The sequence below is a fragment of the Coturnix japonica genome, chromosome 4, assembly GCF_054131305.1.
Source record: "Coturnix japonica strain WE chromosome 4, WE-NBRP24, whole genome shotgun sequence".
NCBI classification, from domain to species: domain Eukaryota; kingdom Metazoa; phylum Chordata; class Aves; order Galliformes; family Phasianidae; genus Coturnix; species Coturnix japonica.
Genome location: NC_140666.1, coordinates 297037 through 369125, shown reverse-complemented (window position 1 = coordinate 369125; position 72089 = coordinate 297037). Strand labels below are relative to the sequence as shown.

At 41.9% G+C, this 72089-nt stretch overlaps 1 long non-coding RNA gene across 3 annotated transcripts; it reads right to left on the bottom strand.

Annotated features, from left to right (window-relative positions):
* Positions 1-15045: 15045 nt before the first annotated feature.
* Positions 15046-32701, bottom strand: LOC146760888 (uncharacterized). Of its 3 annotated transcripts, XR_014945039.1 has the most exons (4): positions 32555-32701; positions 31041-31261; positions 17468-17578; positions 15046-16362 (listed from the first exon to the last, which is right to left on the bottom strand). It is a non-coding gene; the product is annotated as an uncharacterized LOC146760888 (long non-coding RNA). The 3 variants fall into 3 exon arrangements; XR_014945040.1 differs by lacking the exon at positions 17468-17578 and having other exon boundaries at positions 32555-32699; XR_014945038.1 differs by lacking the exon at positions 15046-16362 and having other exon boundaries at positions 16536-17578; positions 32555-32700.
* Between the last annotated feature and the right edge of the window lie 39388 nt (positions 32702-72089).

The window sequence follows — 72089 nt, the reverse complement described above, 5'->3', positions numbered from 1 at the left end:
TACAGTCTCTTCATTTTCAGCAAGATACATTGAAAGTAAGCCTGGAATATGAACGTATTTTTATGCCAAGTGTATTGGCTAGCTTTGGGAACTGATAACACACGTACCAGACTTCCATTTCATCTCAATTTCTTTTATAGATAGTGATTAAAGCCTGTTGTAGTTAAAGGGGTTTCTGAATGCACATATAGAATGATTCAGTGGTTTCGCTCAAGTTTTTGGATGACAGTGGTCCATTCTAATACCACTAAGCTCAGGAGGGATGGGGCAGGGGAAGAGGGAAGTAAACTTATATTTAATCTCCATGAGTAACTATCTCTCAGTAATTGTCAATGAAGTATCCCTGGTGGTGTAGACACAGAAGTTGACAAGACAGTGGGCTTTTTCCTTATTAATACATTCAGATCTAGAGGACCTTTTCTTGCTATCCCAATCTAGTCCCTTTAATAAACAGTAAATTATCTGTTTAGAAATAATCTTTGCTTCAGTCTAGTTGTTTAAAGCATTGCATCAGGAGACATATTACTCATCTTCTTACTTCAGATAGATCTACGATGCACAGATAAATGGATGGTCATATATTTAAGGAAGATTTTAAATGCATTTTTTAGTAGATGTCAAAAAGGATAGCATTTTATAACCAAAAAATGAACACTGGAAAAAAACAGAAGCAGACATGCTGAGAAAAGTCCAGTCTGCTGTTTTTGTAGATCACAGAATAATTTGACATAGGTTAGGAAATTTCTTTTAACCACTGTCTGTGCCGCCCTTAAACCTTAACGGAGTACAAAGATTACCTTCCAAAACTTAGGACCGCATATTACTTAAGCTTTTCTGGCCAAGTTTTTTCCCCTTTTCTTCAACGTGATTAGAAATATGAAAAGATTTGAACCACTGGAGCTAAGGACTGAGTTCTCCTTTACACAAAAGTAAAATGAGGCAGAACTCCAAAGAGAACACATCTCCAAAACTGAATAGATTGCACCAAACAATCCTTATCTTGAGGTTATGTTTTCCTACTGAAAAACAATAAAAAAACTCACTTATCTAACAATTTCAAATGGGTAGCTTATGAGATCCAGCACTTTGGGGCCACAGAATATATATATTTTTTAAATGAACTGAATTTATGAAAGTACTTACATTGCATCATTACTCTCAGAGCTAAAATCCTTAACTTAGAATAGAGACTTGAAGCCAGATTTGCTCCTAAAAGCAAGATTTTTCTGGGGAATGTAGTTATTAGTTATCTCCCTGGAAAGTTGCAACTCAGAAAACTTCACTCAATTGCAGCCCTTTCCTGGAAGAAATTAAGCTCCTTATTCATTTTCTTATTTGACTGGAAATTGTCATATCTGAAATTATTCTTCAGAGCCTGCCCAGGAAGGCCACAATGGTAATGGTGCAAAGCCAGGCTGGAATGAACGCAGCTAAGGCTGCACCCCAGCTCTTCTTTCCATTGTCTCTCTTTAGGGAGATTCAAAACTAATTCTCCAAAATGAGCGTTGCAGACACCTGCTTAAATGGAAGGCACCCAAAGCTCTGCCTCTTGAAGCTGTGATATCATGCAGGAAGGAACCCTCAAGACATTGTCACGGGTTACTTAGATTTACCTATGCCCGTGACAGGGGAAGCCACCCCACGCCCCCCCCGGGGCCTGGAAAGGAGGGGGAAAAGGGGAGTGGGATAAAACAGCGACAATCTAAGGAGGAAAAACTTATTTTACTAAATATGATATCGAAATACAAGATAACACAATATAATATAATTAAGGCTAACAAATCGAACGAAACAGAGAGAGAGAGAGTCTCCGAAAACCGAGAGGCCTACTGTGAACTCTAGGCGACACGGCTGGAACGCTTCCCACTCTCCGAGAAGTTCGAGAGAAGAAGGAGGGCACTCCAGCCTGGGAACGAGATTATATAGAGTCCTGGTCCCGTGACTTATTGTTACTCCTGTTGTTCTCTGGGATATGTAGTCTTCTTCAGTGGACTGCACATTCAACAGAAGTATCCATACTTGACATGATGTTATGATGTGGAATACTGATAGCAAAATTACAAAATTACAAAACCATGACATTCCACCCCTTATTCTACATTATTACATCATGGTTAATATATACATATATATACATATATATACACGTATGTAAAATTGTGATAGCTAAATAGTAGAATTGCATGTAACATAACTAAATGTACAACTATAATAACTAAAATACACTACACATGCAAACATATATATATATATATAGATACATAAAATTATTGACTGCACTCCCCCAGCATCAAATTCCCTTGTGGCACACATTGAACATCCCCATCCTTCTGCATTACCCACCAAGTGCACCCAGGTCCCTGGGCAAAGACAGTTCCACGGATAGGTTTGCCCTTTCCAGAAGCTGGAAGGACCCAAACAGCTTTTCCCAACATGTTCTTTACATGTATAACAGGGACCTTATCTCCTTCTACAGTGTGTAGGGGGCTAGATTGACTAGGACCATCACGATTGACAGATCCTCTAGTATTGACCAGCCAAGTGGCTTCTGCCAGATTCTTCTCCCAGTGCTTAAATGTTCCACCACCCATTGCTTTCAACATAGTTTTCAACAACCCATTATATCGTTCAATTTTACCAGAAGCTGGTGCATGGTAGGGAATATGATAAATCCACTCAATGCCATGATCTTTGGCCCAAGTATTTATAAGAGAATTTTTGAAATGTGTCCCATTATCAGATTCAATTCTTTCTGGGGTGCCATGTCGCCACAGGACTTGTTTCTCAAGACCTAATATGGTGTTTCGAGCAGTTGCATGGGGTACTGCGTATGTTTCAAGCCACCCAGTGGTTGCCTCTACCATAGTGAGTACATAACACTTACCACTGCGAGATCGTGGCAAGGTGATATAATCAACCTGCCACGCCTCCCCATATTTATACTTTTGCCATCGCCCTTCCTCCCAGAGAGGTTTCATCCTTCTGGCTTGTTTAATTATGGCACATGTTTCACAATCATGAATAACCTGCGCAATAGCGTCCATGGTTAAGTCCACCCCTCGGTCTCTGGCCCACTTATATGTTGCGTCTCTTCCTTGATGGCCTGAGGTCTCATGAGCCCATCGAGCTAGAAATAATTCGCCCTTATTCTGCCAATCCAAGTCGATTTGAGCCACCTCAATTCTAGCAGCTTTATCTACCTGATGGTTGTTTTGTTGTTCTTCAGTAGCCCGACTTTTGGGCACATGTGCATCCACATGACGCACCTTTACAACCATATTCTTTGTTCGGGAAGCAATGTCCTTCCATAGTTCAGCGGCCCAAACAGATTTTCCCCTCCGTTGCCAGTTATTTTGTTCCCACCGCTGTAACCACCCCCATAAGGCATTTGCCACCATCCATGAGTCAGTATAAAGATACAGCATTGGCCACCTCTCCCGTTCAGCAACATCTAAGGCCAGCTGGACAGCTTTTACCTCTGCAAACTGACTTGATTCTCCCTTACCTTCGGTGGCCTCTGCAACCTGTCGTGTGGGGCTCCACACAGCAGCTTTCCATTTGCGATGCTTCCCTACAATGCGACATGATCCGTCTGTGAATAGGGCATATTTCTTTTCATTTTCTGGTAATTCGTTGTATGGTGGGGCCTCTTTAGCACGTGATACCTCTTCTGCTGGTGATGTTCCAAACTTTTTATCTTCAGGCCAGTCCATGATTACCTCTAGGATTCCTGGACGATTGAGGTTTCCCATTCGCGCTCGCTGTGTAATCAGCGTAATCCACTTGCTCCAGGTGACATCAGTAGCATGATGGGTGGAGGGAACCTGTCCTTTGAACATCCAGTTCAGCACTGGCAGTCGAGGTGCCAAAAGGAGCTGTGTTTCAGTCCCGACTACTTCGGAAGCAGCCCGAACCCCCTCATACGCAGCTAAGATCTCCTTCTCAGTTGGAGTGTAGCACTCTTCAGACCCCTTATATGATCGACTCCAGAATCCCAGGGGTCGGCCTCGGGTCTCTCCTGAGGCTCTTTGCCACAAACTCCAAGTAGGGCCTTTCTCTCCAGCAGCAGTGTAGAGGATGTTCTTTACATCCTGTCCAGTCCGTACTGGCCCCAGGGCTACAGCACGGGCTATCTCTTGTTTAATCTGTTCAAAAGCCTGCTGCTGCTCAGGGCCCCATGCAAAATCATTCTTCTTCCGCGTTACCTGATAAAGGGGGCTTACAATGAGGCTGTAGTTTGGAATGTGCATCCTCCAAAAGCCTACTGCACCCAGGAAAGATTGTGTCTCTTTCTTGCTAGTTGGTGGAGACATGGCAGTGATTTTGTCGATCACATCTGCTGGGATGTGACGACGTCCATCCTGCCACTTTATACCTAAGAACTGAATTTCCTGGGCAGGTCCTTTTACTTTGCTTCGCTTAATAGCAAAGCCAGCTTGTAGAAGAATCCGGATTATCTGCTCTCCTTTTGTGAAAACTTCTTCTGCTGTATCGCCCCACACAACAATGTCATCAATGTACTGCAGGTGTTCAGGAGCACCACCCTGTTCCAGTACAGTTTGGACCAACCCATGGCAAATGGTTGGGCTGTGTTTCCACCCCTGGGGCAAACGGTTCCAAGTATACTGAATGCCCCTCCAGGTGAAGGCAAACTGTGGCTTGCATTCTGCGGCCAAAGGAATAGAAAAGAAGGCATTGGCAATGTCAATGGTGGCATACCATTTGGCTGCTTTTGACTCCAGCTCGTACTGGAGTTCCAACATGTCCGGCACAGCAGTGCTCAATGGGGGTGTGACCTCATTCAGGCCACGGTAGTCTACTGTCAGCCTCCATTCTCCACTGGCTTTACGCACTGGCCATATGGGACTGTTAAAAGGTGAGTGAGTTTTACTGATCACTCCCTGATTCTCCAACTGGCGAATCAAATCATGAATGGGGAGCAAGGAATCCCTGTTGGTGCGATACTGCCGTCTGTGCACTGTCTTTGTAGCAACCGGTACCTGCTGCTCTTTTACTCGTAGCAGCCCCACAACAGACGGGTCCTCTGACAGGCCAGGCAAAACAGACAGCTGCTTAATGTTGTCCATGTCTACAGCAGCTATCCCAAAGGCCCATCGATACCCCTTAGGATCCTTGAAATGCCCCCTTCTGAGGTAATCAATACCCAGTATACATGGAGCCCCTGGGCCAGTCACAATAGGATGTTTTTGCCAGTCTTTGCCAGTGAGGCTTATTTCAGCCTCCAGCACAGTCAATTCTTGAGAGCCCCCAGTCACTCCAGAAATATGGATTGATTCTGTCCCTTCATGACTGGAGGGCATTAGGGTGCACTGTGCACCGGTATCCACCAGCGCCTTATATTCCTGTGGTTCTGATGTGCCAGGCCATCGAATCCACACAGTCCAATAAACTCTATTATCCCTTTCCCTCCCCTGACTGAGGGCAGGGCCCCTCTATTGGTTACCTGTGATGACTGGAGCAACTCCACTGGTGGTTGGTATGTCTAGCAGTTCTTTCACCCGTGCTCGTAGTGCAGAAGTAGGCTGATCATGCCACTTCCTCATGTCTTCTCCACGGTCACGTAGGTAGCGCCACATGGAAACACGCGGTGCAATCGTACTGTTGTTCTTTGCTCGAGCTGGGAAGCGTGTGCGTTTAACAGCTGAGACTTTTGATGATGCAGGTGGGGAGTAGGACTGGACTAGTTTGATCAGATCCTTCATTAGACCTGGTGGCCCGTACGAGGATTGACCTTCATCAGTTGTTTCTGATACTATTACAGGATCATTACAATTAGTTGATGGAAACAATTTCTTGCACATTTCATCTACTCGGTTTTCTAGCCGTGAGATGGCAGAAACTGCGGCATGCAGTTGGGGGAGCTGCTGATCGATGGTTTGAAGCATTATAATCAGCTCAACAACTCGGGGCCATCTGTCCACGAATCCTTTAGATCCTGATACCAATGACTGTGCAATTCTCTCTGGTGCTGTACTTGTGATTTTCTGCCACATGTCAGGATCGGCCCTCACTCTCTCAGGGTCAAGTTCGCTTGGATCAGGGCTGTACAACATTTTCGCCATGGCCAATTCCCTCAGGCGCTGAATACCTTTTTGGACGGTATTCCAACTATCAAATTTAGGCTTCAAAGCATCCTTATAGGGGTACCTTTCTCTCACGGCTTCTAACAGCCGCAACCAGAGAGTGGCAGCTCCATCCGAACATCTGCTAATCCCTCTGTCGATACCTGCATCTTGGGCAATGCTTCCTAGTTGGCGAGCTTCATTACCATCTAGAGACAAGCTGTTGGCCCCGTTGTCCCAGCAGCGAAGCAACCAAGCAAGGATACCTTCATCTTGACGCCGTGTGAACTCCTTTCTTGAGCCTTGGATTTCAGTCAGCTTCAGAGGTCGACAATAGGTGATTTCCTCCTCATCATCAGTCTCTTCTTCATGCCTCTTGGTTTTTGCCTTTGCTTTTTTCGGTACTGCTCCATGCCCGGCACCTGGGTCTTCTGCAGCCCCCCCCTGTGCTTCTCCTTCTTTTCGTTCTAGACGCGTGGACACCCGTTTCCATTTCTTGCCTTCCACAGGGGCAACTGATATTGCTACTGATGCCTCCTGTGACTGATCAGAATTAACTTGGGCTTGAATCTCAGATCGGAAACTCTCTCTCTCCAGAATAGTATGATACAAAGCACGGTATGCATAAGCCAAACCCCACATAAGGTTTACCTCCTTAGATCTCTGACCCAAATACTCACTTAATTTCTTAGGGTCCCTTAGGTGTTCAAGAGTGAAATCCCATGACACTGCGGGTCCCCATGCTTCTAAGACTTTTCCTAAACCTTTCCATATTCCCTGCCAGTCATCATTCTCTGGTTCTGGAGGGGACTTCCGCATAGAACGAATGCATAGGAACATATATGCATGCATTGATAGTGATAACATGAGTGCAAGTATGAACCCTATCTCAGTTATTGAAAAGCGTGTGGAAATCTGAGAGTACAACCCAAATAAAAAGGGTTTTTTTAGCCTGTACAATGAATTAAACATGGTGGTTTTTGTAAAATTGCCTGTTCCATCTGGGATGCAAGTATTTGTAAAATTGCCTGTTCCATCTGGGATGCAAGTGTTTGTAAGATTCACAATTCCATCTGAGGTGTAGATGCCAAAATTCTGACCATACCACATCTCGTAAAAGTACCAGGCAGGTGTCTCCATCAGTATCCACCTTATTAGGCTATATATCTGCACAATTCCACAACACCAAATTATGGTGTTAATAGTTGACCAATACTTTAAGAAGATCATAATTGCTTTCAATCCCTTAAACAGAGCAACTGGGATGAAGAGTGGATTCATAGCTGGCAGGCTCTGTAAAAGTCAGAGCTAGCTAGCTTTGCTCTAAGGGAGAAAGAAATCCCTTTGTTTTCTACACAAAAGTTAGATAGCAATGCTGAGAATGTGCAGCAGCCCTTAATGTTGACAATTTGTCTGGTATTTCAAGGTCACGTTCTCTGTGAGCAGCTACGGAAAGATAACACTCCCAACACTCCCGTAACGAAGCTCTTTAAGAGCAAAGAGAGAGTTGTTCTAAAAGCTAAAAAGCTCTATGCCCGCATTCTCCACCAAAAAATCTGTCACGGGTTACTTAGATTTACCTATGCCCGTGACAGGGGAAGCCACCCCACGCCCCCCCCGGGGCCTGGAAAGGAGGGGGAAAAGGGGAGTGGGATAAAACAGCGACAATCTAAGGAGGAAAAACTTATTTTACTAAATATGATATCGAAATACAAGATAACACAATATAATATAATTAAGGCTAACAAATCGAACGAAACAGAGAGAGAGAGAGTCTCCGAAAACCGAGAGGCCTACTGTGAACTCTAGGCGACACGGCTGGAACGCTTCCCACTCTCCGAGAAGTTCGAGAGAAGAAGGAGGGCACTCCAGCCTGGGAACGAGATTATATAGAGTCCTGGTCCCGTGACTTATTGTTACTCCTGTTGTTCTCTGGGATATGTAGTCTTCTTCAGTGGACTGCACATTCAACAGAAGTATCCATACTTGACATGATGTTATGATGTGGAATACTGATAGCAAAATTACAAAATTACAAAACCATGACAGACATCAAGGACTCAAGTCCCTGCCCTGTCCTCCACAGAACCTAAGAGGGGTATCTTTTCTGTATTCTGTTACAGAGGCATGCAATGCCAGTTTTTTTAGTCAAGAATCCTCCCACCATCATCCCCATTGGGAAAAATAAAATAAAATAAAATAAAATAAAATAAAATAAAATAAAATAAAATAAAATAAAATAAAATAAAATAAAATATAAAAAAATCACATATAGCATTAGTGGAGGCCTCTCCACCAAGTACCCAATCCAGAACCAGTAGAAGCAAAAAAAGCACCTTCTCTCCTAGACTTTTTACTCAGATGTAGCAAAGGAGTTTCCTACAGCCTGTCACCTAATGCAGAACTCAGCAATGATGAAGTAACACAAATCAGTATCACCCAAGGATTCTACCTTGTTTATCATACAAGATCTACAAATTCTGCAAATTTAGACCGATTTCAGTAACTGCATCTTCAAAAGCCAAGATGGTACACATACTACACTGTCACATTGTTGCATGACCTCTAACACCCATTGTATTTCAAATTATTTTCCAGCATTACTAATGCTGAAGAGCACATATTTTCAAGTTCTCATTCCCTTTTTCTTTTGAGATACTTTGATGACTCATATTACAAAGTCTTATTACAACACAAGTATGATTCTGCTCTATCAACACTTGCGTTCAAACTGGATCCCCAGTGAATTAAAAGTCATATACTTCACATACAGCTGCAGAGCCTGATACAGCTCCTCTACTGAAAACTGAGTCACTTCCAGATGAGACTTGAAGCCAAGACAGTGTTAGAAGACTCGCTCAGTCTTCTGTGCACACACACACAACCAGACACAAAGCTCTCCCAGTTTCAGCACTATTCTTTTTATAGGCATTTTATAAAATCATTGAGCTTTGTTTTTTTTAAGTGACATTTCTGACACCAGCAGCCAAGAAAAAAAAATAAAACTGAAGTTAAAGCTGTTGTTCTACATTTAATGTGCTGCATTGTGAGGCAACACGGGTCACACATCTGCATCTGTCACTTTGAAATGCGTCTGGCAGGTCTTGACAAAAAACAAAGATCAATAAGGTAAAAGGCATAGCTGGACATTACAAGCAGTGCTGGCCATCACCGCCTGGTCCCCAGGCTGACAACACTTGTGCACTCTGTGAAATGTCCTAAGTTGCAACAAAGCCTCCTATGCAAGCATGGTTTTTGTTTTAGTTTGGTTTTCTGTCTTTGTTCACTTTTCAAAGCTCATTCTAACATGGTTTCATAACCAAAAAAATAAAAAAGATAAAGTTTCTTGTTTTGTATAATTTGGCTTCCTCAGATTTGCTAATTCTGCTGAATTCTCCTAGTAACTGCCTCACTATGTAGCACGCAGCAGAGGTCTGATACCTTCCCTACTGAGACAAGTAGCATTGCCTTCTCCTTTGGGCTCTCCATACTCTTCCAAATTATTCTGATTGATATAGACCTCGATCCATGCTAATTATGCAGAGCTTCCCTTATAAAGTGTAGTTGCCATAGGAACAGTACCGGGTGAACAGGTGCATGGAAAGCTGTGATATATTAAATGACAGCTACCCTCTGCCACTGCGATGCAGATTGCCATTCTCAGGGTTTATTTATAGCAGGTAGTAATTAATCTGTGTGAATCTCATTTCATTGCGAAGGAAAAAACAAAAACGCACAGAATCATTAGCAAGATTCCTAATTACATCCATACCTTTGATTCTCAGAATTTTGTTGCCATCAGACAACCCTAACACAGAACTACTGGATTATTATTTGTGTGGAGCTGTCATTATGAGAAACTCTAAGCTGTCGCCTGTAACAAATACCTTCTTACAGCTACCACATTAAAACTTGCATTAGCGTTGCTGCAGTGGAGCAACAAAATAGTTTTTACCCTTTAAAAAAGTAAAGAAACAAAAAGGAGATATAAGCTTTAGTTGGCTTTTAAATGGAGGCTCCTAATTCTGGAATGGGAATCAAGTGTACAGAAACCTGAATTTAGCCCAGACACCAACTGTTTCTGTGCCTGAAGCAAGCCCCTTAACCTCCGTTTCTCAGTCACTGTCTCTCAGGTGTTAGGTGAACTAAGAGCAAACAGTCTGAAAGCACTTCAAAGATGAAAAAAAGACTCGTTATGCTATGAAAGGGATAAGCACTGTAATTTAAATGACTGCATGAAGTAGACTTATCTACCAGGCATACCAGGCATGACTCAGCCTGGTGTCTTAGAGCTGCTTGCGTAAAGTAGATAAGCTTGAGAAGACAAAACTAAACTACATTTTCTGTGGCTGATGAGAACAATGATTCTCATAGCGAGGCAATACTAGCACCAGGTAGAGTACGTGGATCTTGCCTGTGTCTCAGTTTTCATCCTCTTGCTTTCTTATTATTATGTTTATGATCACAGTTAGCAGCAAACACTCCAAGAAAATAGAAGTGATAGAAAATGATCACATTCTCAAAACACTCTTCTAAAAGTTTTGTCAGTACACATCTCAGATGAAAACATACAGTGATTCCCAGTCGCTGTTAGGGATGCCGTTGGAAACATTCTTACAGGCAAGTGTTAGAATCACAGCAGTGTTATGGGATACCCTGCAGAACATTATTCTATATATTCTATATAGATATATATTCTATATGCAAAGGATCCACATCAAGATTTAATTTCAGCTACATTCCAAAACAGCATTTCGTTCGTGGTTCACCAGGTTCATATTAGAACCCTGTAGGCAACAGGTAAACTTGCAGTTCTAAGATAAAGCAAAAAATCACAATGATGTAGCAATTACTCATTTCTTGAATAGACCCAGTTAAATCACAGCATGAAAAATGAAGGCTACATTGGTATATGCCTAACCTGCTGGGAAATCCTCCCATGATAAAATCCTTCTTGAGAATATAAATATTTCACAGAAATGGGTTACACATGGTCTGAACCCTGATATTAATCACTGCCTACTCAGACCATGACCTAGTTTTTAAGCTAAGCACATTCCACCTTTGCAACAGGCTCTACCAAGCTTAGTTCTGATGCTGGATAATACAGGGCAATAGAGAGAACATAACTCCTGCTATTGAGAAACTAAATCCCCTTTTACTGAGTCTTATACTAGACCTGCCTATATTTGATCAAATCCAAGAGATCTGATGAACATGAATTGAAATTCATTAGCAGTGTTTCCACATCATTATAGAAAATGAGGTCTCAGAACAATGGAAATGAGTTACTCTTGCAGACGAGACTGTTTCCACATCCAGGCTTGCGTGCTAAAGCTTTCTTCCAACTGGCCAGGAAGACCCACACCATTCTTAGTCTCAAGCAGATATTGCCCTGTTAGACCAGGCACAGCTGGAGAATGGGATGCTGTAACTTTAACTGCTGCTTGTATCCAGCATGAGTCAGGGACACTGAGCAGCCTGCAGACAGTTTATATGTGCTTTGTACCAGTTAAAATGTTGCTAAACTGGGCAAACCCAAACAGATTTCATCCTACTTCACGCAGCAAGAGAGGCCTGAGTATTAATGCAAAACTTTAGTTGGCAGGATATCAAACCTGAACCTCTCAAATCAGCTCATTGCTCAAAAATCCCCATTCAGGCCAATTTTTTTCCTAAGTGTTCCCTGCCTAATTAAAGATCCCAGCCTAATTCACAGGTCAGAATTCCTCATGTTTTCCTACATCTGCCACAGGCCTCAAAAAATGAAAGAACACAGAGGCCAGCTTGGCAATTGGGAGCTCACATCTACTGGATGTTAACATGTAACCTCACAAGTTTCATCAGTTCCTTCAAAATCACTTCTTTTATCCCCAGTACCTGAATTGTCAGCTAGGAGAAGCTGCTGATAGCTTCTGAAGCTTACTGCATTACGTACTTGGTCTTCAAAACCAAAACCACATGGAGAACTGACCTTTGTAAACATGCTTTTTTCACTGTCTCTTCCTGATGCTGCTCCTTTGCTTACTGCACCTCACCATGGAGTCTAGTCCCAGTCAGACTGCAGCTTCCCCCAGTAGGACCTCTTTCATTTTTAATCACACAACCACAGAACAGCAATAGTTCATAATGTAGTATATATCAGAGTTATGATCAATCAAGGACATGGGCAAGAAAAGCACTGAATGGAAAGAGAAAATACTTCATTCTCCCCACCTCTCGCTAAGAGATGTTGGGAGGAAAAAAAAAAAAAAGACAAATTCTTTTACACCCAGGAGCTTGTCTTCTTTTTCCTTCCAACTCTACCCATTAGTTTAATAAAAGACAGTACTTGCTTTGCCTAATAATTATTAGGTCTAATGTCAAGAGAGTTAAGGTCTTAGTTAAACTCTATTTAAGCAGGATTTTAAATTTAAGCATGCAAACTTAGCACTCTTTACTGTGAGAGATCCCTTGTGTGCCTGTGTAAAAGAAGAAGGTGGACTGTATGGGTCACTGCTAGAACTCATTTAGAAATAGCAACCTGGATTATTTTTTTCTCCTCTCCCTTAGCAAAACCAGAAATATTAAAATGCAACACATGATTTCCACTAAGGCATTGGTTTTTACATGAAGCATATCAAGTACTCCATTTTGAACGCCTCTTCAGGGTCTCCCTTCTAAAGAAGCATCATGCAGTTCTAAGCTAAGGACCATACAACAGCCCTCTTCTGCAAATTCACATTCAGCTTGTGATTACTGTGTCACTTTTTCTAGGTGACACGACGTTTCTGCATCCAGAGGACAAGAGGAAAAGTTTTTCTGTTCTGCTAACGCAGGTTCCAAAGGTCTGATTCCTTATGAATCCATAAAAACAATCTCACAAGAGTTAACGCAGAATCAAAACTTATCACAGACTGATTACACCGCTGGGAAAATTGTCAGTAAAGGAAAAAGGGACCCACTATAATAACCCACATTCAAATTCCACTGCATGGCTGAAAAAGAGTCAGCTAGAATGACATCCAAACTAAACTTAGATTTGTGCAATCTGTGGAAAATACGTAATAACCATCAAGGTTTGGGTCCAGCAAACTTCTGGACAATTAAGGAAACCTTTTGTTGTTGTTTTGTTTTTAAATCAACAGGATTAACAACACACAGGAAATGGTCTTTATGAAGAAATCCAAGGCCTGCCTATCCAACTGTCTGTACAATTCATTGTCCGGTTTACTTCATGCTAACTTTGTCTTTCAGCCAAGCCAGCAAAGAGTTTCTCTATAATATTTACAAGAAAGCTTCGTTTCATTTCAGTCCTTTCCCCCAATCCCAAAAGGAAACTTCTCTTTTCTTCATTGAACACACTCCCCTTTTACATTGCTTTGATAATTCCCACTTCATTGGCCTTTGTCAGAACTGTCATCTTTTCACTTCTGGAAAACCTTACTGGGATGTATCTCGGGACATGGCATCAGTGACACTTTAGTGACCACAGAGTTTGCTGTTGAATGAGCCCAACCTGCTGACCCTCAGATTAGAAGTTAGGTACCACAGCAGGTCTCTGCTAGAGCTTCAGAGCAAGCAGCAAAACAGTAAAACATTTGGTAGGGAAAGGAGAGGCATCATGAAATAGCACAAACTTTCAATATATGCAGAGACAGGAGGAAAGCTATCCATTGCAAATATTGTATCATTTCGGTTTATTTTCCAATCAGCCTCATCTTTCTCTTGCTTACCAGATTACTGCAAGGCACGGCTGCAGTTGTCCCAGGGCTCCCAGGCTCTGAAGGCAGCTTTCACTGAAGAGAATGGATTTTCCTCATAAGGATCCTCACCCTGCCTGGAAACTCTCAGTCAAGCATGCTCTGTGTGCCATGCACCCTGAACCAACTAGTTTAGACCAAGCTTGTTTAGACAAAGTAAAAGGAAAGATCAGATCAAATTTCACTGGGATGTTTGAAGCCACTGAGGACTGCCAGTCCCACAGATGGCAAGCCTAGAAGAAACAACCAGCAGAAAAAATTAAGGGCACAATTATCTCAGAAGATACAATTGTTACAAGGTACGAGTGCACTGTATCCTAAAAATTTATGAAGAAACTTAAATTTATATTTATATACATGTATATATATATATACATACATACATGTATGTATACATATATATATACATACATATATATATACATGTATATAAATATAAATTTAAGTTTCTTCATAAATATACATACATGTATATAAATATAAATTTAAGTTTCTTCATAAATACATAAAATAGATATTCAAAGAAAAGAGATGAGAATTCAGAGCCATCAGCTGCTATGGGACATCGATAGTCCATTGTGATGCAATTCCTGATCATTTTAGCTAATAAGCCAATAGACTGATCTACCCATGCAATCCCTGCAAACCCAGCTCTGTGCTCAGCAGGCATTTTGCAGAGGATATTGCATCTTTTTTACTGCAGCTTGAAGTAGATCAAAATTCAACCTCAGCAGAGGCACAACCAACAGCTGCTGCTCCCTAGCACAGAAAAAAGCCATTGGAGTGCTTTTCAAAGCTAACCTTCTCAAGCTTGTGCCTGTGACCTGCTCCCCTCTCCATTCTGACCTCACCCAGGAAGCTTGCCTTCCTTGTAGCACATTCATTTTGTCTCTTTTGCATGGGTTGTACAGGCTACTGTGTTTTCTTTTCCATCCACATCTTCACCCTCATCCTTCCCCCTACCTTTTTTTTTACTTCTTTTTTTATACTGTGCAGGCAAGCTGCCAGCATTAACACTTTGGTTAAGGACTAAGCTCAATCACTGGCCTGTTTCAATACAAATCCCTGAGCTGCTCTCCTGGGGGAAACAGGTTCTTCACTCCCCACTCCTCATTCAGTTTTCCCTCAGGAAACACCCGGCAGGGAACAGGCAGGGACTGGCACTGTACCCCGGAAGGACAGAGGAATAACTGGCTCAGACACTGCCCTCAGACCCAATGCACCTTCGTTCAGTGAGAAATAAGGTAAGCAAATAAAAAAGCAGGGGAGAAGTTTCTCACCGCTTGCCCTACTCTGCTTTTGGGACATGCATCCAAATAGCTCAGAACTGTTCATACAAACACCTCATAGTGTGCACATCTCCATTAAATCAACACAGAAGCTTTTCCAGATAAATCTTCTCTGGAGAACAAACTTGGAAAACACGTGATTCTATTTCTTTCCTCACCTCATTAATTAATGTGGGAGCGTTGTCTGACTCCCACATCCAGATCTGCTGCTGAACTGGTCTCTCTGGGCTGCTCTGCACATTGAGGCTCTTCTCACACATTACCACATGCCTCCTGCTCATCGAGATTCAAGTGCAAAACTCACACATCTATTTTTTTGTCTGTTTACCGATCAAGACGAAGGTATCCTAAATTGACCTTTTCAGGAATTGCTGTCTTTAATACAGTTACTCCTCTAAGAAGCCCAGCCCTACACAACCCTATCAGAGTAGAGAAACAAAACAAAAAAGGGAGAGTGGTGCCCAAGGTTCATGTTCTCCTCCACCTGCATACAAACCATTCTCACTGGATTCTGTCCTTGAAGCAGCTTTTACGCCAGCCTGCAGCCCGCTGTCTCTTGGGCAGAGTGCTTGTACTTCCAAACACAAACACCTTCCAGCAGGAGAGCAATTCTCAGCAGTTCTCCTCTACTCTTGTTGTCTCAAGCATAGCAACCTTGTTTAGTATGACTGAATATTAAGACAGTCTTAAAAACATGTTCTTATCTTCCTCCTTGCCCCACAATTGCTTCTAACTAATGTCTTCACTGATGTAGCAAAGTTATAAGCAATTAGTAAGTTCTAAATAAGGTGATTTGGCTTGCTGCAGGTTTTTGTTCTGAATTTAAAACTTAAGCATTTTTTCAGTGCCAGCCCGTTGCCTCCAACAGTCAAGACAAACAACCAAGGAGCGAGTTTTAGGACTGAGTCTCCCCTCACCTTAAGAATTCTAATCCACACCTTTTCACAGCACCCAGGTATACCTTGCCAGTGCCTGATTATTCCAGGTCACTCAAACCCTAGTTAGTGTGCGCACAACTCACCAAGGCAGACTGCTGGCTTCTTGCCCCCTCAAATCATCTTCCCAGCTCCAAGGCAGTCACAGGACACACTCAAGATGTGTTTCATGAATAAACTTGTTTGGAGTCACAATGCCCAAACAGGTCACAGAATTAGTCCAAGAAATAAACTGATGTGGGGCAGAGGGAGTGACGTCTTCTTTTTCACCCAGGTCATCTCAAGAGTCAGCTTTCCAGCACAGACCTGCAAACTGCAGCACAAGGCACCTGAACCACATGCCAGCTTTCTCCCTGAGGAAAATAGATAGCAGAGCCAATCCGACTCCTTCAGAGAAGAGCAGCTAGTCAGACAGAAGGAGAGAAGGGACTACTAAAAGCTGAGCCAATCCAGCAATAGGAAGCCAAGTCAAATCCATAAAGATATGTCCTTGGTTTTGGATTTTGGCTTGTTTTAAGGATTTTTCTCGGTGGTGTTCATGTTTGGTGAACTTTTTGTTGTTGTTGTTCTTGTGTTTTGTTTTTTAAAGATAGTGTTCTTGAAGAGTTAAACTCACTCAAGTTCATTTTACAATGAAATCGGAATGTTTTAGATGGAAACAACCTCTTATAAGTGTAATCCTATATTCCTAATAAGCAGAATTAACAGTTCTAGGACCATTGTTCTCTCACACACTGTAATGGAGAGCATTATACCAGCAATGGACCATCTGGAACAACAGGCAGGGAGAGCCTTGGAGGATCAGAATGGATAACCATTTGCAGACTACATGGTTTTGGGGGAGTGAGACTTTAATAGCAGAGTGCAAGCATCTGTTTTCCCAGATACATGATCTGATTTGAACCATGACTCTTTGATACTGGTACCTACTGTTTTACTAGAGCCAAGTGGCTCTAAACAATGTCTATTCAGTTACTGCTAGAGAGAAATAAACAAGTTAACAAGCTTATTTTCAATAAAGTTTAGAATTGGAAGAAGAATCTACTTATGTTGTGTAAATCTCCAGCTAGAAATTAAAATATCTGGACTTGGCTTAATTACATTTTGAATGTGGCCCCCAATAGGACTCTGTAACCTTTAGGGTTTAATAACTTCAGCTCATTTAATGTCCTTTCATTACATTACTGTAGCAATCCAAGAGTAAGGTTTGAAAACTAAAACTCTGTGCTTCCTCCTGGGCTTTCCCATATGTTCCCCATCTTTAGCTTAGACTCCCAGGATACTCACGCCAAGTCTTACAAAATTGCCTTAGCAGAACAGAAAAATATCTTCTTTCACTTTATTCTATATACTTATTCTTTGTAGAGGAAGGAAAGGGGAAAAAAAGTTTGCCAAGCAATGCTCTGCTGAGTACCTACAGAAGATCCTGCCTAACTTCATGGAGAAAATCCAGGCAGCTCTCCTCATCCAGCCCCAGGAATAGGTCAGATAGCAAGGTACAGGCCCAAGACTGGCTGCTATGTTATGACCTGTTAAAAGACAGACTGCCCGACTTAAAACCTGCCACTAATAACCATGAATTTGAAAAACTCTGGATGAAGAGTCATAGAATTAACCAGACTGGAAGAGGCTTTTGGAGGTTGCATAATCCAACCATGCTCAAAACAGGGCTAACTTGCCCTAGTTGTAACAGCAAAGGACCCATTTGACAAAGTCTCCTACAGCACCTCCACTTCTCTCCTATGCATTATGTCAAATGAAGTGTTTTAGAATGTGGTTCTTGTGCTGACAGGCAGAATTAAAACATCTGGAGACTACATTTTCACATCTATGAACTCTAATGTGTCATGGTTTAATAATTTTGTAATTTTTGCTATCAGTATTCCACATCATAACATCATATTAAGCATGAATAATTTTACTGAATCTGCAACTTACAGAAGAAGAAGACTACATCTCCCAGGGAACAACACGATAGGTCACGGGACCTGGACTCTATATTAACTCTGTCGCAGAACAGACTGACGTCTTTGGAGTTCTGGCGTTCAGGGGAGTGTGTGGGAGCCTTCACCGTCTCGCCTAAATTTCACAGTAGGCCTCTCGGTTACGGGACTCATTCTCTCTCTTATTTTGTCTGATTCGTTAGCTCAATTTTCAATTATATTATATTATATTTTATTATCCTGTATTTCGATATAGTATTTAGTAAATAAGTGTGCCTCCTTAGATCGTTGCCGCTGTTTTCTTTTCCTAATTAACTTTTTCCTTTCGGCCCAGGGCCCCTCCGGGGCCCACGGCCCCCTGTCACGGACGCAGGTGGATTTTTAGTTCAAACCGTGACAGATTTTGGTGGAGAATGCGGGCAATTTGAGTTGCTGTTTTTCTGTGTTTTCTTCTGTTGCTCTTTTAGCTTTTAACAGAGCTACAAGTTGTTTTTCTTTGTTAAGGAGCTATCTTAGGTTTGCGATTCTGCGCCTGCGAGCTTGACCTTGAAAGTCCAGGCGGACTGCCAATACTCCGGTATATTTTATAAACACTGCTGAGCTTTGTTTTCTTTTAGTTTTTTTCTCTCTATTGAAGAAAAAAGAAAAAAAAAGAAAAAAAAAATGTTCCCTCTAGTAAGTTTGTTCTACCAGGGACTGCATTTCATTAGTTCCTCTTTTGTGATGCTCCAAACATATTGGAGCATGTTTAAGCTAGCCACTTTTTCCTATGGAATTGTAAACATGTATAATGATTTGAAAGCATGGTTATCAACGCTTACTTGGTATCTGCATGCAGCTCCAGAGGGAGCAACTAATGCAACTAATGCAACTAATGCAACTAATAGTACGGAAATGGTGGTTTTTGAGCGTGCTCTTCCTTTTTTCTTTGCATCCTTTAAGCAGTCTTCGACTGACCAGTTGTCCCAGTGGACCACACTGTCAATCTTATTAATCTCCCTGAATTTACTGTTGGTTATTGTAGTGATCTCACTCAGTATCTGGATTTATAACCTCAGGAGGAAGTCTTCCCTAGAATTAGAGAATACTGAGTGGCAGGGAGTGTGGAGAGACTTTGGAGAGACTTTTAGAAGACAGACATCTTTAGTGTCATGGAGCTTTACTCCTGAACACTTAAAGAATCCCAAGAGTTTGACCGCATATTTGAGACAGGAATGTTGTGGCTCAGGCAGATCTCAGGAGGCACAAATGACTTGGGGCCTAGCTAATGCTTATCGGGCCTTATTTAATACCATTTCTGAGAGGGAAGTTTTTGATGCTGAGAGAGGGAGTCTCAGGGCTGAGAATGAGAGTCTCCTTGATGAGAGAAATAACCTCCTACAACAACGAGACTCATTCTGGTATGAGAAAGAGAGTCTCAGAGCTGAGAGAGAAGACCTCCTACATCAACGAGACACATATTGGTATGAGAAAGAATCCCTGCAATCCAAACTCAGCACTCTTCAGTCCGAGCACAACGCTCTCCAGTCCGGGCACGGCACCCTCCAGTCCGAGCACAACGCTCTCCAGTCCGAGCACAACGCTCTCCGGTCCGAGCACGACACTCTCCAGTCCGAGCACAACGCTCTCCGGTCCAAGCACGACACTCTCCAGTCCGAGCACAACGCTCTCCAGTCCGAGCACAACGCTCTCCGGTCCAAGCACAACGCTCTCCAGTCCGAGCACAACGCTCTCCAGTCCGAGCACGGCACACTCCAGTCCGAGCACAACGCCCTCCAGACTGAGAATAGCTGCCCCCAGTCTGAGCGCGACATTCTCCCGTCGGAGCGTGACACCCTCCAGACTGATTACAACACCCTCCAGTCTGAGCACAACATCCTTCAGTCCGAGTGTAACACCCTCCGATCTGAGCGAGATGTCCTCCGGTCCATGTACAGCGACCTCAAGGTTCAGTTCGATGCTATCAAGATCGATCGTAACAACCTCCAGACCATGTACGATGCCGTCCAATCTGAGCGCAACACTCTCCAGTTCAAACACGACGCGCTCGAGTCCGGGTTCGACACAATTCAGTCCAAGTACAACGCCCTCAGGGCTGAGTTCGACACCCTGGAGTTCGAGCGCGATCTCCTCCGATCCAAGCTATGCACCCTCCAGTCCAAGGGGAACATCCCCAAGTCTGAACCGTATGTACCACACCTTGACCAACTACCAGGGGCACCAGATACAATGTTGGTTGCCCCTGTAAGAGGGCGAAAAGTAAAACAATTTTCAACTCAGTTAGAGAAAATGCAGAAGGAGTTAGAAGAGCGGAGGGAGTTAGGAGAGCAGGACTCAGGAGAGCAGGGGGACTCAGGAGAGCAGGGGGAGTCAGAAGACCAGAAGAAGTTGGAGGAGCAGAGGATGTTAGAGGGGTATAAGAAGATGATAGAGGAGCAGAAGAAGTATGAGGAGCAGAGGAAGTTAGGAGAGAGGAAAAAGAAGGAGGGTTACCTAGAGGAAATAATACAAGAGTCAGAGTCAGATGAAGAGGAGCCAAAAGTTAGATTTTCTTTACGAGAATTTCTCGAGTCCAAACTTATAGATGGGGCAGCCTCATCAACACAGTTACCACCATCAACACCTGGGACTCTTGATAGAGCAAAAGGTGAGCAAAGTATTACGACCATTATTGATAGATCTTTAAAACTGAGTGAAATTCGGGATCTAAGAAAGGATTACACACGTCAACCAAAAGAACATATGGTCACTTGGTTACTTCGATGCTGGGACAATGGTGCCAGCAGTGTGTGGCTTGATGGCAATGAAGCTCGCCAACTGGGTAGCATTTCCAGAGATGCACGTGTGGACAGAGTTATTGGCACATGCCAAGATCAGTCCTACACCCTCTGGAAGCGGATGTTGATAGCGGTAAGAGATAGATTCCCCTTTAAACGGGACTTGGAGCCTGAGAAAAGGAAATGGACTGATATAGAGAAAGGCATCCAAACTTTGAGAGAAAATGCTCTGGTGGAAATGCTATACAGCTCCCACTTCAACCGCAATGACCCGAACCAATTACATGATCCTGAGATAGTCCGTGTACCACGACAAATGTGGCGTGACTTTACAAGGGCTGCTCCAGAAAAGCATGCCAGTGCACTTGCATTAGTATATGGCCAAGGGGAAAGGAAACCCCTTGTTAATGAACTAATTGCTAAACTTCAGGAGCTTGAATTATTTATAAGCACTACAGAAGTTAATCGTTATACTTCAGCCATTGTCAAAATAGCTGAAAGGTTAAACAGAATGGAGGGAACACAAAATGAAATTATTGACATGTTGACTAACATGCCTGATGTAGATGGATCCATGGTGGTACCAGATGATGGGGACCAGGATTCCCACGATTGCCTATTGAAAAAGCTAAACAACATGAGTTCCTCTCGACCCGTATCATCGAAAATCTCAACCATAAAAAAGAGAGGTCCTCATATTCAAGCAAATGACAACGATAAGACCATACGTTTTGCTTTGTTGTATTTCTTGAGTAATCATGGGGAGGATATAAAGAGGTGGTATAATTCATCCACTTCTGCACTTCAGGCACGAGTGAAAGAATTACAGTACAAAACAACCACCAAGGCGAACTCTTCCAAAAGGGGGAAAGTTCCAGTTGCTGCAAGCCACCGAGGTAAACAATAGAGGGGCCCTGCCCCCAGCCAGGGGGGGGAAAGGGACAACAGAGTATACTGGACTGTGTGGATTAAGTGGCCTGGCACATCTCAACCACAGAAATATAAAGCCTTGGTGGACACTGGTGCACAGTGCACCCTAATGCCCTCAAGTCACCAAGGGACACAACCAATATATATCCATGGAGTGACTGGGGGTTCTCAAGAATTGACTATGTTGGAGGCCGAAATAAGCCTCACTGGTAAAAACTGGCAAAAACACCCTATTGTGACTGGTCCAGAGGCTCCATGTATACTGGGAATCGATTACCTTAGGATGGGACATTTTAAGGATCCCAAGGGGTATCGATGGGCCTTTGGGATAGCTGCTGTTAACACAAACGGTGTTAAGCAGCTGTCAACTTTACCTGGTCTGTCAGATGATCCTTCTGCTGTGGGGTTGCTCCAGGTAAAAGACCAAGTGGTACCAATTGCCACCAAAGTGGTTCACAGACGGCAGTACCGCACCAATAGGGACTCATTGCTCCCCATTCACAAGCTAATTCGCCAATTAGAAAATCAGGGAGTGATTAGCAAAACTCACTCGCCTTTTAACAGCCCCATATGGCCAGTGCGTAAAACCAGTGGGGAATGGAGGCTGACGGTAGATTACCGTGGCCTGAATGAAGTCACACCTCCATTAAGTGCTGCTGTACCAGACATGCTAGAACTCCAGTATGAACTGGAGTCAAAAGAAGCTAGGTGGTATGCCACCATTGACATTGCTAATGCCTTCTTTTCCATCCCATTGGCTGCAAAATGTAGGCCACAGTTTGCTTTTACCTGGAGAGGTATTCAGTATACCTGGAACCGTTTACCTCAGGGGTGGAAGCACAGCCCAACAATTTGCCATGGATTGATCCAAGCTGTTTTGGAACAGGGTAATGCTCCTGAGCACTTGCAGTATATTGATGATATTGTAGTGTGGGGCCATACAGCAGCAGAGGTTTTCCAGAAAGGAAAACAGATAATCCAAATTCTTTTGAAAGCTGGTTTTGCCATTAAGAGCAGCAAGGTGAAGGGGCCTGCCCAGGAAATTCAGTTCTTAGGTATAAAATGGCAAGATGGACGTCGTCACATCCCAGCAGATGTGATTGACAAAATCACTGCTATGTCTCCGCCCACCAACAAAACAGAGACCCAATCTTTTCTGGGAGTAGTGGGCTTTTGGAGAATGCATGTCCCAAACTACAGCCACATAGTGAGCCCCCTCTATCAGGTAACACGGAAGAAGAATAATTTCTCATGGGGTCCTGAGCAGCAGCAGGCTTTTGAGCAGGTAAAACAAGAGATAGCCCGTGCCGTGGCCCTGGGGCCAGTACGGACGGGACAGGATGTGAAGAACATCCTCTACACTGCTGCTGGAGAGAAAGGTCCCACTTGGAGTTTGTGGCAAAGAGCCTCAGGAGAGACCCGAGGCCGACCCCTGGGATTCTGGAGTCGAGCATATAAAGGGTCTGAGGAGCGCTACACTCCGACTGAGAAGGAGATCTTAGCCGTGTATGAGGGGGTTCGGGCTGCTTCTGAAGTAGTTGGGACAGAGGTTCAGCTTCTTCTAGCACCTCGCTTGCCAGTAATAAACTGGATGTTTAAAGGACAGGTTCCCTCCACCCATCATGCTACTGATGCCACTTGGAGTAAGTGGATTTCATTAATTACTCAATGAGCTCGAATGGGAAAACTCAGCCGTCCTGGAATTCTAGAAGTGATCATGGACTGGCCTGAGAGTAAAAAAATTGAAAAACCACCTACAGAAGAGGTATCACGTGCTAAAGAGGCACCACCATACAATGAGCTACCAGAAAACGAAAAGAAATTTGCCCTATTCACAGATGGATCATGTCGTATTGTAGGGAAGCATCGCAGATGGAAAGCTGCTGTATGGAGCCCCACACGACAAGTTGCAGAGGCCACTGAAGGTAAAGGAGAATCAAGTCAATTTGCAGAGGTAAAGGCTGTTCAGCTGGCTTTAGATGTAGCTGAACGGGAGAGGTGGCCAATGCTTCATCTTTATACTGATTCATGGATGGTGGCAAATGCCTTATGGGGGTGGTTGCAACAGTGGGAAGATGATAATTGGCAACGAAAGGGTAAACCTGTTTGGGCTGCTGAACTGTGGAAAGACATTGCTGCCCGAATAAGGAACATTGTTGTAAAGGTGCGCCATGTAGATGCTCATGTGCCTAAAAGTAAGGCTACTGAAGAACATAAAAATAACCATCAGGTTGATCGAGCTGCCAAAATTGAGGTGGCTCAAATAGACTTGGACTGGCAGAACAAGGGTGAATTATTCCTAGCTCGGTGGGCCCACGAGACTTCAGGTCATCAAGGAAGGGATGCGACATACAAGTGGGCCAGAGACTGAGGGGTGGACTTAACTATGGACGCTATTGCTCAAGTTATTCATGACTGTGAAACATGCGCCATAATTAAACAAGCCAAGAGGATAAAACCTCTTTGGGGGGAAGGGCGATGGCAAAAGTATAAATATGGAGAGGCATGGCAGGTTGATTATATCACCTTGCCACGATCTCGCAATGGTAAGCGTTATGTACTCACCATGGTGGAAGCAACCACTGGGTGGCTTGAAACATACGCAGTACCCCATGCTACCGCCCGAAGCACCATATTAGGGTTGGAAAAGCAAATCCTGTGGCGGCATGGCACTCCAGAAAGAATTGAATCAGATAATGGGACTCATTTCAAAAATTCTCTTGTAACCACTTGGGCCAAAAATCACGGCATTGAGTGGATTTACCATATTCCCTATCATGCACCAGCTTCTGGTAAGATTGAACGATTCAATGGGTTGTTGAAAACTATGTTGAAAGCAATGGGTGGTGGAACGTACAAAAACTGGGAGAACCATTTAGCAGAAGCCACCTGGTTGGTCAACACTCGAGGATCTAGTAATCGTAATGGTCCTAACCAATCCAGCTCCCTACGTACCGTGGAGGGAGATAAGGTTCCTGTAGTACACATAAAGAGTGTGTTGGGGAAAACAGTTTGGGTCCTTCCAGTGTCTGGAAAGGGCAAACCTCTCCGGGGTACTGTCTTTGCCCAGGGACCTGGGTGCACATGGTGGGTGATGGACAAAAATGGGAATGTCCAATGTGTACCACAAGGGAATTTGATGTTGGGGGAGTGCAGCCAATGATTTTTCCTGTAGATATATAGGTAGAGTCTCAGAAAATAGTTCAATTAGGTACAGAACTTAAGATAGAGTGGATTAATGTTAAGGAAACACTTTTTCTTTCCTATATACCTTAATTAGGCATAAAGTAAGCAAGTTTTCCATCTGGACTCTATATCCTGCACTGGCCATGCATGTGTAGAGCACACATGGAAAGAAGTATAAGTCAAAAGGAAATCTGCTGTGGTGGCTGGGAAAGGATGAGTGCACCTTGATGTGGGGGACGCCCTACTAGCGCTACCTTTCCCCTCTACCGCTGACATGTTTTCCTTTTTCTGGCAGTTTTGCCATTTTCTCAAAATTAATAAATAGTAGGTTAGGTTATAGAGTTTTGTTCTCAACTTAGGGATTTGTATGGAATAAATATAAATTGTTGAGAAAAATAAGGTTGCTGATTATTCACAATTATACATATGAGTGTGTATGTATGTATAAACATAATGTAATGATGTAGAATAAGGGGTGGAATGTCATGGTTTAATAATTTTGTAATTTTTGCTATCAGCATTCCACATCATAACATCATATTAAGCATGAATAATTTTACTGAATCTGCAACTTACAGAAGAAGAAGACTACATCTCCCAGGGAACAACACGATAGGTCACGGGACCTGGACTCTATATTAACTCTGTCGCAGAACAGACTGACGTCTTTGGAGTTCTGGCGTTCAGGGGAGTGTGTGGGAGCCTTCACCGTCTCGCCTAAATTTCACAGTAGGCCTCTCGGTTACGGGACTCATTCTCTCTCTTATTTTGTCTGATTCGTTAGCTCAATTTTCAATTATATTATATTATATTTTATTATCCTGTATTTCGATATAGTATTTAGTAAATAAGTGTGCCTCCTTAGATCGTTGCCGCTGTTTTCTTTTCCTAATTAACTTTTTCCTTTCGGCCCAGGGCCCCTCCGGGGCCCACGGCCCCTGTCACGGACGCAGGTGGATTTTTAGTTCAAACCGTGACATAATGTCAAGGCAAAAATCATACTGGTGTGCAGGAAAGCAGAACCACAGAAATGCAGAGCGGGAGGCCAGTAGATGGGAAGCACCTCACTGCAGGAACCACTCTGTGCTGACACCACAGGTGGGATGCACATCACTGAGCTTCAGAGCTGATGACTGTGATACAAACATCTACTCTCCCTCCATAATCAGTGGAAAGAAATAAACCTCTCAGGCACAATTAATCTGACCTATTTAAGTGTTGCTTTAAGATAGCAGGAATTGCACTCGAGAATCTACTGACTGTCCTGATGTGATCTCCACTGACTCTAAAGAGACATAGTTGTAAGGAGATGAATCCTACCCAGTGATTGCTTTTACTCACAGCAAACCTTAAAATAGAAATAATGTGCATATGTGAACAAAGCAGGGGTGGAATATACCTTTCAAAGCCAATACCACTCAATGGAGACTGTAAAAGGATAGCGTTTCTCTTACAGTGAATAGATACAAATCTGTACAAAAGACTATAAAAATACATAGACATACACTTATAAGTGTTTCTCAGAGTTCCTTTCAACTACAATTTCTGCATCTCCAGGCAGCTGTCCCCCTTCATTAACAAGTGCGAATACATATCGAGATGCCTCTGACTCCACAAACAAACTGAATTCATGCTTTTACTTTACAGGGTGCTTTAAGAAAAAATATATATGTGTATATATATATATATATTTTTTTTAATGACACTTCATTAATTTTTTTTCCTAAATCCTGTTCATAATAAACTAATTTCTCATGGCCCAATAACAGTGTGGATAGGAGGATGTTCTCTCCATGGATTAACATCAGGACTGTAAGTCCCAGTGCCACAATTTGGCCATGCCCACACAGACAAGTACTCTTCCCTCATTTGCCACTAAGGAAAGATTAGGACATCGTTTAATTTCTAGACTGTTCTAAATCCAGAACTGCTAGAAACAGAAAAGACCAAGATTCTTTTGATTCAGAGCTACTAGATATTGGAAAACACTGTGAAATTAATGCAACAGCCCAGAAAGGGAATGCAGTACATGGAGTGCTAACGCACAGATATAGAGTCTGCTGGCATATTTTTTCTTGTCTAAAAGCAGCCATAAGGAAGAGGAGCTCTTCAAAGCTCAAAGCCCAAGAGGACATAGCAGATGCAATGCTCCACTACGAAATGAGAAATGCATGCAGGACGTTTCAGCCCTATTGTGAACCTATTTCCTAAGAGAAGGTCAACTCAGAGAGGCACGGAGGGTATTCAAAAGGCAAAAGCTTTTGACCCACAGGAGCTGTTGCTATGCCTGATATGGCTCTGAACAAAGACAACTGTTAAATCCAGGTATTATACACATATAGAGCACTTATACTTGAGTGCATAAAATAGCCACTAGGGCAATTACCATTTAAAACCATAAAGGCAATGTTATAACAGAAGTCTAGTGTTGAACATCCTCTAAATATTATGGTTAAGGTTTTAAGCCTGATACCTACTCCACTACAAAATGAACGTGAAAACTGCAGCACCAGACTATAATCCGACGTAGGTTTAATCAAGACTGAAATTTGTCACTACAGACCTACATTTAATTTAACAAATACATAGGTGAAACATCTGTGAATCTACCACGGCAAGTTTCAACTTGATGTTATGCGCCCCATGTTTAACACAGGCCAAAAAGACAAAGCTCTGATGATGGAAAGCCTCAAATCAGGAACAAACAGCTCCAGATTTGTATGGCTTTGTACTGCTGCCACAGCACCCATATATGTCATTTATGTATACAAATCCACTCATACACACTGCTGAGCTATTACCAAATCTTGAAAGGAATTTCCCAGCTGCACAAAAATGAACTACCACTTGGGCTAGCAAATGAATTTGTATGTGCAGCAATAACATCTGATTGATGTCACTGTCACATTCTCTTTAGTTTCAGAGAATTTGATAACCCCATCAGATACTGCTGCTGTGAGGAGAATCCCTATTTGTTAATCCAAATGGCATCTGTTACTGGAAAAAAGTAGAGACATCATTCCTCAAAGATGCAGTTCATATACTGTTGTTCATATATTCCCAGCTAGACATGATTTCAAGTACTCTGAAGATTAAAGAGGAGCTGTTTTGTGTTTCAATTAAGAAACAATTTGAATCAAACAATCAGCTTGCCTGCTTCTAAGGAATTATATTCTCGGTACATATATTTATGCCTACACAAATTACCTTTTGTGCATTCTCCTGAGTGTGTGTGGCATGTAGCTGTGTGTTGAGCTGCCCAGTGGGTGCTGGCAGACACCATACCTCTGTACTCATATTTGGGAGGAAGACGTACCAGCAACTGCCCCTAAGAAGTGTATTTATTGATGCTTGTACGCAAGTATGTCATGATGACCCATCGCTTCAGTTTTTCCTTCTGATCTCTTCCCCTCCCCTGCAAATCTCTGCTGAAGGCATAACAGTCCTTGAAGTATAGTTTTAAAGCAGATAAATGATTTCATTTAGGACTCGCCATAGATCCCTTTTTGTACCCAAGCTATCAAGACCAGACACTATCCTCTTCAATTCTGCTAAAAGAGCAGAATGATACAAGTACAAGAACAGAGGTAAAAGTTGAATATGACAAGATTCATGTTATAGTCAGACATCAATTATATTACAAAAGAATTTTCATTTGTGTCTCTAACAGCTCTAGAAATAAACAAAAGGAAGGCACATATGATTTAAAAGTTACATCCGATTTTTAAAAGCCTGCTTTAAAAGTTCTGATTCCTATAACATATGTAAGAGCATTGAAAGTGGAAGAAGCACATGACTCTAAATAAGTACACAAAGGTTTAATGCAATACAGGGTAGGCAGTGTAACTGCCACTAGTGAAGTTGCAAGAGCAATTGACCTTATAGGACAATGATATTTTAAGTGTCTATAAACTGGTAGTAAAGATGTTTCAACATTAAGTGCCCATATAAGACTTCAATAATGTTTGCGGGGTTTTTTCTGAGTACTTCATGTTTTACTACACTGCATTTCTGGTAATAACAGAGCAAGTAAAACACAGCTTAAGATTTATAGCTTAAGATGGTCAAGAAATAAAGTCAAAGTTTTCTTTAAACGTAAATAATTTCTGCTCTCAAAAAATAACCTTAAATATCCATTGTTCACTATGCTCTCAATAAAGCAGTCTTTAATGAGACACTAAAATTTGTTTGTGGAGACTTGTTTTGTAACAGCACTGAGGACAAATCTATTCTAGCGTCATGTACAACCGTAACAGTGTTCCCTTTAACTTATCATCTTACACTACATTTTTAAATTAGAAAGACCAGATTATCTTTAACTAGCTAGTCAGCTGCAGCTGATGCGCTGAGGACCCCACAACTTCAGGTTTCTCACTCATATTGTGAGAATGGCTCTTCCTTACAGTTTCAAGCACCCAGGACTGACGAATGAAAACCTAACATGATGCACTCTGCCACAGCTACTGAATGAAATCTTGAGTGTGCAAAGCATCTGACCCAAAGCCCAGATGTAGACATGAGAGGCATGCAAAGCGTTTCCATTCAGAAATGAGCATAACAAAGCAACTTTGATTTCCCATGAATCTGACGTCCAGGATGATCAGAAGGGTGAGCGAGCACAGTGATTTTCAACCTGAGATCCATCATCCAGAGACACTGAGCCTGTTGGCCCAAGCCCCATCATCAACTAATGCAATGTGGGACTCTTACAGATGCCATGAATTCTGCAGGTTTCATTAAATGCCAGCAACTGACCAAAACATTCATAGGACTGCTCGTAAGTGTGGAATTTTGAAAGGCACAAGTTTCCCAGCCAATCAGACTAGTTTTCATATCTCCTGAGCATTATGTACCAGCATTTCCTATTTCCCTCTGATATTTTTATAATAGAAATTTATTACAAGAATTTAAATTAGCATCAACAAGATTAGTTAAGAGGTTTGTGACTTTACTAGTTTCTAGAGCATCCCCCTCATGTGATTTGACACGTGGCTGAAATTGGTTAAATTAAGTCAATGAAAAAGGGCTTGCATTACATATTTTGTTCAATTGCATCTATGCAGATTCACAAATTCTTCTTGCTTATAAAATGAAAGAGTCTGAAGTTAAATTGGATTTTATGTCATTTCCTTTAGGTTCTGCCCATAGGTTAGTACAGTGAGGTTACAAGAGTGTTCATGAAGAGCAAAACTGCTTTCCAGTTATGATTCTATGAGACTGGGCTCTTCCTACCTCCTCTCTTCACAGCAACAATGTGAAATTTAATTTAATCTATTTCAGAACTGCAAAGACAAGTACTTTTTTAGCAAAGCATAAGAGGGTTATCACTTTGAAGAACCACATTAGGCACTATAGTTCAGTCTTACACAAGAGATTAATTGACATGTGCTGTAGATTAATCAGAATAAGGCTTTTCATTACGAGTGGCCAAACATAACCAAATCACTTTGGAAGCAAATTACTGACTTGCCTAGAAATATATATGGAACAATTGCAAGTTTATTATTGCTGCTTGAGCAAATGAAACAGCCTTTCAAAAACATTTACCTTGATTCTACATGAACCTCCTCTCACCTGCAGAATGCCTACATTAAAACTAAAACTAATCAAAAGCTACTCCACACTCAACAGAGTACTAAGTTGTCAAGCACAACTGGCATTCTCCTCTCAACAGCAGTGCTTGAGTCAAATTTCTGGCTGAAAAGGCTGCATCCTTTCATATACATCCAGTTGATAAACTATGTTCTACAAAGAGAAGTTTAATGAACAGGAAGAAAAGAAATGGAAATAGGAAAAAGAAACCACAGTTCTCCTTTTGTAGTATAGCCTTGTAACAAATAGTGCAGCGAAGAATATAGAAATTCTGATCTTTTGTCACCTGTCAAGGAATCCAAAGGAGGCAATACATGTTGTTGACACTGTGAAACCCAAACTTTTTCGTCTGACTCTCACACCCACTTTGCCCATTTTCCATTTGTTTTTAAATAAGGTCTGGAAAAAGCCCATAGAGCTACCACAGACTAAGAGCACAATTTAGGGCTGTAACACAACAGAAAGCACAACTACAACAGCAGAGGAGCAAGATCACAGGCTGCAACAAGTGAGGATTTGCTCAAACACAGCAGACACAGAAATAAAGAAAAGTAGCTACTTACTTTGAGAAGGCCTCAGGTATACAGGAATCTCCAACAAGATATCCTCACCTTCACCACCAACCCTCAAATGAGGTGTTGGAAAGGGTAGATCTTGGCTCCAGCCCTTCCAATCACTCAGACACATTACATGCACTTAAGCTCCCCTGGGTAGGCCCTGCCTTCCCACCAGGAGCTCCGTCACTGGTGCAGGCTGTGACTCAGCAGTTCTGCTTCAAGAGTATCTATGGGGAATGAAATAGAGAGAAACTTACCAACCACTGCACCGTGAAATTCCACAACATGAAGAGTATTTTCCTGAGTGCCACACCACAAAAGAAAAACCTTCATACACGTGTCCCATTTTTTCATAGGCTATTACTTTTGTTACATGCTTCACCCACCAGAAGGCAAGTTCTAGTTCAAATTCATTTTGATTCAAGTTAATTAGCATCCTTTTCATGGAAAATTATCCTGTGTAAATGCTGACATGTCAGTGCATCACATACTTGTTGATCTTTGTTTGGAAGCGGAGAAAATACATTTTTATGGCATTTCAAAAGAAAAGTACATCCACGTGGAAAAAAAAAAAATCACACACTTGACTATAAAACACAAAAGAACTTCACGTGTACCAAAGCAGCAGCATCTGTACACTCAGCCCAGAAAATAATGTTTCTTTCCTGTGTAAAGTGCAAGTTTCTAGCACAAATTTACTTGGTGCAATTTTGTTCTGGAAAAAAAAAAAAAATGTTAAAAACTGTTTGGATACACAGTGAAATCAGATGCAGTACATCTTTATTTTTAATGGAATAATAATTGTACCCAAATTTCATATTCAGCCTTTGAAACATTTACCAGGGAAAAAAAAAAAAACAAAGGTGTGCTGTGAAGGTTTTTTCAGCATGACTCATATTGCTGTCATAAGAGTAAAAAAGTTTGAATTGATTTTGGTTGTATTGTTTCTTTATCTATAGCAATTGTCTGTCCTCTACTATCTATCTGGCCACCTACTACTTGTGTCAAACGAAGAGATCATCTAGCAAGTGACCCCTGACTTTGATTAGGACACTGATTGCACTATTACCTGATTGCATATTTGTATTCCTTGTAAAAGAGTCTGAACTACAAGAAGAAAGTATCTAAGCTCAATTTTGAATGAAATATTTTTGTTTTGTTTTGCAATAGATTCACCTCTCCTAGCACCTATATCACACCATCTTCTAGAAGTAAACAAGTGTAAGCCTTAAGTGAGATCTGATTTTGTCACTTATCATCTAGACACAAATGGACACAGAGCAGTCTTGTAAATAAACTTACAGATAAACAGGTAAAGGGCAAAGACCAAAGATTTCAAAACAAGGTTTATATGAATAACGTGTCCTCTCTATGAACTCTGTTTGACAGTGGATTGTGCACATATGGGTTTTCCAGGGCATAGGACAGGATATGTCAGTCAGAATAAGGTCATGAGCCCAAATGCTGACAACTACATTGCATGTGGAACACAAAGCTCAAATGCCAAGACTGGGACTCACCTTCTGGCATAAACCACCCACGAATCCCAGAGCCAGCAACTACCAGCAACTCATGAGAAATGAAGCTTGCCAGCACGGGTACAACCTGGAAAACAAATCAAGGACTGATTGGCCAGAAATTTATTCCCACGTAAGGAGTATGTTATTTGATTTCCATGCCATTGTTCTACTTTTCAGAGGAGAAGCTGAGTTATTCAAGCTCAGTTTCTCTTTGTACTTATTCAGTTCATTAGTTAATGAAGGCTTCCTGATATTAGTTAAATTCAGCCACCATTCATCTACCTGTTCCAGAGTTCACAACAGATGCCCTCTGGCACTTCACAAAGACCAGAATCTGCCTCAAAACAGGAATAATATATCTTATGAAAATGGAGATGCTATTGTTCATATGCTTTACCCCTGACCTATTTCCTCTGCACTCACAGGGCTGACCTGTTCTCTATAATTTTATACTGACTAAAGCAGTAAAAGGCTGAAGTTTATTGTAATATTCCATCAGTCTTTGTTTAGCCAGAAAGGAGGAAACTGCATTCAATCTGTTTGGGTTCTTACTGAATAGTGAAGAGCTCTGTACTCATCCAAAAGCTGCGGGTTCCTCTTCCTCACTAGCAAACACTGATAGTCAGTTCCCTTCCTCAGGTCTTTTAATCCCTATTCTGCTACTACACACACCAGCTTCATTTATACCCCTACAGGTCACCTTCAGCTCTTCTCTTTCAGTCTTAATTAAAGCAAGTGGGTGCTGCCTACCTGTAAATCTTTCCCAGACTCAAAGCTGCTTCTTCTTCTCTTATTTTAGAGATGCTGATGCACACATTTTCATACTCCCAAACTGACTATCCTTGCTGGCAATCCTAACTCATTGTTTAACAGTTTGTACGGAGCAAACTCTGAATAACGCACTGATGTGTCAATTATGTGGGGTGGCCACAAACTGCTTGCTGACATTCTTGGCAGTGCCAACACACTGCCTGCCTCTTAGCTAACTTAAGTGCTGCTGATTGTTAAAAACTCCACATTGACACCATGAAATGTGGGAAAAGGTACAGAGCTGTGGACACCACCTCACTGTGGGAGCAAAGGGGAGCCCTGCTGGTGGAGTCTTACTGATATTCAATCCCCACAAAAAAACAGAGCTTATTCCTACTCAGAATGTAACTGATCCAAGGCTTTGCAAACTTCCTACATAAAGATTAGAGACTGCCTGACTCTAACATGGGCCATCCCAACCGTCTCAGTGAATAATGGTGCTGATTATGGATCAAAGTCTGGTAACTCAGCTTTTCCATTAGCAAACCCACAGAGGGCTGCTTTCAGTCGCCTTTCTGACCAGGGTGTAGGATTGCGCACCAGAAAGTTACCACGTCATTCACTTTCCGTGCTTGAATGTGAACTTCAGGATTCTGCCTTAAATATCCCCAGCTTAGGCATAACCCACTGCTCACTTGTTTTGAGAGCTTCTCTCCTGATTTGCTCAACACAGCAGACATAGTTATTTCCTAATTGCAGACAAGCTCCAGATGTAGGTCAGGGAGTATTTAGCTAGAGGAGGCTAATAAAACAAGTCCCCAAGTGATGGGCTTGTCTTTGTTTCCCTGACATTGCTTACTTTTGAACATCAGAGACTACGAGACTGTTTTGGTACAGGAAGTATGTTATGGCTGATGTAGCATAACAAATACTAGCTCTACATCCTTCTATTTAGGCTTCAATAATGTCAGAGGGCAGAAGTGACAATCAATGTATTTTGCATTCAGCAGAGATGACAGGCAGCTAAGAGCAATGGACAGACACAACATGGCAGAACAGAAGGTACTTGCCTGGAATAAATATCGTCTTTGCTCCAGGCCTTAGAGAAATAACATTTCCGGTTTAGATTAATTCGTAATGCACAATGTATGATTGCAGACCTTGCTTTTGTACACAGACCTGGCCTTAAACATTGTTTGAACTGGTGTTGTCAGTCCTTTCTTGATCATTAAATTTATTTCCTAAAACTTAAGAAGCGTAAATGAAAGGCAGCTTCTGAAAAACAGTATTCAACATTTTTATGGAAAGTAGGTTTCTGGCTCTGCTCTTACTAATGCACCCTTCAATCATAAATAATAAAACTGGTGAGTTCTATCTCTTTTTCAGAAAAGTTAGACGGAACTATCACCCAGTGTATACAAAATAGGGCTTCAAAGACACCCGCTCTGCAACATAATAGAAGAAATGGTGCTGAATGATGGATGGGAATCAGTTAAACTGATTTCTGGGACACGTTGTGCATTAATAAATCAGAGGCTGTGTGTTCACTGAAAGAAGCGTAGGAGGCACATTAAGAACTTTTACGGGAGTAAAGAAAAAAAAAGTTAACACTGTATTTCAAAGGAACCTACAGGAGGATTAGTACTAAAATCTTTTTATGAGCACTAATTCTGAGCACTTACATGAAGATCAAGAAAATAGTCAGCTCCACAGGAAATCCTGGAAGTTAATTTTTTTAGAAGACACTGCCACATTTCACTGCATTTAATGACAACCACGCGCTATTTCTGAAGCGCTCTTGCCCAGCTCACAGCAAAGGTATTAGTTCCAACACTGATTGCTAATTCTAACACTACAAAAACACCTTCCTGCTTAGCAAGAACACAGCTTCAGAAACCAAGAGAAAAGCACTGAAACTAGAATCAAATATACACCTTCATCATGGATCCCAAGAAGTGCCTGCTGCAACACTATATTGTGAGCAGAGAGAGAAGCCTACAAGTCCTCGTGACTTGAGTCTGCAGACAACCTCAGTGCTATCTCATCTTCACCTTCCAAGTGGCTGGCTGAACTACATTTAAAAAGGAGGAAGAAAAAAAAAGAAATAAAACTCCTCCCAACCTGAACCAAAGATTGACTCCTTGCAGCTCCCAGGGACACAGAACTTGTGTAGGCAGAGAAATTTCACCGGAAAAAGGAAAAAAAACAGATATTTTGTCTTATTCATTTACAGAACGACCCTGCTGCTAATAGCACATTGAGGGCGCTGTTAGAGGCTACAGAGCAAAATGATTACGACAACCATAGAACAGCTATATGCTAGGGAAACAACATTTCAGTTAATAAGACAAGATGGTGCAGAAGTCTGTGAACACAGAACCACTCTTCTGTCAATAAACTCTTACCCTGTTTTCCTACTTTATTCAATTACAGACTCTTAGAATAGATGTACCACCATATAGTGGGCTTATATACCATTCAGTTAAGGTAACCTAACCATAAATACTTCCATGATTTCAGTAAATTGGAAAAAAAGACACGGTAAGTGAATACAAAATATGTCCTTCATTTACTGTCATTGTAATATAGTCGAGCTACAACACAATCTTCATTTAGGCAGCTCTAGGTACTAGACCACTTTCAGCAATGGACATGTTATAGCACGAAGAAACACGGGTTTCTTGAAAGCACTCCTGCATCAAAAGCTTAGCATTGTTATGGTGTGTGCATTTTAATGGAGTGGATTGTGTTGTGTATTCATCCTACAGCTCATAGGAGACACATTTTCTAGAAAGCTAGAGGTTAGACAGCATTCTTAAGATGAAGAGCAGGCTGTTATGAGAAAACATAAAAACATGATTTGAGACAACTAAACTAGAAATTTAGAAATATATTGTAAGGCTTATAAATAATTGAAAAGAGAATGTTCCAAAGTTTTGATGTGTCATAAAAGCTTAGTTTAGAAGGTGATGAAATTATTTCAATTAAACAGAACAAATGTCAGCCGTGAATGCCTAAGCATTTTAATGTATTCATCCTGTAAAAGTACGGTGCATGCTGAGGCACGGAGGTGGTAGGGGCTCACACAAAGGCAAGTTATTTGTGAATATAATTTGGACTGTACAAGAAATACGTTCCCAGACTGAGGAAGAGTTTCTCAATACAAAATCTGTAAAAGCTCCAGTGTTGCAGTAGAAACACTGACTTCAGAATGACAATATACAAAGATGAGGATGCAAATGGTCCAAAGCTACTGAAACAGTTTGGTCATAGCAACAGAAAAAAAAACTTCTTTAACTTGATCCTAATGCATATAAAACAGTTTTGGAACAGACTGATTCCATCGTCTTAAATGGTAGCACTCCCCACCCTGTAAAGGATACAATATTTTGTCTAACATAGGAGAAATATCTAAGTACCTAGTCAATCCAAAGACAACATTCCCCTCAAGCAAAAACATGAACAAGGCAAAGAAGCTACGCACAAACAAATACAGTGGGTAAACCTGGTACTCAGATTATTTCCCTTTAAGAAAAAGTGACCAGAGAAAGAAAATAATCAGAAGGCAACAAGCTTTAAAGTAAACAAAAACAACCTGCTGCTTGGGCACTTCAGAAACTATCAACTGTAGGACCCCAAAAGCACTTCAGAATTACAGCTGGTTTTGATACCATTTCTTCTTCTTTGAGCCTGATTCTCTCAACCAACCATATCATTGAACTTGATACCAGATTTATCATATTTGCTAAATAGTGAGCATACATTACATACAGGTGAGTAAACAACCTGTGATGGTGCCCAATACTCCAACCTGTGGAATCCAGAGATCCCAAGCTACAGACTGTGTCATATGCATGTATTCAGTATGTTGATGTACAATGTGCATTGTTAGTTATGATACATTTTCAATTTGGCTGCATCTAACAGCAGCACCATGGACTCAGCTGATGTTATATTACCTGCAGATAAAGGTCTTAGGAAGGTGGCTTTGTCACATTGTAGAGTGAGAACCAAAATCAGTACTTCAGGAAAGGTCTCTTTCAGGCAACTTCGTATTCTTACACATCTTCCTGTAGGAGAGCAAATAAATGGATGATACTTGTAGCTGCTCACAGCAGTTCCTAAACACCTAAGAACAAATGGATTTGAGTTATGACAATCATATCAAACCGACAAACATACAGAAAAATATAATACAAGCTCGAAGCACTAAAGAAGAGTGTTTATTACTGGTATTTAGCTTCTCCCAGTATCTTCCAGTCATTCTATCCAGCCAAAAACCAAAGCTTCCAGATCATACAAATAAAACCTGATTCCTTTGCTCCACAGTAATAATAATGTACTGGACTATATTTCATAGAACTTATTTGTGTCCTGCAAAACAGACTTTTCCATGACTGCCTGTTGTTAATAACCTCTCATGGGCTCACGGGAAACCTCAGTTTATGGCACAGCGATGTCTCCAAATAATAGTTTAATTTTAAACTTCTTTGGCAATCCAGCCAGGTGCACCAACCTCACTAAGGAACAGGGATAGAGTTCCATCTAAAAGACTGTCAGATGAGTGGTAACTCACAAAGCCAAGGAAAATGGGTATTTGGTAGGTAAAATCAGGCCTGTTGGAGACTTCACATGGGACAACTGGAAATATCAAAGGCTTGTTGAAGTGCAAGACTGAGCACAGCAAACTGAGAACAGACTACAGTAATAGCACTTAGGGAATGGTGGAAGCTGTTACACAATCATTACAAACAGAAAGAAGGCAAAACACTGCAGGTATTCAGCAATTTGTAAGAAACAGCAGCCTCTGACAGGGTGTGAGCTATGTAGACAAAGAATGATTATGGATCTTCAGGCTACAAATGAAATTCATTCCTAGGATTCAAGTGGAGAGCAAGCCAAACTTTTGTGAAGAAAACTAGGAGGAGGTCTCTTCATCACACAGAGAGAGGAACAAATTGTGATACTTAAAAAAAAAAAAAAAAAAAGTCATGAGAAGCATAGAAAAGGGGGGAAAAAATCTTTCAATAATAATAGATGAGTCCAGAATAATCAAATGAAACACTTGGAAAATTTAGATATATGCAGCCATAAGCATAAAGCATAAGCATAAAACTACTTAAATCTGCTTTTAATTTCTATTGTAATTTTTATCTGCCCAAAATGGCTATTAGAGTTTGCTGAACAGCACAGTCATTGATATGTTGATACATGATTACACAAGGCACAATGTCACATTTGGCAATCCAAATCCTAATTAATGAACAGTCCTTGAAATAATACTAACTCGAATGATCAAAATTTAAAGTGATGAGCTTGCAGAAGGAAGCAGCATCCCATGATTTCTTTTCCACTGAACCATGAGATCTACAGGAACAAAATAGAAAATGAAAAATAAGGTTTTATGCAATCAAATTAAAGACAAAAGCAGAGAAGAAGAAAAACAATAACAGTTTCTTTATCATCCCGAGCACTGGTAGTAAGAGTAACTTATTCCTCATAGCCTGGAATGTCATGGCTGAAGCTGGAATCAAGAAATCAACAAGTCACAATCAGCATCTGGTTGATGGCCAGAAGGATGCTCAACATGTATTCCGGTATTAAAGACAATCTACAAGCAGATAATAACGTTGCAGCTTGCCTTGCCTAATGGTGTCCAGTGAATCCATATTTCACATCCCAGCCACACTTCTTGCACAGCCATCCTTTACATGAGGATTTCATACATTACAGAGGTAGTTAATCCGATACCAGCAGAAAGCACTTCCAGGACTCCCATACATGCAGCAACCTATAGTAGCAGTAGTTGCATTCAACTTATAAAACTAAAACCAAGAGCCTCCTATTTCTAGGAATATATTATATGGCGAGGTACAGAGTAAATGAACAATACCTTGTATCTTTTCCTATGTATCATGGATTTAAGTTTTAACGAGAGCGGGGAAAAAAAACAAACACTTTTATAGAGGATTTTACTAAGATGAGTGACACTGTTCTAATTACATTGAATAATCTTGAACCAAAGAATTTTTTCCATTTCATGCCTTTAATGGATTTAAAGAAAATAAAAAATAAAAAAGAAAGAAAAAAAGAAACCCACAAATTACCTTAAGAACTGAATAGTTCTGACGATTAACAATATTTAACCAGAAAAATACTTCAAAGACATAAAGCATCTTTCCAAAATCCCATTCACCCAGCCAACAGGAACAAGCAGGTTGGTTCTGCAGAACAACTAGCAAGGATATGGCCTGCCTCACTGATTTCCACAGCAAAGCTGACTTATCCCAAGGAAGACAGTGAAATGGCATCTGAACTCCTTACAGAAATGTGAAGGAGAACTCTACGGGTGATTTTAAGGAACTCATCTGAGTTCAGACTCCTTCCACAGCATCCTGCTGAAGACCAAGGAGATTTTTTTGCCTAAGGCCCTGAAGCCAGCTGCTGTGGCAGCCTGTGCAATGGGGCAAAGACATATCTGATTGCTCTGGATCTGGATCTTCAGGATGTTAGGTCTCACAAAAACTGCTCAGTTGCCTTTTTCAAGGGGCAGGAAAACCCATAGGAATGATACCAAAGCTTTGGTCAGTTACCTTGACATTTCCTATAATACAAGCCAGGTTAAAAAAAAAAATAACAGGAAAAAAAAAATTAACAGAAATCTAACATTTGCCTTGTTTCTAATGTTGAAGGACAAATGAACAAAAATAGAAGTGTGGTTTTCTCTTTAATCTTCTCATTTGAGGACCAGACCTAAGAGGTTTCTCACTCTATTCTGCAGTTTTAGACGAGACAACCCTGTGATGAAGACTCTGCTCTTTGAAGAATCCTTCAGACCTCACATTCTCAGAGGAGAATACAGACAGAGGGACACATTTGCTACAAAATCCTCCCCCTTCTGCATGGCACTCCAGCTACTTTCAGATCTTGGTCCTTTTCTCAACCTTTGGGAATACCCTATTTAGCTTCAATAAGGATGCAGTTTGGGTAGTATTTCCTCACTACCATCTTCTCCCCTCCTCTACTGAGTGCCCCAATTTCACTGAACATGCTTGAAGTATAGATGTGAGAAAGTTATTAAAAAAAAACCAAACCAAATCACATTATATCCACAGTCAGGTCACAGACTGAAGAGGTAAGATCTGGACTAGAAGCACTGCTGACTTCCTAAATCAGTTTCACAAACCACACCAAGCATTCCACTGCTCTGCGCCAGCCACCCAAAAGATAAACTGAGGAGGGAAAAGAGAAATAAAGATAAGGCGTGATCACCACGAAGAGGAGAACTGTACACTCAGACACAGAGCGCCTCTACAGTGACACAGGTTCATGCAGATAAATGCATTTCCTCAGCACTTCAATAGAGATCAATAGCAATCCCTTGAGATAAACACCGCAAACAATATGCCACCACGGGAATAAATCAGAAGATTAGAAGCAGAAAGGATTATTTATGTAAAAGAGCTGCATTGCATTTATTCCTTGGTTTGTGCAGCAGGTTTCTGAACGTCTCTGAGGAATTCTAAACTGTTCACTTAAGGACTGCTCATTACTTATAGCACTGAAAGGCAGCCACCCCAGGCCCGCTCTCTAGCCTCCACTAGCAATAGAGCCAGCATTGTTATCGTACATTGTGCTTTCCTTGAAGATGTGGCCATGGTTTTCAGATTATACAAAGAAAAGTCTCAGTCCTTTATTGCATAAGGAGAAACATGAATGCACCCTTATGCCAAAAAACTTGATAGCTACAGGACTGACAGCTGGTGTGAGAGCATGATGACACCACTCACTCACCACCTCCCCTCCAGTTGTTTCACCAAATACGACAGTCTTAGCAGACCCTGGCCTGTAGCCTTGGTAGAGGCAGATTTGTCCAGGACAGGTTTATGCAAGATCAGGTATTTCCACTGCATGTAAGACACTTTCAAGCTGGCATCTAAGAAACGCATCCTATGGAGAGAGTTTATCAGGGCTCCTAAAAGCAGTTTACAGTAATGGAAAACCAGTTCCTTAAAAGACAATAAAATAAAATAAAATAAAATAAAATAAAATAAAATAAAATAAAATAAAATAAAATAAAATAAAATAAAATAAAATAAAATAAAATAAAATAAAATAAAATAAAATAAAAATAGAAATAGGAAGAAATCACACACAGCACAAGTGTTCCTCATGAAAGGTGCTAAGCCTTTGCAGTACTGCAAGGAGTGCTGTTTCGTACAGTCCTGTTTTTAATTCAATTATCTCAAGCTCTGCTGGAGGTAAGGAAATGCTGTTTTGACACAAAGGCTTTGACTTCATATGGTATACAAGGCTAGAGATGGTAATGTTGGGCCTTCAGAAAGCTTCAACTAAAGTCACAAAATTCAATGAAAAATAGTATGGATTTTCCTTTTTGATAGGCGCAAGGATTATCTTCCATCACTAGAAAAAGCTATAAAGTTATATTCTGTGAGAATACCTTGAATTGATATTTCAAAGGGCTTCTTTTGAAAGAATGATTTATAGATCACAAAGATCAATGGGTCTTTTATCAAAGAAAATGGATTCCTTTTCTGAACCACAAAGAAAAGAATAATGACATCCTAGACCATATTTTTGAAAGTTGTGTACAGCAAAGAAGACAATAGCTACAGCAGGTTACCACTTTACAGCAATGCGAACAACTCACTAATTACAGATGAAGTCCTTACGGTGCTTTGTGGAAGCCAGAAAGCAAAAGTTATAGTGCAGGAAAATTCACACTGAGAGTTATCTTACTCACTCAGCACATATTAAAAATTACATGGAGGTTTTCACTAATAAGTGCATATGACATAATAGAAAAATGGATACAAGTGTGCCAGTGTGCACACTTCATATCTTACCAGAACTCAAAACATGCATTTATGTTAAAGCATGCTCCCTGTATGAATTTTAAGTTACCTACTTCTTGACCACATCCCCTCCTCAGCTCAGCAATGAAATTCCTATCAAGTTTTTATTTGGATAGCCTGGATAGACAGGCTTTCCAAAATTATTTTCAGTGCTCAATGTGGTGGTACAGTCGATCTATTTCCATCATTTCATGCGCATCTGCTAAAGCATTACTCATCACAGCAGACATGAGATTCCCCCATTAGTTTCCTATAGAAAGTTCCTCCAACCCACCAAGCCCCAACCTTTTTCTGCAGCTCATGAGCTCACAGAACAGTCTAACCCATAACCCTTGGCACTCGACAACTGAGCTAAGTCAGGCTTAGCAAGCAAGAAGAAAAAGAGCATATTAAAATAACATAATGCAACCTGCAGCACGGTTTTTTTATTAGCTTAATCAAATAGACATGATAGTAAAGAAGATAAAATTAAGAGTAAATCCTTACACAAGTTTATCCCTTAGATTCCCAAGATATCCAAGGACAACATTATTTCTCCAATATTTTTATCAGTGCTTATTCCTCTAGTGCAGCATCACATTGTGCAAAGGGTACAGTCACAGGTAAGAAAAATCTTACTTCTTTGCTGCTTCCCTTTGTCTTTTTACTCTTCTTGTCATCGAAAGCTTTGTTCTTTTGGGTTAATGTGGCATGTCTCCAACACAGCCTTGGAAAATGACTATAATGTGATTTGGGTTTGGTGTCATTAAACCTGATTACCAGGGAGTGCTCATGAAAATCCATAATTACCACACAAAACAAAAGAGACTTTTGTTTTTGTTTTGCTGGGGAACAACAAAGAGCTTCACTTCAATTTAACTATTTGGAGTACTCAAGAAAAGTTAGTCATATTTTTCTCCCTCTGCACTTCTCTGGGCTTTGTAAATATCATAAAATACCAAAATCTGCTGAAAACATCAATCTTCTCTCAAAACTGATTTCTTATATAATGCCAAATATACAGTCTTTATTTAAAAAAAATAAATAAAAATAAAAAGCCCTAGAGAACATAATGCGTCTTGATGGATGTGCTAGTGCTTTGGGTACAAGCTGGACTTTATGATTAGATCTATAATAGTGGAGGAAAAAAAGAAAAGTTGGCAATATCAGTGTAGTAAGCATTCAGATAATCGAACTGCCTCACCCCCCAGAACAGCAGTGTTGCAGGAGACATTAACCACTAGCATGGTTCTCCTCCCCAGTTTTGGGGCAGTTCTACTACCACGGCTGATGGACAAGTGATGTCCACAAACCAGGAAAAGCTGGTTTAAGAGGCTTATAGTCTCTCCAGTTGTGTTAGATTAGAAGTTTATGTGGCCACAACCCTGGTTTTAAGCTAGTGGGTGTTCTTGAGCTACAAATGCCACAGACTCCTCCCCAAGCAGCTGTTATATCTGCATCCAGGGTTGTTCACCACAGGGTAAATACTGCCCCATTTTGACACTGAGACACACCAGGAATACCTGTGCAAAGCTTGCTGAACTCCATTCAGACACTTGATTAACTGTCCTCTATCTACCTGAACAGCAGGGTCTGTAGGCTGGGAAGCTGCCCTTGAAGTGCTCTAACATGCAAATTCAGCGCTGTAGGTGGAAACACTTGCTGTAAAATAATATTTGAGGAACTATCCAGCCCTAGGCAGTGAAGCTAAAAGACACTGACAATCTCAGTTGTAAAGTGAGAAATGTAAGAGGTAGACCAAAGTCACCTTCACGGTGTATGAGAGAAGTAAGCAAACTCTCTGTTGATTATATTAGAAGCAGGTAAAATTCCACTCACACATTTGCCCTCCACATGCAGGATGATCACGCTATCTAAATATGTGAAAAATAGCAAGTTTACTGCAGAAGCTCTTGGCTTGCCTCTCATGCACAGATTTGTAGGTACATGCAAGTACAGCTGATAGATTAGCTAGCTAAAAATTCCACCACTCCCTTCTGATCCAGTTTCGATTAATTCATTAGAAACAAATACCTGCATATCCTCCCCCTGGCCAGTTCCTTTTCAGCCCCACTGTATCAGAGACTTAAACACTGGGAGCCAGGTGAGAGCTTCCTAGAGCTGGAAACTGTCAGCAGTTCAGACTGAAAAAAGCCAGACAAACGGCTCCTGCATTTTCTAACCACTGAGAAGCTTTGGCTGCATGAGAGGTATTTAAGGCACCAAAAAGCTGTATGGTCATGTACAAAAGCACCAAATAACCCAGAGCTTCCATTTGCTTTCCAGTGAAAAAGAAAGCAGAACCTAGCTTACAATATGAAGGTGCATACAACAGACCTGGAGAGCTTTATCACACAAATCGAGTTAGTGGAAACAACCTCTTACACTTGCCACTTCCATGTCATCTAAGAGTATTAAAAACAAATGAAAACCCCACCTGTTGGATTAACATTGAACCCGGACAAGGGACGATCACTTAATTTAGTAGAAAGTTTAAAACAACCTTCAAGTATCGTCAGCAAAGGCAGTGTAGAAATTCTCCTTTTTGCATGACACAGTTCTGCCAATTAGCCGAAAACTGCAATTACCAGTTCTTTGCTTTATTATTTGTGAAGAACCTAAACTTTCTGAGGATGATAAATGGCCTCGTGGAAAATGCAATGCTCAGTTCTGCTAAATTTGCACTTTTCTGTTGGTTTTTTTTGTTCTTGTTTTTTCTTTTTCTTTTTTCCTTTAACTATTCTTCCATGTCATCTTTGAAGAGAAAGAGGCAGGGGCTGCTGGGGGAAACAAGGCAACAGGACACATATCAGGGCAGAAAATGGCAGGGAATGGTTTAGAGAAGAACACAGAGCTGTTCTCATTTAGCTCGCTGACCAGGGCCAAGGCATATTCCTACACCTTCATTAATTAAACAGAAAAGTTAACATTGTTAGCAACATTAAGAACAAAACCTCATTTAAATTGTTCTGAAACAAAATTAAAAATAAAAAAATAAAAAATAAAAAAGCCGATATATTCAGAGGATGACCTTTGAGAATTCTGGCTTCATTAACATTTCAAACAGCAAAGCACAAAATTAAGACAGGAAATAGAATTACAGAGCTATTTGACTGCAGAAGTATATATCATTAGCATGCCCATAATTAACAGGATACCAGTGTTTGTCCCATTGTCTCTGCTAATAATGGTGTAACATGCAAATGGGATTTCTTCTAAGAAAGTTAAAGGGGATATTTAAGTTCATTCCACGTTTCAAGCATATAAGCACAGCCAGACAAGCCCCTTTCTGCTCTGTGAAAGGGATGTCTCCATGCCTGCCTGCCTGCCCTCCCAGACTCCCACAAAACAATTGCAGAGGGAGGGCACCAGCTGCTGTGCTTGAGGCACAAAGGCCAGCTATCCAAGGTCAGACATCTTTTCCCACCTCACCACAGCAGTTAATTCTTTGGGGAGCTACCAGTGACCCACTCAAGTGTCATGAAAAGCAGTTCAGAGGCTAACATCACCCATCAACATGATGCCCTACAGGATAGCAGATATCATTCCTCTTACGGGGATCATATTCCTTAGACATGACAGCACAGCTCTGCCTGTCTCTTGTTCAAAATGCTGAGCTCCCATGACATCTGTCCATGACAGTTGTAAGCAGCCACACATCTCCACCGCCCTTACAGTGCTTCTAACTGAGCCTGCTCTTCTAAATGCTTCGGGACTTGGGATCCTGAAGCAAAAGGAGAAAAAGGCATAAAAAATAAAGCTTTACAGGCAAAATACAATTGACCACCCTATGTTAACAAAGGACTCCACTCTGGCCTGATTCACTAGAATAAGACATGAGTGCAACACACTGAAATCAGACTGAGCTGAAGTGCTACCAGGAGTCTTCCTCTGGCATAAATCAGTGAAAATGTCCACCTTTGGGCAGCACACTTGGATCCTTCATTAGACTGCAAACAACCAATTGATGTACAGTTTCCCCACCAGGCAGATAACAAGCTCCTCCTCCTTTACAGGGCAGTGTGCATGGGTTGGTTCATAATTATCACCCCACTCTTAAGATCATTTCTGCTGTTTTCCCAGTCATACTCAGTAGTCCTCACTGCTGTGAAACATTGCTCTGATATTCTGCCCAGTCTCAATTTCATTCTCTTTCCCTGTGTTAGATCTTCTCAAACAGATGCTCTTCATGGTGTTTGTACTCCCAAGCTGTGGCACCTGGAGGCTGCCTGATTGTAAACTGACAGGATGTAGCATATTTACATCTCTCTTTCATCAGATCAGCCTGAAAATCTGGTAAGATCCATCTCTGCCTTGTGATAGAGAGGCGAGACTCAGCTCGGAGTTTCTGAAAGGATCCTGCTTCTTCCGAGGGCACAAGTAAAGGCTGGGTGTGAGGGAGACTTGAAGCATTGCTGCCAGCCCTATAATTCTACGATTAAACAAGTTACATAATTTCAGTCTATTCCCTCTTTACCTCTTTTCCATGCAAACAGCCTGAAGTAGCACGGAATGCAGCTTATTGACTTGTAAGGAATGGGATGGAGAGGGGTAGAGGATTATCCATCACCTCCCTTTCTTTACATTACATCAGGGCATCATTTAGATTATAAGTTTGCTTACAAACTCCTTGATAAAAAAAAATCAGACAGATACTTAGCTGGTCAGCTGCTTTGGTTGCATAATAAACATGGACAGAATTTCTCATCCTCAAGCCATTGTTACAGCACAAACAAACTAAGGGCTAAGGAAATAATTACTGTGGGGCTGAGAGACTCAATAAACAGCAGAAGCTGTGGGATGAACCAGATTTGTTGATCCCAGCAGATAACTACAATTAGGATGTAATATTTCCTTAAGTTTTTGTTTACCCCTTTATTGTTTATCAGTATTAAAAAGGCAATTTATACTTTGCAGTTCTCTAGATCGACCAGTGTATTTCACAGCAGGCAGGTGAGATTAAACTGTCCATCACCACAAGCTGTCCTTTCCCTGTTCTTATATTATCAAAGCCTATTGAGATTAGAGCCATAGGAAACTGGAGGAAATGCGTTCATTTGCTTCAAGTTCATAAGCTTATGAAGTTTGATTCCTACACACCTGTAGTCTTCTTTAATAAAAAAGCAAAATCCCAGAAGTTCCTTCAATGGTAATGAAAGAATTTAACACTGAGAAACATTATATGCATTTTCTGAACTTTTCCGAGACATCACAGAATGTCTTCCCAGAGTGCCCTAACACAGCAGCCAATTGGAAAAGAAACCTCCTAGAGGCTGACCTGTTTAAATGGGGAAGCCATTTATCCCGCTTGGCAAGATCACAAGAAAAGCTTCAAGCTGCTTTACTTTTCACAGATCCCTTACCCAGCGTCTCCCTCACAAAGCAGTCAGAAGAGTGGTCTGCAGGTGAGGGACGCTTCAAAACGCTTCACTGGCTCCACATATGAGCACCCAAAGAAAGTCTTTCCATGACACATCAGAAAGCTGAACGGATTTCTGTCTGGAGAAACTCTCTGCACTTTCCTAGGGGTCTGAACCAAAACTTTGAAGCCAGGGAAAACCATATATAAAATAGATTAGGGCTATAGCTGAGTTTGAACCCATGGAACAGAAAGATAAATAAATAAGAATACACTGAAATAAATAGACTCATTATAGTTGCAACATATCTTGTTCTAGTCAGCTTAGGCTGTAGGATTAAACTGACCAATAGACCTTTTTAAGACTCTGGCAGTCTGGAGCCATGACCACTGAGCTGGGGAGCCTGTTCCAGTGCCCAACCTCCCCATGGCTGAAGCCTTTTCCTGATATCCAACCTGAACCTCCCCTGTGTTATTATATAGTTAACATTCAGGTAAATTACTTAGCATGAGCTAATTCAAGTCATAAAATCCACAGGACATCTTGACACCATGACAAAGAGAACAGCATAAGGAAGCAAGGAAAGAATAAGAAATTGCCCACAGAAAACTGCCCATGGAGCTCTGTGTCAGAACGTAGGCATATTGCATAGCTTTATTTCTAGTGTAGGCAGAATCTGTCTTTTTCTTTCTAGACCTCTTGTCAAGACCAGAGAAGTGGCTCTTCCAACCAGAGAAACTTGATGAAAGAAGGCACTCTGGGCTGCCACATCCTTTTCTGCTCTCTGTGCTGATCAAACTTGGCCAAACTTTACCTTTGGATGCTCACTGACAAGTCCCTATTAGCACAGAATTAAAAGAATTTATGTGAGCATTTTTCTTAGAAGCCTCTACTAGATACCCTTTATAATTCCTAGTCAAAACCTCCTTTCTTCCCACTAAAGCCCCCTGCCACTTAAAAAGGAGAATTGCCTCAGGACAGATGTATCCCTACTGAGAAACCACTGAACACTTCCTGTCCATCCCTTAACTCATGAGTCACATCCTCTGGGGTGTCAGTCAAACACACTGAAATTAAAAGCTTTCACAGCTTGGAGAACACAGTGAAAAGGCAGAAATGTGAAAGAGTGAAGGACTGAAAATAGTTGCTCCTCAATATGATTGATTTTTAAATCCCCCGCTTCACACATATTAAGCAGCAGTCCTGCATATCCAGATGTATGTTTCAGTCAAGATGAATGGGCTCAATAAATCCAGTAAACAGGAAATTGTTGAGGACAGGTGGGCATAATTCTTTTTTCCAGCTCCAGTCTGCTAATTGATAAAGTATACGACTGTTGGCAGTTCATTTTTCTCACCCATTTACAGGAACTACAGCTACATATTCTTATGAAACTCCTCAGCAGCTTTAGACTGCAGAAGCAGGGGAATGGGGGAAGCAAAACCTTGCAGTTTGATAAACATACTGGAGCTAAGTGAAGATCTAATCTGGTACTATGATGGCTGACATTTTTGCAGGGTGAGACCTTTAGACAGAATCTACATCCAGATGCTTCTGTTTTCAGAAGTGGCCAAAATACACATCCTTGTGCTTTGCCCTCCCACCCTCAGATCTGGTAGCTCACAGTGCAGGATGTGTTTGAGGACATCTTTGGTGGGATCAAAACCAGACCTCACAATAATCACATTCAAGTTAATTGCTGCTATTGTGCTTGAGCACAACATCGACTGGAAGTGTCCAAATAAGTACTTTCATTTGGTGCTGTGCAAACTTAAAATTCATTGAGAGCGTCTCCTACCAATGACTCATCAGCAGCTATGGCGAAAACAAAAGGTGCCACATGGGTTTCATTGTCACATTTTCTAAAGGGAGAATTGCCCAAGTGCAAAGACGAGACCAGCTTTCAAAAATAGTACAGCAAGATGTATCAGTGAAAAACACTGTCAGCAAAGTATTTGTTTCCCAGAGCAGGCAAGGACTAACACTACAGAAGCCATCTTATAAAGAAGACTATGAAGAATAGCAGACATTCTTCCTGGCAGGATTCAGAAAATGATACGTTACTGCAATGCATGGCACAAACAGAAACGAAGAAGCACAGCCAAGATGAGATTCGGAGTCTATGTTTGCAAGGAGCTTTTACACAGTAAGGGGACACGCTTGAGATTAACAGAGAAGCTTATTAACAGTAAGCCACCTTTCTATACTTACAGAAGTATCAAATCTAATGAGCAGAGGCAATGCCACAGCAGCAGTCCACAGAAGGACCTCAAGTCCCAGGAAAGAATCCAGACTTCAAGGGGCACATGCTGAGTGTGTTCCAAAACTTAGCACTAACCCTGTCTGCTCATCCAATATTGTTCAGCAGCAGCAGCCATCACAGTAGTCTGTCTACTTGTTAAAGTTCACAGACAGCAACGGGAGAACCAAAATCAGTTTCCAGGAAGATATATTACAAAAAGAAACAAGCCCAGCAGTAAGAAAAAAAAATCCCCATCCACTGGTACTGTTGAGTACCAGTCTCCCTGCATAGATGTTAATGGGCAATAACAAGGAATTTTCATTCCCACAGACTTCATGTGTTTGAACCTCATCAAGTATACTTACAGCAACATAAGTAATGTGAAAGAAAAGGCAAACCCTGCGTTGTGACAGACATCCATGTCACCTTTCTGGTCAGGCTAACAGCTGGGCAACCAGCAAAGAAACCAGCTGGGAGGCAGCCAGGCTTGTTATCCTGCAGTAAAGATGCCATAATTTAGCAGGCACAAAGAGAAATCAGAAAGATTTATTTGAGACACTTGAGAGACCCCAGATAGTTTGTGGTAAAGGAGGAAGAAAAAAATAACTGATTTTTCAGTTCTTAAATGGAAGGGGTAAGATTGGGCCAAACACCTGCAGACATGAGCAGCAGTCACCCCTCTTCAGAGGCACAAATTAATCCACACAGAGCCCACGTGCAGCAGCAGGAGATACAGCCAGAGCTCTCTAGCTCTAGAAGGAAACTGTAGATGACTAACTGAGGGCCAAATAGTATTATCATTATTCACGTTGCCTGGTATATTACGCTGTGAGCGGTCCCTTTGGTTTCAATTAGTTGTTATCCTGATGGGTGCTGACTTAATAGCAGATAAATGCCCTTCCTTGGCAAGTGCTGAAATACCACCTTACGTGTTCCTACTGGATGCCTTATTGCTTTGCAGCTCATCAGTGCACTTGAACTGATCTCAAATAGGTCTCAATGCTATACCTCTTGCTTCAGAAGCCAGCTTTTTCCAGAGATGCATACCTTGACCATCAGCAGGACCCAGAGGAGCAGCTGGCCCAGGAACAACCCCAGCACTGAAGCCGTAAAGTTCATGGATTGCTATCCCTCATCTTCTGCAAGGTACATGTTGGTGAAGTGTGGCCAGGAGGAGGAGGCTGGAGAAAACATTTTTGATGTCTCAGTTTTAAGAGAGAGATAGAGAGGTGCTGCAGTGTTAGTTACAGCAGAGCCAGTGAGCTCAGAAGCCACCCCACGTGTTTCAAAATGGAGCTGTTCTGACTTTATATATGCCCTCTGCACAGGACTGTGTGAGGGTCAAACAATCCTAAGCAAAAATACTGAAGATAAACATAAACCTCCAGGAAGAAACATTTGTAAGAATCAGCTGCTACTTTGTCATTTCATAGCTTTTTAGGAGACTTTTACTGAAGGTTTTTTCATGGCTTCAAAAAAGCATGTTAAACACAGACTGGATGCCTTGTATTTATTATGCAGCCACTCTAGCTTGCATGGGAACAAGACATTGTTTTGCATTACATTTTTCTCCTAACATCTCCATTTGTATACAACACTAATCTTGCTCCGTAGCAGGAACAGACTGACATAATGTCTTCTAAAACTGCATGTTTTTCAATTCCAGAGAGGAAAAAAATAAGAAAAAAGAAAGACCAACTTATTATTTTCTCCTCCTCCACCCCCATCTTCAACAGACAAAGCAGTTTTCCTATGACCCCAAGGAGCACAGGCCAACAGAGAGTCATCAGCAGAGCAAGCCTGGGGGCAGCAACATTATAGAAAAAGTTGAAGCCTTTGATGAGAAGTTCCCTTTTCATCTGTAACTTTAAGCTCTATCAATTGCTCAAACTGCTTTTTTCACCTCTGATGACTTTGCTGAGCAGAATGGACTTTTCAGCACCAGAGTGCCTAGGAAGACCCCAGAGGTAAAGCTCCAGGTAATATCTCCTACACAGGAGAAAGCAAAGCATGCTCCCAGCAACACCCGCAATGGTCAGCAGGGATTGGATGGTCATGCACAGCTTGTTTTCTTCTTTCCAGCTGCTCTGTTGGGCCTACCTGACAGGTGGGTAAGAGGATTTATCTCCCCTGTGGTAAGTAGGAAAGTTACATAGGAGTTCAAATTACAAAAGTTTTGACTGTATCATGTGCCTGTTCCAGCCTAAGTCTTAAGTAGCTGTCTGACAAACAACAGGTGCTTCTGCTAGCAAAACACATGAGGAAAGATGGGAAAAACAGTCCAAGGGAAATAAGAGGGGAAAGGCTTTACATCTTATGTGCCTTCCTCAGGACTTTATTGGTTGCAGGCTCACCATTAGATGCAGACTGGCTAGATAATGGGGAAAGCAGCCTAGCTCACTATGTCCACCTTGGAGCCAGTGACTTGTATTTTTACTCATGTATTTTTTAATGACTGAGGCCAAAAAACTGCTGGTGTAGATCTAGGAGATGCCAGTGACACCAGCTGGGGACAGCTAATAGAAATGTGTCTAAGTTCGTCTGCAAGAGACCATCAGAAGCCGAGAGAATGAAGAAGAGGAAAAACACAAGTTATTCACAGCATGAACTAGGCACTTCCTACGCAGTCACTCATGGAAATAAATAGTCCCATTTTGACTCTCAGCCATTTATAATCACAGAAGAATTGAAGCCTTGTTACCTTAGAAGCTTGTAGACATTTAATCACTCTAAACCTCATCATTCTTTGAAAAAGCAGCTGACTGGCTCCTTTCCTCTTAACCAAAATGCTGAACCTTGGTCTATGCATGCATAGCTCAGTTCAGAGCAGGGAGACCCGCACAACCCCAGCAACATCCAAGCATCTTTTCTCACACAGGGCTTTGGATGACCCAGAAAAGCTTGTAAAACAAGCAGAGATTTTCCTAATTAAATGGAGAGCATCAAAAGTAATCTAAGTTCTTAGAGAAATGTTACAGTGTTTATAAAGGGAAGATGATGCTGTTCAAACTGCTCCTGTGAGGACCATAGGAGCAGCAAGTTTCCAGCATCTAGAGTATGTTTGTCTACTAGATACTTAGTACACTTCTATGTACACTTATTAAAAGTGAAAACATATACAAGCCTTGGCAGTCTAGACACCCGCTGTGGATTTAACACATACTGCTTCTATGCCCATTTATTTTCTCACATGCCTAGAGCGCACCCAACAAAGCCCAGAAGGCTTCAAGAAAAACCTTCTAGGGTGCAATACCACTGCCATAGGCAGAGGTAGAAAATAAATGACTTCAGGTGCTTTGGGAACATTAGTGGTGCTGCAGGCAGAGAGGCAGGCAGTGGAAAATAAATACAGCTAAGCAGCGGGAAGTAGATTACTTCTGCTCCTTCAGGTTTCCCACAGGGGAAGGGGATGGGAAATACAAGGCTAGAAAGCACTCCCAGAGTTACCAACACCCCTAGTTTCCAACTGAGGAAGTTATCCTCTTTCCTTTCAAACTCTTCAGCTCACCCTGCTAACATTGGGAAAAGCAAGCAGCGAGCTCTGGTGGAGTCCTGCACACCGGCTACCACCCACACCCCAGCTGGCAGCGGCTGAGATATCTTGGCCAGAGAAAGGAAAAGAAAGCCTCAGGTGGAGCTCCTCTTGACTTGTAAAGCTGACACAACAGAGACTTGGCTAGCTTTAGCACATCAAGCAGGCAAGTTCCAGCCATGTGTCCTGCATAGCGCAAGTCTTGCATGGTGGAGCAGGAGAGAGGAGGCACCCAGACATCTTTTGCCAACCAAACTTGTGTTAAACAGAGCTAGGTACCCACCAAAACAGCATACATACACATACCTGCATGATCTGTAGCAGCTATCCTTTGGTGCAGACCTCAGAAGGGCTGAAACAGGGCCTAGGCAGGGGTGGGTAAAGGCCACAGGTGAGGCCTCACACAGCTGTTGGGGCAGAGGGGCCAGCGTGGCACTGGGAGGGGTCTTGCAGCCACCCTCACTCTCTGATGTCCCTCCTTTGCTCACACCAAGGAGTAGTTCACCACTTTTTCAAGTTAGTAGTCAGAAAAAATGCCGCCTCTAAGCATGTCCTTACCAGCTGTAGGCCCGCCCTTGGGGAGGCTGTTGGAGAGCCCGGATTGCCAGCACAGTGAATGTATGGCACCTAGGAACTGTTAAATCACTCTTCATCAATGATAATCTCTGCAATTGCCTTAAACAAGAGCAGCTTTTGAACAGTCCTCACAGGATGAAAATGCACGAAGACAAATCTTTGTACACTAACAGCCTTCCTACCCACCTGCCTGCACATTCTGCATTGTGCAGGGCAATGACTGCTCCCGAGGATTCAGACTTCCCTCTCTTACGGCTTTTTAAGCCACATAATCCCTCAGGAAATTTAGCTATCTTTTAAAAAGCAAAAGGAGAGAAGAGAACACAAACCTCCAGCCCTCCAGCCCTTAGAAAATAGTCCCACAGACACCTCAAAATTCCAAGATAGGGTGAGGAGAACTAATTTGTTTTTTCTTGTTTAAATCTCACACTATGACATTTTTTGCAGCTGGCAGTGTGCTCAGCACTCTTCAGCAGAGCAGCCTTTCTGCATGCTGCAGTACTACCTCTGTGTCACAGGCAAGAGAAAGGCAGAAAGAAATGCATAAGCCTCTCCCCAGTTTCCTCCCATTCTCCTAAGACCTGTGGGTGAACCATTGAACCAGTTGTTTGGAAAATTTCTGCTCCAGCAGGCTTATTCAATCATCCCAAAAAGAGACAGAGGCGAATCTTCAGCTCTCTCATTTTGAATTCACTGGGGCATTCCCCTGTGGAATGTCTCAAAGTACCGAGGGACACAGCCTCTATTTTATCATTATACCCCAACAGTAGTGAGCCCTTCCCCCTTTTCCTATTGGCTGAAGTACTTGGGGTTCACGTTCTTCTCGGTTTGCCTGTCAGCCATCACCCCCAGTAGGTACCCCCCCTTGTTTCCTTTGGTTGTACAGACTTTGCAATCTGGGTTCAGAGTTTGTTGTTTTGCCCAGATTCTTCATTAACATCATATGAAACTAAAAAAGTTTCAACTCACATTTGATTTTTAGCTTTCTTAGTGGAGATATTTTTTGAAATAACACTGTGAAAACATAGGAAATAATTTTTAAAGTAGCACTTGGCTTTTTAACGTGAATAAATTTAAAACTCCAGATTTACTTTTAACTTCTTTGCTTTTTCATTATTAACTTTCCCATATGCTGTACTCATCATAGCCCGATGTAGAAATATGAGGAAGTAATTTAATATGAAGATGGAAAAGGCTTGGATAGATAGAGCAAGTTCAGTCAGTCTGTAGAAAAAATGATCTTGCAATCCTTTTTGACAATGAAGAATGAAAGAACATCCTGGCATTTATTCTTGTCTGGATATCTGGAAGCTACTGAGGGTCTAGCGAGATCGAAGAGAGACTTGTCAGGCACGATGCTCTCAGAAGAGAGTGGAAAGTTGTACAGCCTGCACTCCCAGGAGCAGCGTGACCCATCTTTATGCAGGATAAAGCATATCACTCTGTGCAACAGGAATCTGAACAAAGGGATCTGCAAAGTAAATGTGTTAGGTACAGCAAGCTCTGTATTTGGGGTTACTGTATTTTCATTGCATTGTGAGTACCCAGAGGTCACCTACACTTGCTCCAAATGAGCCCTGATTCCCACTGCACAGCACTAGCGGGAGGTGAAAAAGCCTCTGTGCAGGTGGAGAAGACCTTCTGTAACTCAGGAAAACAGGGCTTCATTGCACCCTGCTGCTAACACTCAGCAGCAGTGAGGCAGGTACAAGTCATATGTATTTGTAGACCAAAGGCTTTGAATTTTGTTATGAGAAAGGAAGGAAATACTCGATAAAATTCTACTTTTAAGACTACCTCTCATCCCAAAGTGGTTATCTAGCAAGCAAAAAGGTGTCTGTATTGAAATGCCAGAGCAGGCTGAATTCCTCTGCAGCTGTCAGAAAATGTTTGTTTTCTGCATAAGAAAAAGCTTAAAAGCCTCCATATGGAAGCAGGAAGACTTTTTGGCATTTAAAGAATTAGCACAGAGAAGAAATCTATGCTTCAAGATATTTCTAGGGCTGACTGCAGCAGAACTGCAGGAGGGAAAAAAAAGAAGGGAAAGCAAAGAAGAAAACAAAAGCATTAACAATATGCACATTGACAAGCTACCTGGACAGTGGAACAAAAGTATATTTGGGAGTGCCACTGCTATGGCTAAAATAATTAAATGAATAAACTGATGTCTTAAACAGTGCTACACTAAAATGGAGCAAACACAAATTAGTGGCCGTTCAAGAATTGTACACAGAAGATGTTAATTGGAAAGGGTATTCAAGTAACGTAGCACAGCTTGTACTAAGTTGTTTAGGAAAGACATTAGTTCTTTCCTTTAGGTTTATAAAAACATACACAAGGTCTGCAGCCTAGAAGCCATAGCCCACCTATGGCTCAGTCCTTGGGGAAAAAAAAATGTGATACAAGCCTTCCAAAACTGGAGGGATTCTGAAGACCACTGTTACCAAGAATAAGATGTTACTGAGCTAGATTTGCAGCCTCAAGTGAGTCACAGAAGAGAAGCATCAGTATGCTCCAGTTGGAGCAAAAGTGTTGGCTGCTTTCACAAGAGGCTGACTCAAATCTGAAATACAACACTGCCATTCTGCAAAACGTGTTTCTCCCTTCAGTCTTGATGTGATTGCAGCGTGGTGATATTCAGATACTATGAAGCTTAAATTAAGAGTCCATTTGCAGATGGGATGTTATTTGATAATCTCCATCTGTAAGCAAGAAGTTAGAGAAAATACAATGCAGAGCCAAGTTCAGGCACTGCAAACATGCTGTAGCAGTAATATAAAGGAAAACGGGGCAGAGGAAGAGAATATCTCCCCTCAGGGGAAAAGCAGTCTTACTGATGAACGAGATAAGACGATTAATAGCTAGAAGAGAGCAGATCAAAGGCTGGAAACTAAAATCAGTGTTAATATAAGCTGTCCACGCAGGTGACAAAAGCTCAGATCATGGTACAAAGACCAGATCAGATAAGAAAGAAGGCAGAAAGCTAACTTGCTTTTGACCCCTCTTTAAGATGGAAGAAGAAAGAAGCCTAAATGTCAGGCTGCCACACAGAGGGCTGCAGGAAGGCTCACAAGCCATAAAATCCAATCTAAGCATGCATGCAGGTAGCATTAAGGATCTTGTCTCTGCCAGCTCATAGCCAACCCAAACAAGGGCCAGAGCTTCACTTAGGAAAAGGCTTTTCAGGATCTTTCCTGAGGACAGAAAGCATTTGAGCCTCAGGACACTGGTACGTGTGTGCTTCATCTTGTGCCCACGGGCACGCTTTAGGAAGCATGAAGACCTGCAGGGGAGGAGCAGAAAGTCTGACTCCAAAGCTGGAAAGAGATGCTACACAAAAGGTCTTGAAGCACAAATATCCTTTAAACAACAATGGTAACATGCACTGGTCTGCTCATAGCAAATATAAACCAGAGACAGGAATTTCTTCAAGGCTACTAAGGCAGAAAGCTCTGTAAATATTATCAGATGCAACAATGCGGGTTACAGTGAAATTTTCACCTCACCGAAGACAAAATACAGAGGTATCTTCAAGGGAGAAAAAAATCAACTGTAAGACATGGAGCCCTCATACCCTTCACTGAATACCCCATTGGTATTGAAGTTTAATAGTGCTGCTGGAGCCAGATGCAGCTGCTCATTGCTCTTGAGTTTTTTACTCAAGGGGTACAAAAGCTAAGGAATTGCCTTGCCAGGTAAGCATCCCTGCTAAGTAACCCTGATTAATCTATCAAATGATGACAGTGCTCTGAAAGGATGAGCAGCGCTGCAATCTTCATGGTTCAAGGCTTCACAGTTGAATGAAATCATCTCTTGTCAGCTTTCCGCAGGCTGTCAACTCCACAGATACTGCATCACACAGGTTGAAATCCTGTCTCAGTTAACAAATGCCCTTGCTATCTGGGTCTAGAAGCGTGCCTGGGAAATTTTATGAATGAGGTATTACGTGCTACTACATGAGGTACTACATGCATGTGGGTACACAGAGAATGCAAGAGAAGGGCACCAGTATCTGGAGAAACAGAATATTGAAAGCAGCCTGCAAAAAAGAGAAATCAAAGGTCTACTCAAGGGGAAAACAGGACGACATGGCACATGGGGTGGGCTTGCAAAGAAACCACTAACTCCCATCACTGCTGGATTTCCTCTCCACAGGTGGCACAGCCCTAAGCAGAACATCTGTATAGGTTGGTGACTTGTGACTGGTCGTGGACACCCAGTGCTACCTGAGCAGATGTAGGAAAAGAAGAAAGCCAACAGGGAAAGATATGAACAGAGACTATCTGGCTGGACTGCATCAGATACAGAGCTCTAAATCTGCTGACAGCCAGAAAGTCTGTTCTCCCTTTTAGCCTACACAGATGTTTTCGTTAAGGTATTAGGTACAGCTCATTATAACAGCATCAAGATGTTTGATTGAGCATTACTGTTTATGGCAGAGAAAGAGCACTAGCTAACAGGGAAATTGGAGGCTCTTTTTCAAATATGCTGTGACTAGCAAATTTTAGCAACCTATGCTGCGAAAACCCTATTTTTCATTGAGGGAACAACATGACCCCATTGTGACAGTATAGGTGTTTACCCATTTTGCCTGGACTGCAGACACAAAAACAGCTTTCTGTACAACAGCACTTATTGTATTTCAGATTGTTCCAAGACGCCTTTTAGCAGACATACTGCTAATGCTGGAGATGCTAGATACACTGAGGTACAGCAAGGAATCAGTTAGCTGTAGCTCTTAGATATCCCATAGCCAATAGAGAAACACTGCCAACAGGACCCTGCTCTAGGCTCTCTGATGCACTGATGGTAATGGCAGTTTATCGAGATGATATGCCGAGTCTCCAGAGCAGTTCCCAGGTCCCCAGTTTTCCTCCTTTCTTGTGAGTCAGTTTACAAAAGCTGATTGCATTTACAGCTTTGATGAGCTCTGTGCATTCGTGAGAGCACAAATTAAATATTGCTTCAGCATATATGGGGATGTACAAAACCCCTTTGGTACACTGATGTTTTACCTCCACTCTTGCTGGAGGATTACATTTCCACCTCTCAGATACCTTCCTTCCCAGACCATACACACTGCACTAGGAACTCATTCCTGGATCTACAGCAACTTGTAATGTGTATGTAAGGAGAGACATCTGCTGTGGGGGCTCTCAGCCTAGCCCCTTCATGTGGTGAAGTGGTATCAGCCCTATACCAGCCCACACAGGAGCCCCCAGGTGCAGCCAAAATGATGCTCCCTGACGTCCCTTCCTATTCTGGTACTGAACCACCTTACAGCCTCTCTCCCTTGGGCCCCTTTCCTCAGCCCACACAGACACTGGCCAGCACAGAGAGCTCATGGACCTGTGGAAGCAATGTTTCTGCACCAGCTGATCCATGGGCAGCACTTGCTCATATGAAGAGCCTCCTCCTGCAGCCCTGTGCAGACAGCTGGGAGCTGTCACCCTTTGCCTTGCGAAGGCCTAAAACAGACGAAGTCTATTTGCTGCTGTAGCATCACTGAAGTAGCAGAATCCTCAGCAGGGTGATGGGAAAGCAAACAGTGAACTGATGGGCAGGACATCCACAGCCTCTCAGGGCTCTGTGTGAGATGCCTACTTTGTTGTCTCGAGGGAGGCGTGCTGCTTGAGGAGCCCATCTTATAAGAAAGCTGTATTTTTAAAAGCTATTTAAAAAAAAAAGTCTTTCTAAAAAGGATGAGGGATCAGTGAAGTACAAAAAAAGGAGCTGTAATGAAAAGTGCATGAAAAAAACGGGATAGTAAGGAACAGAGAAACTATGCAAGCTCATTGGAGGTTGCTTTTCTTACCACATGTGAGTCTCCCATGGTTTGTTAGTAGAACCTATACCTGCAAGCAGGCACGGAGAAAGCCCACTGTTGTTAACGCTGGGTAACCTCTTCACCTGTACTTGAGTTAGATGAGACTTCACACCAAGAACAAAAGAGAAATACCTTTTTGGCACAGCACAGCCGTGCACTTGCATGTCTTGCCTGCAGCCAAAATGTCAAGCACGGCTGCAATAGGCAACCTCTAAGATCACCTTACCTTGAAATTTGGTTTCCTGAAAAATAGGGGGGCAAAATTTACCAGATGCTTTGTCAGATACTCGCTAAAATAACATCATCTCACAATTGTCAAATGCCCACGGATTGAAAGGGTGAGCAGCAAACTCAGCTGGCTCTATTAAGAACCTTATGGAATTTTTGCATGAGTTTGTCCTATTGAAAATAGGGCTTTAGTTATGCTTGGAAGGAGGTGAAGAGATTGTTGTTTCTGCGTTTCATGCGGAAGAGCCTGAAGCACACCCAGTGACACTGCATTTCACTTACCTTTAAGCTCTGAATCTACCTCTGGGGACCATAAAGTTCATGCTGAGAAACAAAAACAGCAGAAGAAAGGCACTTCTGAGACAACATCAGAATATTTGAGAAACTCGATGGGGAGGCAGAGAGCACAGGAGTTTGCCATGCAGTCCTCTTGTCAGGAGTCTTTCAGAGAGGGGTGGATCTAGCAAATTAATGTTACTGGGATGATAAAGTTTCTATCACACTGGGAATGAAAAGGAAATCGCCCAGTAACAAAAACAGAGATGGAAAAAGATGCTAAGAGAACTTCACTGCAGCACTTTGCTTTCCTGTAATGCTTTCCCCTTGTCTCTGTGCTGGCTTCTTTTGATCTGTGGGTCTTCCTTTGTGTCAGCTCACAGTGGGCTGCCAGGAGGCTCAGAGAGTGGAGCAAATCAATTGGTTTGTGTGCAGGCTGGGAGGAGGTGGCAAGGTGGTTTCCAGGGACTGGCACAGCGAGAGAAAGAGTTGCCTTGGCCTTTCTCTACTGGCATCCCAGTGCTGCCATAGCAGAAAAACTTTGAACCAGAAGGTGTGCCAGCAATGCCCATGCTGTAGATCTGGCCAGCTTGGAAAGCACCAAGTAGGCTGGCAAAGTGTTTGTGCCATCTCCTTGGCATCATTGCCAAAACAGTAACGCAGAACCTAAAACTGGTGATGCTTCAGAAAAGAGAGAACAGCAACAGCCCACCGAATCTGTCTTCTGAGCACGGGAAGCCATACCCAAAATTCTGCTCCAGCTGACATCGCAAAGGGAAGCTTCATGTCTCTCTTCAACTCCTAACGCCCCACACAGGGAGAAGGAAGGGAGGCTGCTGCCCATCCCTATGAGCCTTGGCCTTTTGCCTAGGTGTCACAGTGCTGCAGAGGGAAGAAGGACCTTTCCCAAAATGAACTTTCTTATTATCACTATGACTTTTTAGAAATAAGCCAGTGGTTTCTGCTGAGAAATATTGCACTTTTTGTTAGTCAATAAGAAAGGCAATTGAAATTCCATTGCAGCCTCCAGCATGTAACACTCTGAAGGTTAGCTTCAAATGTTTCCCAGTGCAGAATTAACCAGAACATACATCATCGCTTTTACAGGCAGCATCATTTCTGATATCTCCAAAGATAACAGTATGGATCAGGGGGATTATCGTGGCATTAGCTGCTCTGATTACCTTCCCTACAGTTTAATAACAAGAGCACTTAGACTGTAGGTGTATCAACAGAGTTTTAGATTTGCGAGCAAGGAAAGTTGGGGGTTATTAGCAGAACAAGAGGAAAGAAAAGGTCACGCACTGCAATGTGCCTCTCAGGATGCAGCTGACATATTCAGTGGGGCAGGGAAGTGATTTTTCACTACAGCGTCATGAGTATTTTGACGAGAAGCAGTAAGGACTTTGAAGATCCATCTTGTCACATCCGGGCTGCTTTGGCTGCAAACTTAACCCATTAGAAAATAAGGCAACCACATTTGGCAACATCACCGCCTTTTAAAAACCTTACCTACGCTCTGCACACAGTTCACTTTGCTCCTGTTTATCTGCCTCTGTCTACAGTGACAATCCTGGATTGCACTGGTTTTATTTTAATCAGGAAGCAGACATTACTTCCCTGGAAATAAAAAGCCAGAAGATGGGGTCTCTGAAAAATGGTGTCTACTAGCTCCACTATCACTCCTCCTGCCCGACACCTTCCCCAAGGAGCTTCACTGCTCTCCCCAGAGGAACCACAGAATCACAGAATGACCCGGGTTGGAAGGGACCTCGAGGATCATGTAGTTCCAACCCCCCTGCCTGGCAGGGCCACCAAACATACACATTTACTAGATCAGGTTGCCCAGGGCCCCGTCCAACCTGGTCTTGAACACCTCCAAGGATGGGGCAAGGAACCAACTGGTTGGTATTTTACTGTGGAAAACAGAGGGGTTGCTGAAGAACCTTACAGCTAAAATTACAAGCTACCAATGAGATTAAACATTTTTCCCAGGCGCACTTACCAGAGATAATATAGAATAAGTTTACATTTCTATTGTTCCTGCTCTCTCTGCTTGTTAAAGTGCAGAAGACAATCCGTGGTTGCTTATTTTGTATCTAAGCAACTGTCAGACTTTATATCTACTAATAAGAAAGGGTATAATTATATGCTGCTACTTTAATTAGCAGCAGATGCCTATGTTTATGAAGTAAAATGTAAGATTTTCTGAAGTGCAGTCTTGCTTATATGCAAATTGCAAGAGCACTTTCATGGGTTTTTAAAGCTTTTAGTGGGCCCGGGCAGCTCAAGTGGGGAAGGGCACGGGGTTCACACAACACACTGTTGGTGCTTCAGTGCTTTGCTGCCCCAAAGGCCTGTTTGGGAAAGCTGTGAGGTGAGGGCAGATCAGTGCCTGCAGTGCCCTTCTGACACCACCAGCACTGGAGCAAAGCAGGTGGCTGCCCTGAGCCAAAGGGCAAAAGCTGCCTGCTTTGGGCACCTGCTATAGTGCCCTGGAGACGCAGCTGCAAAGCAGCTGAGATGGGGAAGAATCCTTAACGTCAATTCTTGATCTCATTGAGGTGCTTCAGCAGCACATATTGATGCAATGCAGCATTTCTTTTCAGAAGAAATAACAGCAGGACTATTGCTGAGAGGCTCTGCATGTAAGAGCAGACGAGAGCACCAACAAAACAAAATGAAACCCCGTCTCCATGCAAACATGTGCAGGCACAGTATATAAATGAGAATAACCTTGTCCAGGATAGAAAATACTTGTTAGATGAGTCTCTAATTTCTGTTATTCTGTATTTTTAGTCTTGTTTCCACAGAAACAGCACTTGTGATGATACTGTCCTGCAAGGCAGCAAATGGATATACATAAGTGTATGTTTGTATATGCATTCCCTCCTACCTCCTGAAGCTTTGAATGTATTTGCCAGCAAAGTTGGAAGTTCCACGGATAGCCAGATGCAACCAGTTCTGGGAGAGCATCTGGGTAAGGAAGAAGTGATTGTGCAGTTCCCCAGCCAAAGAAATCTCATCAGAGGGCAGAGAGCCTGCCAAGAGGGGAACAAGAGGTGGGCCACGCCATTACTGCCACATCTCCTTGAGCCTCTGTAGCAAAGCTCATCCTCGCATGGACACCAGCCTTTCTGTCAGCCGTGAGCCACATGTCCATGGGAAATCTGCTCCCATGTCTGGAAATCAAGACTCCCGTTCAGACGCTGGGAAAGTGCAAGAATCCCATGTGAAGGCTCAGCGCACCAACATAAAAACTGATGTCCGTCTTCCTTCTTTGCCCATCTTTTGGGGTCTCTTGCCTTGCTATGCATGCAATTCACAGATAAAAGGTGAAGCAGACAACCAAATTTGGCCCATTTCTTCAGCAAAATCCACTGTGCTACCTCTCATGGCCTTACATGCCAGATAAAGGACAGGTCAGATCACCTATCTAAATTAGAGAGAAATGCTGATTGTCTGCACTCATATTTCTCATTCTAGAAAGTTACTGAATCCTTTAGCATACCTTTATATTCCTAGATCTTACACCCCTCTGTAGTGGGTGTTATTCCAATCACAAGACTTAAGTTACACAAGACTGCACCCTAGCAGGCAGCAAGGGCTTGCAAGCACACAGCCCTTGCCTTTGTCTTCTCTTCCTGCACTTTCTAATCCCTAACCCACCCTCTGTGAGAGTTGGCAGCCACGGCTGTGCTTGCTGCAGTGCAGGCTGGCAGCAGAGACTCACGCCAGATGCTTTCCCACAGAGCCCGGGTTTGCTCTCGCTCTCACTCCTCAGTTGTCAGTTCTCACTGAAGGTCACCCCAACAGAAAATGTCTGTTTGTGCTTGGCCTTCATGCACGTGGTGTTGAGGCAGCGCTCCTTTAGCAGGTACTGCTACGTGCACATATGGAGCAGAGGAAGCTGGCGGAGTGATTAAGCTGCATTAAAATGATCTCGGTATCCCATAGTTTTCTGAATAAGATATAATAAGCAAATGCCATTCTGAAATCCATTTAGGGGAAGAAATATGTTTGCGTGGGTCAAGAAGAGCTTGTCAGTCTTGTGTGAAAAGATGAGTAACTTTTGAAATGTTTTCTTCAGGAATCTGAGGAACTAAAGAAGGAAAGTGATCATCTGATCATCAAGCGACGGCTGAGATCCAGAACAGCTAAAACACCTGGAAGAAGCATGTTTGTTCCCCTTTCTCAGGACATACTTTTATTGTATTATTAAAACTGGTTGTTAATAAACAGTAACAGTTACTCCGTTGTGTTCTTAAATTTGTATATAGGTGTTTGTTGCAGAACGGCGGGAGAAAAGCAGACGACCACACCTGTCATTGACATATGATCAGCAAATCTCATTTATTCCTTGGCTGCGTGTACCTTTATAATACGGATAATTAGCTCATACATATTGCAAAAGTGCAGCTCATCATTGGTTCCCAATTACATACTATCCCCGAGTATCTTAAGATCTTGTTGTTATCAACTGAAAGCTACTCCCTTGCTGAGTTCCCAGAACCATGGCTAGTTTCTCACCATCCCAGGGAATCCTGTTGTTCTTGCTGTCCTTGCAGGTGTTATGGCTGCTTGCTTAGCTGCACCATGATTACAACCCTTCTCAGCTAACTAGCTGTAAAAAACACTCTCTACAGAAATGGAAAAGCAAGATTAAACTAGAAAAGCAGCAGTGAAAGGGAAAAGGAAGATTAAAAGGGAAAAGCAGCAGTGAAAGCGAAAACAAAGATTAAAGAGAAAAGCAGCAGTGAATAGGAAAAGAAGGACTAAAAGGGAAAAGCAAGACTAAAAGGGAAAAGCAAGACTAAAAGGGAAAAGCAGCAGCGAAAGGGAAAAGCAAGAAAAAAAGGGAAAAGCAGCACTGAAAGGGAAAAGCAGCAGTGAAAGGGAAAAGCAAGACTAAAAGGGAAAAGCAGCAGTGAAAATGAAAAGCAGCAGTGAAAGAAAAAAGCAGCAGTGAAAGGGAAAAGCAGCAGTGAAAGGGAAAAGCAGCAGTGAAAGGGAAAAGCAGCAGTGAAAGGGAAAAGCAACACTGAAAGGGAAAAGCAGCAGTGAAAGGGAAAAGCAAGACTAAAAGTGTAAAGCAGCAGTGAAAGGGAAAAGCATCAGTCAAAGGGAAAAGCAAGACTAAAAGGGAAAAGTGGCAGTGAAAGGGAAAAGAAGCAGAGAAAGGGAAAAGAAGCAGTGAAAGGGAAAAGCAAGACTGAAAGAAAAAAGCATGACTGAAAGGGAAAAGCAGCAAAGAAAGGGAAAAGCAAGACTAAAAGGGAAAAGCAAGACTAAAAGGGAAAAGCAACACTAAAAGGGAAAAGCAAGACTGAAAGGGAAAAGCAAGACTGAAAGGGAAAAGCAAGACTGAAAGGGAAAAGCAAGACTGAAAGGGAAAAGCAAGACTAAAAGTAAAAAGCCGCACTAAAAGGGAAAAGCAGCAGTTAAAGGGAAAAGCAAGAATAAAATAAAAGCAAGATTAAAAGGGAAAAGCAAGACTAAAATGGAAAAGCAGCCGTGAATGGGAAAAGCAAGACTAAAAGGGAAAAGCAAGACTAAAAGGAAAAGCAAGACTAAAAGGAAAAGCAAGACTAAAAGGGAAAAACAAGATTAAAATGGAAAAAATAGACTAATATAGGAAAAGCAAGACTAAAAGGGAAAAGCAAGACTAAAAGGGAAAAGTAGCAGTGAATAGGAAAAGCAAGATTAAAGGGAACAGCAGCAGTGAAAGGGAAAAGCCAGACTAAAAGGGAAAAGCAGCAGTGAAAAGTAAAATCAGCAGTGAAAGGGAAAAGCAGCAGTGAAATTGAAAAGCAGTAGTGAAAGGGAAAAGCAGCAGTGAATGGGAAAAGCAAGACTAAAAGGGAAAAGCAAGACTAAAAGAGAAAAGCAGCAGTGAAAGGGAAAAGCAAGACTAAAAGGGAAAACAAGACTGAAAGGGAAAAACAAGACTGAAAGGGAAAAGCAAGACTAAAAGGGAAAAGCAAGACTAAAAGGGAAAAGCAAGACTAAAAGGGAAAAGCAAGACTAAAAGGGAAAAGCAAGACTAAAAGGGAAAAGCAAGACTAAAAGGGAAAAGCAAGACTAAAAGGGAAAAGCAAGACTAAAAGGGAAAAGCAAGACTAAAAGGGAAAAGCAGCATTGAATGGGAAATTAAGACTAAAAGGGAACAGCAGCGGTGAAAGGGAAAAGCAAGACTAAAAGGGAAAAGCAGAAGTGAATGGGAAAAGCAGCCGTGAATGGGAAAAGCAGCCATGAATGGGAAAAGCAGCCGTGAATGGGAAAAGCAAGACTAAAAGGAAAAGCAGCAGTGAAAGGGAAAAGAAAGCCTAAAAGGGAAAAGCAAAACTAAAAGGGAAAAGCAAGACTAAAAGGGAAAAGTAGCAGTGAATAGGAAAAGCAAGATTAAAGGGAACAGCAGCAGTGAAAGGAAACAGCAGCAGTGAAAGGGAAAAGCAGCAGTGAAAAGTAAAATCAGCAGTGAAAGAAAAAAGCAGCAGAGAAATTGAAAAGCAGTAGTGAAAGGGGAAAGCAGCAGTAAAAGGGAAAAGCAGCAGTGAATGGGAAAGCAGCAGTGAATGGGAAAAGCAAGACTAAAAGGGAAAAGCAAGACTAAAAGAGAAAACAAGACTGAAAGGGAAAAGCAAGATTGAAAGGGAAAAGCAACACTAAAAGGGAAAATCAACACTAAAAGGGAACAGCAGCATTGAATGGGAAATCAAGACTAAAAGGGAACAGCAGCAGTGAAAAGGAACAGCAGCAGTGAAAGGGAAAAGGAAGACTAAAAGGGAAAAGCAAGACTAAAAGAGAAAAGCAGCAGTGAAAAGGAAAAGCAAGACTAAAAGGGAAAACAAGACTGAAAGGGAAAAGCAAGACTGAAAGGGAAAAGCAACACTAAAAGGGAAAAGCAACAATAAAAGGGAAAAGCAACACTAAAAGGGAAAAGCAACACTAAAAGGGAAAAGCAACACTAAAAGGGAAAAGCAACACTAAAAGGGAAAAGCAACACTAAAAGGGAAAAGCAACACTAAAAGGGAAAAGCAGCATTGAATGGGAAATCAAGACTAAAAGGGAAAAGCAGCAGTGAAAGAGAAAAGCAGAAGTGAATGGGAAAATCAGCAGTGAATGGGAAAAGCAGCAGTGAAAGGGAAAAGCAGCAGTGAAATGGAAAAGCAGCAGTGAAAGGGAAAAGCAAGACTAAAAGGGAAAAGCAGCATGAAAGGGAAAAGCAGCAGTGAAATGGAAAAGCAGCAGTGAAAGGGAAAAGCAAGACTAAAAGGGAAAAGCAAGACTAAAAGGTAAAAGCAAGACTAAATGGGAAAAGCAAGACTAAAAGGGAAAAGCAAGACTAAAAGGGAAAAGCAATACTAAAAGGGAAAAGCAAGACTAAAAGGGAAAAGCAAGACTAAAAGGGAAAAGCAGCACTAAAAGGGAAAAGCAGCACTAAAAGGGAAAAGCAGCAGTTAAAAGGAAAAGCAAGACTAAAAGGGAAAAGCAAGACTAAAAGGAAAAGCAAGACTAAAAGGGAAAAGCAAGACTAAAAGGAAAAAACAAGACTAAAAGGAAAAAACAAGACTAAAAGGAAAAAACAAGACTAAAAGGGAAAAGCAGCAGTGAAAGGGAAAAGCAAGACTAAAAGGGAAAAGCAGCAGTGAAAGGGAAAAGCAAGACTAATATGGAAAAGCAGCATGAAAGGGAAAGCAAGACTAAAAGGGAAAAGCAAGTCTAAAAGAGAAAAGCAGCAGTGGAAGGGAAAAGCAGCAGTGAAAGGGAAAAGCAGCAGTGAAAGGGAAAAGCAGCAGTGAAAGGGAAAAGCAGCAGTGAAAGGGAAAAGCAAGACTAAAAGGGAAAAGCAGCATTGAATGGGAAATCAAGACTAAAAGGGAACAGCAGCGGTGAAAGGGAAAAGCAGAAGTGAATGGGAAAAGCAGCCGTGAATGGGAAAAGCAAGACTAATATGGAAAAGCAGCATGAAAGGGAAAAGCAATACTGAAAGGGAAAAGCAATACTGAAAGGGAAAAGCAGCAGTGAAAGGGGAAAATAGCAGTGAAAGTGAAAAGCAAGAATAAAAGGGAAAAGCAAGATTAAAAGGGAAAAGCAAGACTGATGGGGAAAAGCAAGACTGAAGGCGAAAAGCAAGACGAAAAGGGAAAAGCAGCACTAAAAGGGAAAAGCAAGACTAAAAGGGAAAAGCTGCAATAAAAGGGAAAAGCAGCAGTGAAAAGGAAAAGCAGCACTGAAATGGAAAAGCAGCAGTGAAAGGGAAAAGCAGCAGTGAAAGGGAAAAGCAGCAGTGAAAGGGAAAAGCAGCAGTGAAAGTGAAAAGCAGCAGTGAAAGGGAAAAGCAAGACTAAAAGGGAAAAGCAAGACTAAAAGAGAAAAGCAGCAGTAAAAGGGAAAAGCAAGACTAAAAGAGAAAAGCAGCAGTGAAAGGGAAAAGCAAGACTAAAAGGGAAAACAAGACTGAAAGGGAAAAGCAAGACTGAAAGGGAAAAGCAAGACTAAAAGGGAAAAGCAAGACAAAAAGGGAAAAGCAGCATTGAATGGGAAATCAAGACTAAAAGGGAACAGCAGCAGTGAAAGGGAAAAGCAAGACTAAAAGGGAAAAGGAGCAGTGAAAGGGAAAAGCAGCAGTGAATGGGAAAAGCAGCCGTGAATGGGAAAAGCAAGACTAAAAGGGAAAAGAAGCATTGAAAGGGAACAGCAGCAGTGAAAGGGAACAGCAAGACTAATATGGAAAAGCAGCATGAAAGGGAAAAGCAAGCCTAAAAGGGAAAAGCAGCAGTGGAAGGGAAAATCAGCAGTGAAAGGGAAAAGCAGCAGTGAAAGGGAAAAGCAGCATGAAAGGGAAAAGCAAGCCTAAAAGGGAAAAGCAAGACTAAAAGGGTAAAGCAAGACTAAAAGGGAAAAGTAGCAGTGAATAGGAAAAGCAAGACTAAAGGGAACAGCAGCAGTGAAAGGAAACAGCAGCAGTGAAAGGGAAGAGCAGCAGAGAAAGGCAAAATCAGCACTGAAAGGGAAAAGCAGCAGAGATTGGGAAAAGCAGCCGTGAATGGGAAAAGCAAGACTAAAAGGGAAAAGCAGCAGTGAAAGAGAAAACCAAGACTAAAAGGGAAAAGCAGCAGTGAAAGGGAACAGCAGCAGTGAAAGGGAAAAGCAAGACTAAAAGCGAAAAGCAAGTCTAAAAGGGAAAAGCAGCAGTGAAAGGGAAAAGCAGCAGTGAAAGGGAAAAGCAGCAGTGAAAGGGAAAAGCAGCAGTGAAAGGGAAAAGCAGCAGTGAAAGGGAAAAGCAGCACTGAAAGGGAAAACAAGACTGAAAGGGAATAGCAGCACTAAAAGGGAAAAGCAAGACTAAAAGTGAAAAACAAGACTAAAAGGGAAAAGCAAGCCTAAAAGGGAAAAGCAAGCCTAAAAGGGAAAAGCAAGACTAAAAGGGAAAAGTAGCAGTGAAAGGGAAAAGCAAGACTAAAAGGGAAAAGCAGCATTGAATGGGAAATCAAGACTAAAAGGGAACAGCAGCGGTGAAAGGGAAAAGCAGAAGTGAATGGGAAAAGCAGCCGTGAATGGGAAAAGCAAGACTAATATGGAAAAGCAGCATGAAAGGGAAAAGCAATACTGAAAGGGAAAAGCAGTACTGAAAGGGAAAAGCAATACTGAAAGGGAAAAGCAATACTGAAAGGGAAAAGCAATACTGAAAGGGAAAAGCAGCAGTGAAAGGGGAAAATAGCAGTGAAAGTGAAAAGCAAGAATAAAAGGGAAAAGCAAGATTAAAAGGGAAAAGCAAGACTGATGGGGAAAAGCAAGACTGAAGGCGAAAAGCAAGACGAAAAGGGAAAAGCAGCACTAAAAGGGAAAAGCAAGACTAAAAGGGAAAAGCTGCAATAAAAGGGAAAAGCAGCAGTGAAAAGGAAAAGCAGCACTGAAATGGAAAAGCAGCAGTGAAAGGGAAAAGCAGCAGTGAAAGGGAAAAGCAGCAGTGAAAGGGAAAAGCAGCAGTGAAAGGGAAAAGCAGCAGTGAAAGGGAAAAGCAAGACTAAAAGGGAAAAGCAAGACTAAAAGAGAAAAGCAGCAGTAAAAGGGAAAAGCAAGACTAAAAGAGAAAAGCAGCAGTGAAAGGGAAAAGCAAGACTAAAAGGGAAAACAAGACTGAAAGGGAAAAGCAAGACTGAAAGGGAAAAGCAAGACTAAAAGGGAAAAGCAAGACAAAAAGGGAAAAGCAGCATTGAATGGGAAATCAAGACTAAAAGGGAACAGCAGCAGTGAAAGGGAAAAGCAAGACTAAAAGGGAAAAGGAGCAGTGAAAGGGAAAAGCAGCAGTGAATGGGAAAAGCAGCCGTGAATGGGAAAAGCAAGACTAAAAGGGAAAAGAAGCATTGAAAGGGAACAGCAGCAGTGAAAGGGAACAGCAAGACTAATATGGAAAAGCAGCATGAAAGGGAAAAGCAAGCCTAAAAGGGAAAAGCAGCAGTGGAAGGGAAAATCAGCAGTGAAAGGGAAAAGCAGCAGTGAAAGGGAAAAGCAGCATGAAAGGGAAAAGCAAGCCTAAAAGGGAAAAGCAAGACTAAAAGGGTAAAGCAAGACTAAAAGGGTAAAGCAAGACTAAAAGGGAAAAGTAGCAGTGAATAGGAAAAGCAAGACTAAAGGGAACAGCAGCAGTGAAAGGAAACAGCAGCAGTGAAAGGGAAGAGCAGCAGAGAAAGGCAAAATCTGCACTGAAAGGGAAAAGCAGCAGAGATTGGGAAAAGCAGCCGTGAATGGGAAAAGCAAGACTAAAAGGGAAAAGCAGCAGTGAAAGAGAAAACCAAGACTAAAAGGGAAAAGAAGCATTGAAAGGGAACAGCAGCAGTGAAAGGGAAAAGCAAGACTAAAAGCGAAAAGCAAGTCTAAAAGGGAAAAGCAGCAGTGAAAGGGAAAAGCAGCAGTGAAAGGGAAAAGCAGCACTGAAAGGGAAAACAAGACTGAAAGGGAAAAGCAAGACTAAAAGGGAAAAGTAGCAGTGAAAGGGAAAAGCAAGATTAAAGGGAACAGCAGCAGTGAAAGGAAACAGCAGCAGTGAAAGGGAAAAGCAGCAGTGAAAGGGAAAAGCAGCAGTGAAAGGGAAAAGCAAGACTAAAAGGGAAAAGCAGCAGTGAAAAGTAAAATCAGCAGTGAAAGGGAAAAGCAGCAGAGAAATTGAAAAGCAGTAGTGAAAGGGAAAAGCAGCAGTAAAAGGGAAAAGCAGCAGTGAATGGGAAAAGCAAGACTAAAAGGGAAAAGCAAGACTAAAAGAGAAAAGCAGCAGTGAAAGGGAAAAGCAAGACTAAAAGGGAAAAGCAAGTCTAAAAGGGAAAAGCAGCAGTGAAAAGTAAAATCAGCAGTGAAAGGGAAAAGCAGCAGTGAAAGTGAAAAGCAGCAGTAAAATTGAAAAGCAGTAGTGAAAGGGAAAAGCAGCAGTAAAAGGGAAAAGCAGCAGTAAAAGGGAAAAGCAGTACTGAAAGCGAAAAGTAAGACTAATAGGGAAAAGTAGCATGAAAGGGAAAAGCAGCAGAGAAAGGGAAAAGCAGCAGTGAAAGGGAAAAGCAAGACTAAAAGGGAAAAAAAAGACTAAAAGGGAAAAGGAAGACTAAAAGGGAAAAGGAAGACTAAAAGGGAAAAGGAAGACTAAAAGGGAAAAGCAAGACTAAAAGGGAAAAGCAAGACTAAAAGGGAAAAGCAAGACTAAAAGGGAAAAGCAATAATAAAAGGGAAAAGCAATACTAAAAGGGAAAAGCAATACTGAAAGGGAAAAGCAATACTGAAAGGGAAAAGCAGCAGTGAAAGGGAAAAGCAGCAGTGAATGGGAAAAGCAGCAGTGAATGGGAAAAGCAAGACTAAAAGGAAAAGCAAGAATAAAAGGGAAAAGCAAGATTAAAA